General features: G+C 43.7%; 1 protein-coding gene across 1 annotated transcript; it reads right to left on the minus strand.

Moving 5' to 3' along the window:
* Nucleotides 1-17,633: 17,633 nt before the first annotated feature.
* Nucleotides 17,634-55,850, minus strand: GDF10 (growth differentiation factor 10). The gene is made up of 3 exons (XM_086921787.1): nucleotides 54,526-55,850; nucleotides 37,433-38,334; nucleotides 17,634-21,509 (listed from the first exon to the last, which is right to left on the minus strand). The coding sequence occupies exons 1-3, from the start codon at nucleotides 54,731-54,733 to the stop codon at nucleotides 21,318-21,320; spliced, it is 1,302 nt and encodes a 433-aa protein (XP_086777913.1). The 5' UTR covers nucleotides 54,734-55,850; the 3' UTR covers nucleotides 17,634-21,317.
* Nucleotides 55,851-72,089: the final 16,239 nt, after the last annotated feature.

Consider the following 72,089-nt stretch of genomic DNA (forward strand, 5'->3'; position numbering starts at 1 on the left):
GCTGGCCTGCATGAACGCATGCTTGGCAAATAGACCATGCATCAAGACTTTAAACGCCTGGTAGTTGTACAACACCCGGTCGTTATTTTCCACTAACGGGATTGCCCATTGGGCCGCGTTACCAGCCAGATATGACAATATAAAAGCGATTTTAGCAGAGTCGTCAGGAAAGGCATTAGTTCTGCACATGAAGTGCAGTTGACACTGGTTCATGAAGGTGCCAAATTTGTCACTGTCTCCTGTGAATCTCTCAGGGGGGGCCAAGGGCACTGCCACAGGAGTAGAGACTGTTACCGCTATCGGTGAACCGCCGCTAGCAGTACTGGAACCCGCTCCTCCGGTATACTGGAAGGTAGCTGGCTGGATTACTGGAGTAGTGCCCCTCTGCTGTGACTGTTCTCGGGCTCTTACGGCGACTAACTCCTGCTTCAACCCTACATTCTCCTGCTGCAACTCTTGCACCTGTGCCTGCAGGGTATGAACTGCTCCCATTATATCCTGCATCGAGGGGCCCCCCGTACCTCCCCCCAGGGGATTCCCATCCTCATCCATGCTAGTCCGGGCAGTGTTATATGAACTTGGGCTCGATATTCTGTTAGATCCCCAACCGGCCCAAACACTGCAGGGACGTAGCATGCACCAGTCCCCTTCTCCAGCCCACTGGACACCCACAGGAACCACACTGTGGGTGCACCTATGGACCAGAAAAGAGGGTGGCTGTATGAAGAAGACACCAAGTCTGCCACCCTTGACGGCACCAGGACACTGCTCCCACGTTCTTTGTGCTTCTGCACCTGCAGCACAAGTAGAAAAAAAAACAACACGTTGTACATACACTGGGCACTGCTGATATCAACCCCCAATGACCATGCCTTAGTCACCAGTCCCCTCTCACCTGTGTATAGTGCAGGATTGGCTTCGCAAAGATGCTGTGTACATGAAGAAACAAACGTGATAAGAATCAGACTGCCTTTAAAACTGTAGCAGTATCACAGCGGGAGCAGGGGGCTTGGCACTGGCGCCTAAAAGGTTAACCGGGGAAAAAGGTCAGGGAAGGCAAGCAACCTCTACCAAAAAACCCCGTGAGGGAACTACAAAACTCCAATGGGGCCGAGACAAGGGAAACCTCCGTGCGCTTTCAAATCAGCGCTAGTGTTTACTCTAGACCGCCGCGGAGTGACCCGAAACGTCACTTCCGCATACAAGGAGGCGGATAGCGCTGAGGAGGGGACGCGCTACGTAGTAGCGGCGGTTCTCAGCTCTACCACAAAACGCTGGCAGGCTCGCTAGAGTGACCGGGAGCCCCCGGTTCACTCAATCAATAAAGTGGAACGTAACCTAAAACCCCAAGTGAATAACAAAGGTAAGAAAGGGAAAAAGGGAGGGGTTACCAGGATACCTCTAAATACCTAACAGAAAAGAGAAAAGACAGGGAAGGGACGGGACCGAGGTAAAAAACAGGAATAACCCTTCTCACGAGCCCGTGAGAGGGTACAGCTCAGCAAACAAGGGAAAGGACCACCGAGAGGAAAAATCAGCTCTGCAGCCTCCAGCATCCAACAACCAGGAAGGGAATCCAAACACTGGCAATATCGAGCAATGAACTAAAGGTAGGACTGACTATATATCTCCCAGCCCCTGGTCACATGATAACAAGGCATGGCCATTGAAACAGGACTAGCTCGATTCCTAACAACACCATCCACATGATGAACTCCATCCACTCAGGATCGCCAACCGACCCATGTCCCCACCACATTTTCAACAAAGCAGACTTCATTATTACGCCCAATCTCCGCGATGTCATCAACTGTTCCTTCAACTCTACCTTCCCAAAAAGCTGGAAACATGCCGAACTCAGCGCCCTTCTGAAGAAACCCACAGCAGACCCCACTGAACTTAAGATCTACCGCCCCATCTTGCTCCTCCCATTCCCTGCCAAAGTCATTGAGAAAGCCGTCAATAGCCAGCTCGCCGCCTTCCTTGAATCCAACAAATCCCTCGACCCTTCACAGTCTGGCTTCCGAGCCAAACACAGCACCAAAACCGCCCTCATCGCAGCAACAGATGACATTCGAACCCTACTGGACAACAGAGAAACAGCGGCCCTCATCCTACTTGAGCTCTCCGCAGCCTTCGACACAGTCTGTCATAGCACCCTCATACAACGACTCAGCAACGTCGGAATACAAGGAAAAGCATTGGACTGGATCATCTTGTTCCTCGCCGGAAGAACCCAAAGAGTCCGCCTCCCCCCTTTTAGATCAGAGGCCAGCCCCACCCTCTTCAACATATACATGAGTCTCCTCGCATCCATCGCGCGCCAACACAACCTCAACATCATCACCTACGCAGACGACATCCAGCTGATCCTCTCCCTCACCAAAGACCCAAACACCGCCAAAAACAACTTACACAAAGGAATGAAAGAAGTAGCCGAGTGGATGAAGAACAGCCGTTTAAAACTAAACTCGGACAAAACGGAAGTCCTCATCTTAGGGTCATCCCCCTCTGCCTGGGACGACTCATGGTGGCCACCGGCCCTGGGAACCGCACCCATACCTACGGATCATGCACGTAACCTAGGCTTCATCCTGGACTCCTCCCTCTCGATGACCAGACAAGCCAACGCCGTCTCATCATCTTGCTTCAACATCCTACGCATGCTCAAAAAAATCTTCCGTTGGATCCCCACCAAAACAAGAAAGACGGTCACTCACGCACTGGTCACCAGACGACTGGATTACGGAAACACCCTTTACGCCGGAACCACAGCCAAACTACAGAAAAAACTCCAACGCATCCAAAACGCCTCAGCTAGACTCATATTGGACATCCCTCGGCAAGCTCACATTTCCGGCCACCTGAAAGACCTCCATTGGCTCCCCGTCAACAAGAGAATAACGTTCCGTCTCCTCACCCACGCACACAAAGCCCTCTACGACCTAGGACCAGAATGCCTCAACACACGAATGTCCTTCTACACCCCCTCCCGCCAACTACGATCGTCCAATCAAGCCCTCGCCACAATTCCGCGCATCCATAGATCCACCATGGGGGGGAGATCCTTCTCCTACTTAGCGGCCAAAACCTGGAATTCTCTCCCCACCCACCTCCGCCTTACACAGAACCACCTCTCCTTCAGAAAGCAACTAAAAACTTGGATATTCGATAAGTAAAGCACCCCCCTCCCTCAAGCGTCTTGAGACCCTCTGGGTGAGTAGTGCGCTATACAAATTTTGAACTTGAACTTGAACTTGAACTTGATTTGTGCCCTTTAGTGATGCTCATTTGACATGGACACTGTCAGAACGCGAGGATGATGATGTTCTGCAAGCTGCTGTGCCTCCTCATCTAAAGATTGACACCACCAATCTGGAACTTTTATTTAAAGATCCAGCTGTACCTGATAAAGAACGCTACAATTTAAGGCCAAGAAAGCCTATTGCCATGGACAAATAAAACCAAATTTTTTATACATTGAATTACACCTTGTCAGATCAAGAGACTTTTTTTGCTTTTTCCTTTTTCAAGTCACCATCCGGACTCAGCTGCAGGGTCACGGTAGGAAGTTCTTAAGGGGTGAGCCGCGTATTGACACAAGGTCTGTGGTTCAGGGTCGTTAGTGTGATCTTGGCGCACATCTTAAGTGAAGAAGGAAAATTTCCGTGAGCAGCACGTTAGAGGATGGAGTTTCTTGAGTCTGATAAATGTGTTAGGAAAGTGGATTCTAAAGTCTGAATATGTATATTGATTCGTAGCAAATGTTTTTTAATAATGTGTTTTCTCATGCTTGTGAATATTACGTTAGCTTGTGTGGGTTGGATTTTCTATGTCACACAATTGCCACTTACATCTACCTCCCAACCTACTCTTTCTTTTTCTACTGTTTCTCCACATGAGTTTCATACGTTACCTGAACATGAACAGACACGAAGATCAGAATTTGTGAACAATTTGTTTATACAGATGTTGCATCAGCATCAGCTAGTTATAAATACCACGAATTGTTGGGTGTGTGGTCTTATGCCACATACTACAGATAAGGGAATGCCCTATTTGGTTTTGCCTTTTTCGCCTAACGGGTCAGTTTGGGCACTCCAATCAATGTTTATCTATGCGAATGAAGCCTCTCCTGTACGTTCCGTCAAAGACAATGCAAGTAATAATGCCTTGATACGGGGAATAGTTGATATGATTAGAGATATCGATGCGTATAACGCTATCCGTAGAGATGAGGTACGAGCATATGCCGGTTGGAATAAGATGACATATAGTGTTAGCTTGACGGAGAAAGAAAGACAGCGAAGGTCTTCTCCTATTTGGATTGTACCCCACCGAGGTCATCTCTGTTTGCAAGGTAATGGTCGGAATCCGAGAGGTCAGCTTGGTAAGAGAGTGTGTGTTTACACATACGTTTATAAGTCCCAGAAATCCCCTCCGTTCGTGCCAGCTAATGGCACGTATTTTGTTTGTCACAATAGAGCATACACATGGTTGCCATCTAATTTTTCCGGCACATGTTACGTGGCATTTTTCCTTCCCCCTACATACACTGCTGTTTTCGATTACCATAAGACAAGATATGGTAGAGGTATAATCAATGCGAAAGATACTGTCGCACAAGAAGCTGGAGACTTCTTCAAGAGTTTCCTACCCTTTTAGGATCCTATGGCTAATAGTAGGAATATTCGTCAGCTTACGAGAGTGGTTGAGGCCACTATAAATGAGACTGCAGGTGCCCTTAGCAATATTACAGCTGAGCTTCAAGCGGATCGCCTTGACATTACAGAACCGTTTTGTTTTAGATATTATACTTGCAGATAGAGGTGGGGTATGCAAATTGATTAGATCTAGTTGCTGCGTTTTCATACCAGATAATGCCCCGACAGTGTCCCAAGCCATCTCTAGACTACATAATATCTGTGAGTCTATTCATGTGGACGAAGGTAACTGGTCGTTGATGGGATGGTTATGGGAATCGCTGTCCAAATGGGGATGGAAGATTCTGATGTTCCTTGGTATGGCGTTAACTATCCTTTTCTCGTGTTGTTTATGCAACCAGTGTGGTCCCGCCATTTGTAGTCTTTGTGCTACGATCTGTGTGAGAAGACTAGTTCCGAGAGAAGTGAAGGATAATAAGATGATGTTACAGCAACACCTTGATGACCTGATGAGAATAGATATAGACCTAGATTCAGATTGACATGAGTTTAGGTTATTGCCTACGTAATGGCAAAAGGAGGGTCTGTGGTTCTGTAATTCTCAAACCTGACTCCATTTTAGTCTTGCCTCACGTAGGCCTGCGAAGTAGGCCCAACGAACAAGTGGCCTGGCCTTCTGAGTTCGTGCATATATTAACTTGGGTTTTTCTGACTCTGAATGAACTGCAGAGAGAGTGACCCTTTTCACCTGAAACTGACCTTTTGCAAAACCAGTTTCACTAGCTGATCGTTGTCTGAGTTTTTCAATCACTGTTCAGGACCTCGTTAACCTTTAGTTTCCTTGCACATATCTTATCCTAATCAATATCTAAATTGTTTCTTTCCTTACGACTTTCTTTTCTAAACATGGGTTTTTGCCATGCGTCGTGACTGCCATCTGGTGTTGCCTTTTACGTAGGCCTCAGAAGTTAGTCTGCGAGCAAAGCAGTCTGACCTTTTGTGGGTCATGTATACATTAACTAAGGTTTTCTTTGTGCGCTGGAGTTAATTTCAGAAGCTGGCCTTTCACCTGGAATTGACCCTGCCAAGCCAATTTTCCTGCAAGATCGTTATCCACTTTCCCAATCACCATTCAAGACATTTGTTAACTTTTAAGTTTCTTTACGTTTCTGTTATCTTGCACATTATCTGAAACTACTTTTCTTTACTGTTTTTTTCATTTCATGGGTTACGCTTTCAATTAAGGGTTTGTCCGGGCCTTCCAGATTATTATTTAGATATCCCTCAATATTAACTTGTGGGTTGGGACACTGTAAAATGAGCTTTACTGTATGATGCTGTGTGATGTCATGTATTTTCTATTGGTTGAATTTTGGTGCAGGGGCGTGCATTTTAAATGTACCTTTTTGTGTATAAATAGGGATGTCTCGCCTTAGTAAAATTGAGCAGTTTCTTGAGTTGTACACCGTGTTGTATTCCTGGGATTTCTGATACTAGCTGCAGCTAATAAATTTGATCTCTGACGCCACCTAGAAGTATTCTGTGTCTCTGAATACCAAGGCAAGGGAACCCAGAGGACTTTGGGCGTGTCCCTGGCGCCGCTGGGTATTTGATATCCCAGTTCTTCAGAAGCTCAAAGCACATCACAACTGAATCAAGGCATAGGTCTGGAAAAAGCAGACAAAGAATGCGAGGGTGTAATATGCAACAGGAGAGTATTCCAGAGTTTTGCAGTTCCATAACTCATGCTTCCAACACCCCAATAATTGTATGGAATCTCTGAACAATCATATACTTGGCCTCAGTGGACCGAAGCAGTCTACTAGGATGATGTCACTTAAAGAGGTTTATTTAAAAAGATGGATCCTGAATCATTAAGAGCTTTGTAGGCCAAGCATAAGGCCTTGAACTTGATACGACTTGCCACTGGAAGCCAGTGCAGTTTCCTAATTTCTTTGGAAACCGATTGATATTTGGGCAAATCCCATAGGATTCTTGCAGCTGCATTTTGTATCATCTGCAACTTTTTAGGTGTTGTTTTTCAATATTGAGGATCAAGCTGTTGTAGTAATCCAATTTTGATAACACAGGTGCAGTTACAACCGTCTCTCGATCAATCCATCACTTTTCGGGACCGAGAAGGAAAGGAAATTACCTGCATTGCTAAATACAAGCTATAATTGTACAGCTATATAAACATTTGATGGGGAAATGAGTTTGAGGGTTTGTAGTGCTCCAAATCAAGAGTTTAAGTGTATGTCTTGCTTGACCTCAACATAAACGGCTAAGCTGTGGCCAAGGTCAAATTGACACACCCACTCACTGGTGCTGATTACTTACTGTTCATACTTTAGATACATGGGGGATTATTTTCCTAAAAATGTTGGAGTGCAGTGTTACTCCAAAATTGCTAACACAGCGCTCCAATGTGGGGGGATTTGCTCAGGGATGAGTGGTATTTACACAAATACGACGAACCCCTAGGTTTCCCTTAACGCTGGCACTAAAAAAGCAGCCTAGCTCCAGCGCAGGCACCTTTGCGCCATGTTGCAAGGGTGCCTGTGCTGCAGGGGTGATTGTTGATGTGCAGGAAGGGACACCATTGTGCACATAAACAATCTTTACAGGCGACTTGCTGTTTCTAGCACACATGGAAAGAGCAAAATACGAGGAGAAATAAAACATTTCTGCTCGTCTCACTTGTTTAAGACCAGGTATTTCCTCATCATATTTTTGGCACTGCCCCATATCTAGTAAATATGGGGCAGCGCCAATAAGCAATGGGTGTTGCGGTGGAACGCCCACAGCAACACTAATTGCCTGCCCCTGTGCCACAGCAGACTGCTGCAGTAAGGGTCATATTTACAATGTGACGTTAAGCCACGTTGAGCGGCTTAATGTCACATTGTAAATGTGACCCTTACTGCAGCAGTCTGCTGTGGCACAGGGGCAGGCAATGAGTAACACCACCGAAGCGTCAGAAAAAACAATGCTCCGGTGGCATTAGGGGCATGTAAATGTGCCCCAAGGTGTGCAAGTAAATGCAAGGACCATTCCATTCATTATCATTGAGATCTACATCAATCAAAATATTCACTCATCGGAAAAGTGTTCTTCTTTTAAAAAAAATACACATTTCTGCAGAAATGATGCCTGATTTTTCTCACCCTATTTAGATGGCTTCTCTCACTTTCAGTAGTCATGGTGAAGAATTTGTATGATCTTTGTGTGGTGGATGATGACTAAAGCTTACCCTAGAGGTCATCCGGGACTGACACTCTTAAGCTTATTCCATCCATCTGCTCTCCCATCAAGGTAGGAGAAACAGAGTTGGAGTTAGGAGGTCTTTCAACCCTGACATTTGGAGTGGTGATTTTACCCCTTGCCCACACTTACCTTGTTTCACTCATATGCTCCTTACTGGGACTTAGTCTTTTTGTTATTATAATTACTTTAATGGATATCAGTCCAATCTCTGACCATACGTTGGTACTTCCGTATATGAGAAGCAGCTGTTTTGATCTGTGCATGTTCTGAGAAGTGGGACCAGAGAGCAAAATACGCGGTGTACGCTGTGGTAAAACCAAGTTCACGCGTAATATGTATTTTAAAAAGGAGAAAAAAATGTTTTCTACAAATACCTTTTAATCTGTTACTACAATATAAATATAGTTTTACAAACATATTTAAGTGATAAACATTTTAGAACTACAATGAGAAATACATAAATATTCATATTACAATTATAAACAATTTTCACAAAAAAGGAGTTGAGACGAGGTTTAAAAATGAACAGATAGAAATCTTTAAACATAATGTTAGCAAAAAATGAAGTCTGTGCTTTTTAAAAGCGGAGAGGCAATACAGAAATCTTCCTGAGAAATTTAACATTGCAGCTTTATTTTCTAACACTGGTCTAGCCGTGCACCTTGTAACATTCGGAAAGATTGAGCAAGGCATGGACAAATGGGTGTAACCTTAGCCCCTGTGCTGCTGCTGTGGTGTGCAGGTCTAATGCATATATATGTGGATAGGAATGCACTTCCTTTTAGTTAATACCATGTAGGAAGAACTGAGGTATGATGGCAAAGTGGAGTGTTTAACTGACCAAACCAGTCAGAGCATACCACAGCCTGCTCATGAACGGACACTGAGTGTTGCTGTAAAGTTCTCCGACTACTACAAAACATGAGCTTTGAAGATGAATGGATTGCTTGCAAGGATTTCTTTTTTGTCTAGTAATTGTATAACCTGGAGTCTTGTAATTGCATATCTTGGAGCCAAGGATATTAGCAGTAATGTGAGTGAATATTTCTTTATAAACAAAATAAGTAGACACTGTACATGAAAACAGCTTTCTACAGGCAAGCAACAGCAAAGATGGCCGCTGAATGTGTGAAAGTGTGGTAGAGACCGGGGAGAAGCAAATGCAACTCTTAAGCATAGAAGGAATGCAGTATACAATTAGAAACAAAGAATGGACGGGGGAGACCTGTGGGCAAGATGGCCGCTGTAGCGGTGTAGAGGACAGTCGCTAGTTCCTCTCTCTCCCACCCCAGGATGGAAGCAGACTGATAAGCTACGGAGATACGGAGATACGGGATGTGGATATTTATCGAATTCTTGCTTACAAGAGGCCTGCACTGGGTAACGTCTGCTGCCTCTGCTACGAGTAAATCAGTATTTCTCTATTACTGGAGAAGAGCGAGAGGCACTATGTCACAGAAAACCAAAATGGATAAACCAGCAGGGCAGAGTAAAGGCTCAGCGGTAAAAGAAGGTGCGATTCCGAAGGTTCCACCCGCTGCAGCAAAGAAACCGATGGAGCAGATTACTCGGTCTGTCAAAAGCACTATTACCAGGAAGACAGATAAGCAGGAGAAAAAGATTGAAACCAAAACAGAGACTCGGCTCATGGCGAGCAAAGCTGCAAGGGAGGCAGTCCTCGATGCTGAAGCGAAAAGTCAGCGGTCACAGGCAATGTCGATAAAGGAGCAATTAAGACAATCTACTTTACCGGAAACATTTTTAGCAGTGAAGACGCTCCCGCTGGTGCCGGCACAGGTATGCGATCTGCAGCAGCCCGGTATAGTGAGTGGAGCACCATCAACGAAGCAGGCAGAAACGGGAGCTGTGAGTTTGTCAGTCGGGCATAACGCACTCGACGGAGAAACGCTAACCCTCGAGGACGCTAGCGTCGATGGCTTGGTTGCTGGGCAACCACGGCAGACTGCAGGAAACACCACGCAACGCGCGGAGCAAGCGGACCTGAATGCAGAAGGAGGTGGAGAGGGGAGCATGGAGGATGCTGGCTCAAAAGGTGAGCACAAGGAAAGGAGCAACAATACCCAAATGTTAGATGCCTTGAAAGAGGTTGAACTAGGACTGCATATTAGTCCTTTGCTGCACATCGACCCAAGCTGGGGAAGTATACAAAGTCTAAAGGACCAACAAGAGCGCCTACATATTCAGGGAAATGGCAGAGGAGGAAGAGACGAGAGAGGGGCCAGAGGGGGCTCACCCGAGTTTTTTTCAGTTAATGAGGGCTCTGACACTACAGATATTAGCGGCCCAGAAAATGAGGAAGATGAAGGCAGCACAAATCAATCAACAGACTCTGGTACAAGTAATGATTCTAGGGATCAAACAACCAAGAAGAAAAGGAGAGCTGGAGTTAGTAAGGGTACAAGAGGGTCTAGAAGCAGTATGAACAAAAAATTGTCATGGGACTACTCGGCTACATCAGAGACATACCAGGAAAGAGATCAAAAGGAGGGCGAAAATGGGGATTCGGGAAACTCGCAAAATGTGACATTGGAAATGTTATTCGGGACACTAAAGCAGATGCATTCTGAGGCCAGAGCGGAGAGCAGGAGAGCGAAGAGGGATACAAAAAAATTACAAACCTCTATCAGAAGAGTAAGCAGAAAACAGGAAGAGGTTGAAGCAAGAGTGACTCAAGTAGAAGAAAGGACTGGTCGAGTGGAAGATGAGGTAACAGATTGGAAAACTTTCAAGGCAGAACAAGAAAAAGTGGTGGAGGACTTGCAATGGAAGTTGGAAGACTTTGAAAACCGCCAAAGGCGAAGTAATGTAAGACTTTTGGGACTGGAGGAAGGGCGAGAGGGCCAGGACCCGAGAGGGTATGTGGTAAAATTACTTTCTGAGGCCTTTCCAGATTCTAAATGGCAATGGGAGCTAGAGGTACAGAGGGCTCATAGATATCCGATGTTCAGAAAGAAGAATTACGGTGGGCAGGAGAAGGCATTACCAAGGGCTATGCTGGTTTTTCTAGGAAACTTTTTAGCAAGGCAGGAGATAATGGATAAGGCTAGGCCAGACGCTAGAAAGACGGCCGATGGAAACACCTTTTTTGCCTGGCCGGACTTCTGTCACGTTACGGTGGAACGACGGTGGAAGTTAAGGCAGTTGATAACTCCCTTTCAAAAGCAGGGGGCGGAAGCCTATCTGTTATTCCCGGCAAGGCTGAAAGTAATAAGGAAGGGGTACACAAGGATGTTCACATCAGAGATAAAAGCGGGGGAATATCTCGAAGAGATTTCGGGGTCAGGCAGAAGAAGAAAAGAGAACAGATCTAGAACTCCGTCAAAATCCCCAACAGCTAGTCCACCAAAAACTCCGTAAAAAAATTGATGCAAAGTATGTAAAGTATAGCTAAAAGTTGCAGGTTCAGGGTGGGAGAGAGTAGCGATTCTGCAGACTACAGGGGCCACATATAGGTCTTCTAGACCTATTTGCCTGTGGTAAGGGGGGGGGGGATCCAGAGGGGAGGGTGACAGGGGGAGCGGGAGGGGGGGCGGTTGGTGGGGGGAGGAAAGGCACTCAGGTGATGGGCACAATCATAAGCTAAAGCACAATGTATGTAATAAAGGAAAGAAAGTATTGATGAATAATGCGTCCATTAGCTTCTTATTAAAACCTAAAGGAGAGGAAATAAAAAAGCAATTGAATAGAAGAAATGGGAGAGGGGAAGGGGGGAGGAAACCTGATTGACAATGACTTGTAGGATAGTTTCAATAAATATTTGTGGACTAAATGATCTGAATAAAAGGCTTAAAACTTCTGCCTATATTAAAGCACTAAGTCCGGACTTGGTATGTCTTCAAGAGACACACATTGAGGACAATAAGGCTTACCTATTAGAACAGTTAGGTTTTAACGTACTAGCAAAAACTAGTCAGAATACTAAAACAAGGGGGGTGGCTGTCTTAGGTAAGAGATGTGATACGCAGGTTAAAAGAAAGAAGGAAGATCAATGGGGTAGATGGGTCATAGCTGAACTAGTATTCAGAGGGGAGACCCTCACGGTTGTCTCGATTTATGGATCTACAGGCGATGACCCCGAGATCTTTCAATACCTGGACACGGAATTAGCGCAGTGGCCAGAACCCGTAATAGTATGCGGGGATCTGAATTTGCATGATGCAGACAGCAGTTTTTTAGATCCTGGTAGGATTTATTCAGGCAGAAAGAAAAGGACCCACAGAGCCCTAGCAGATTTGGTAAGGAACAACTCGCTAGATGATCCCTGGTTAAAATGCCACCCTAATATAGATGGGAGTACTTATTTCTCAGCCCCCCACCAAATATTGGTTAGGTTAGATTACTTCTTAATTTCAAGAAGCCTGATGGATAGAGTAAAAGTAGACAGGGAACCGAGGATCATCTCGGATCACAGCCCATTAGTCTTAACGGCAATAATTGGACAAAGGAGAAATAAAGTAATGAGTCAGTGGACATTTGATAGAACTCTATTACAGGACCAGGGCTATAAGGATAGAATGAACATCTGGATAAAGGAATATTGGGAGATAAACAAGGGTACATCATCATCAGGGATAGTGTGGGATGCTTTTAAAGCTGGGGTAAGGGGGGAAACTCTGAGTTTTGCTATTAAAATGCAGAAAGAATCAAAAGCAAAAACTGAAGAAAATATTAAACTACTGAGGGAAGCAGAAGAAGTACTCATTTCAGCCATATCCTCTCGCTTTCCCATAGATCAAATTCTATTGAAAATAGTAGCCCTTAAAGCGGAAGCACTGGATGGGATGGCGAAAAAGACAGTGGAGAAATATTTGGCAAACAAAGAAAAGGCCTATGAACTTAACGAACGAGTAGGACATATACTAGCTGTGCGAGCTAGGCAAAGAGAGGGTATGGCTGACATTAAAGAAATTAAGAATAACCAGGGGGATACAGTGAAGGAAGTCGAGCAAGTTAGAGAGGTCTTTAAACAATTTTACGAGGAACTCTATGCACAGGATGGCCAGGAGGATGAGGAAGATATAAGATCTTATCTTAGCGAGATAGAGCCTTCGGAGCTAGGTGAGCAAGATAAAAATAGTCTGGAAGAGACTATTCAATTGAATGAATTGGTGGAAGCTCTGGGGGATCTACCAGCTGGTAAAGCAGCTGGCCCGGATCAGCTGCCAGTAGAATTTTATAGAACTTTTAAACCAGTACTGTTAGAAGAAATGTTTAACGTGATGTTATTAGCACAAAAGGGAGAGGCTGTACCAGATTCATGGGGCGGTGCAGATATTATTGTAATTCCTAAAAAGGGCAAACCTACAGACCTTCCGGGCTCATACCGCCCTATCACGCTAATGAATGCAGATGTCAAAGTGTTCTCGAAAATCCTGGCAAAAAGGCTAGCAAGAGTAATCGAAACATTGGTAGTTCGCACACAGCGCGGTTTCATTCCAGGAAAGGGAACGACACAACATACCAGGCAAGTGATTACGGTATTCGACGCAGCAAATACATTAAAAGTCCCTACAGCTGCTCTCTTTTTAGATGCTGAAAAAGCGTTTGACAGGGTTTCCTGGAGATACTTATGGGAAGTACTGCGCTGGAATGGTATAGGGGCAGGATTTGTAAAGGCCTTACAGACTCTCTATATTAATCCGACTGCCAAAATAAGGGTTAACAGAGGGCAATCAACTGCAGTTAAAATATTTAGAGGGACAAGACAGGGGTGTCCATCTTCCCCCCTGTTGTTTGCTCTATATTTAGATCCTTATATTCGGAAACTGGAAAATGATCACCTAATCCCGCCATTAGTTCTTAATGGATGCAGATTTAAAACTTTAGCGTATGCCGACGACGTGGCTATTTTGACTGCACAACCTATAGTAGCTATTAGAGCAATTGAAGCTGAAGCAGGGCGATTTGGACAGTTCTCAGGTTATAGCCTGAACAGCACTAAAACCCAAATTGTTAAAAACCAGTGGGCAATCTGTAATGACGACAGAGTGGTAGAAGCAGCAACCTATTTAGGGGTGAGAATTACAGCAGAAATTGATAACATCGTTAAAAGCAATCTTGATCCCTTGTTGACCAGTGTAAAAAGCGACTTGGAAAGAATGAACAATTTACATCTTTCATTGGTGGGATGTACAAACATTATTAAGATGATGATTTTTCCCAAGATCTTATATTTTTTTAGGGCCATACCACTGCTATTTGAATCCAGCTGGTTTAATAACATAGAAGCCATATGCAATAGATTTATTTGGGCCCATGGCAAAACCCGGAGAGCGTACAGATATATGACACTACCTAGGGAAAGAGGGGGATGGGGAGCACCTGATTTTCATTTATACTATATGGTGACTGTATTGCAATATATACAAGGGCTAATCGGGGGGAATGTTGATGATGCAAGAATACAAGATATGTCTACAGAGATCTATACTGTCGTACTAGGGCCAAATGCACAGAATTGTTTTTTAAAATGTACAGAATACAGCTACTTCAAGAGAACGAGGTTTAAAACTGTTAATGCTGCAGTCACGATTTGGAATGCTTTTTTAAAGAAAGTTAAAATGGGCAGATATAATAGATATGTTTTGTTGCTGAATAATAGGTCGTTCCCGGGGGAAATCTTTGCTGATCAAATTATGGTAGATTGGGCAGCGAGTGGTATTACGCAAATAGGAGACCTATTTGATCAGGAAGGCTTTAAACAGTTTGCAGACCTGAGAGAGGCATATGGTATAGGAAATAGGGGCTTCTTTAAGTACTTACAGATCAGAAGTTACTTAAAGAATAAATCTGGAGGGCCAGCAGGTTTTAATAAGGTTGAAATAATGGAGAAAATTAGGTTGTCCAGGGATTGTACAATTAGGTCCCTATACGCAGCCTTGCAGAAAGAAAAGCAGGACGACCTAGAGAAATATAGTACAAAGTGGGCAGAGAAAATAGGGGTTGACTGCAATCGATTTCTCGAATCTTTAAACTTAGGCCGCACAATTCTAAGTGCTGCCCCTCTGCAGTCCCAGCACTACAAAACATTATATTTTTTGTATTATACGCCCGAGAAAATAGCAAAGTGGGGTGGGAATACAGGTATAAATTGTCCACGATGTAATGAGTTGGAAGCTGATAGCATTCACATCTTTGCAACATGCCCACAGTTATTCTCACTAATTAAGGAGATAGAGGGATTCTTACAAAGATCTTTAGGGATTACAATTCATCTCACACCATGTTGGATCATGCTAGGCGTAGCTGAACAGAGTCAAGTAGAATTTACAGAATTCCTTTTTGTAGTAATGGCAGTGTATAGGTTGACAATAGCCCGTGCTTGGTTAGACAAAAACCCCCCTAAATTTCAAGAATGGTTGGCAAACACGCTGTATGCCTTTAAGATTGAGGAAAATGTCTATGCTCAGAAAGGAAGAAGAGGAAGAGGGTTGGGGAGGAGAATATGGGAGCCTTTAAGCAAATGGAAAGAGAAGCAAAAGTAAATATTGAATGATATGTGTAACTATGATTAGGAGTCCGATTGTTATTTTGATTTAGTTGCAGTAAAGTTTAAGTAGATATCAAGGATTAAGGGAAATTATGTGGAAATAACTAATCCATTGCAAATTGTGTAAAAGTTATTGTGTACTCTAAATGTGCCGTTGTACTTAAAGGAAAAAATAAAAACTTTATTAAAAAAAAAACAAAAAAAAAAGAAACAAAGAATGGACATGAAGCAGCAGAAGCTATCCAAAGCAAAAGGACCTAGAGCTGTGTTTGTTGTTTATAAATTGGTCTTTGATCAAAACAGGTTCATACATTTTGTAACATTTGCTCCGATCCACTCAAGTATCAATTAACTGCATTTTCTATTGTGCATGTTCACTTAAAATGGCCTCTATGAGTTAGATTTGAGAAAAACTAAATGAAAAAATCTCGGAGCACTGACAGAGAATGCTCCTACTGAGATATCAGGATGGTACTTAATGTCCTTCTGCCATGAGCAATAAAGATGTCGGGTAATTGGGTGACCAGACGTTTTCACCTTTTTTCTTTTTTTGCATTTAAAGATTGATGGTAATTACTGTGATAATTGGCAGCACTGAATTCCAGTACCTAAAATGTGGTGAATAAAGAACTGAGACAAACTTGCAGAGTATGCAGAGGGTTACCATGTTACCCCAAATATATATTGGTCTTTTCAATCAAACTGATACAATACATATGTATTCCCCACCAGTGATTGCATTCATTCTACAGGCATGATCACTGCACTTACTGAAAACCCCGAAATAAAGGCTGGATGGATAGAAGGCTGGGTGAGCCCGAGCAGGATTTAAGCATGTTCTACTTAGATTAAGCAAAGATATCTACAGCAGCTACTTTTAGCTCCTGGGCTGTCACCTTCTACTAAAATATGCAAGTCTGGCTCTGTGTCCAGGTTCTCTGCTTTATGTACAAAAATAGACATCTTTGTTAGTTTATTTTAGTATTTAAAAATATTTAATTTATCGCGTGTTATTATAAAAATATATATAATATCAGAGGGTAAAGGGGTGAAATGCGCAAATGTCAGTCACTGTTAACGTTTTTTGACACAGTGCGTAGATTTTGAGTGTTGCTCTTCAAATTTTACAAGAAAGGAGGCGCCACTATAACATGTGACGTATCACATGACACTATTATTGAATCCACTACATCAACTACCCCCACTGTCAAGTTAAGCCGAAGTGGAGTTAAGAATAGTAAATACATACATATCTTGAGAATGTGGTGGGTGAGATATTTTTGTAGACTAACAATATTGACCTCAGCTAGTGACATACAACCCACAGAATGACGTGGCAGCCTTTTAATCGTCATAGTCATTGCAATAGCATCATTACTATAATAATTTGACACTGTGTGGTGGAGACCGAAAAGTAAATAACTTATTTTCAAGTAACAAGGCCCTCTGATTTAACAGCCTCTCCTTAACTACTGCCAGGCCTAGTGTCCAGCCTCCTCAGCTGGAGTGAGACACATGATTGGACACAGAGAAGCGAGGCTTGCACTGCTACTTTCTGTCCTTTCAGAATAGGGATTACGGATTCACTGACATTCTCTGTGCTTAGTCCTTTCTTTGTCTGGGTGAAGCTTGTAATGCCACTGTTCATGCTGTACCTCTTTGTAATGTTGGTGGGTGTGTATTGTTACTCTCTGAGCTTAATCTACTCTGTGTAGGGATGAAACTTGCACTGTCCTTGCCTGTCTTGTACCTCTTATATATGTGGACAGTATTGTTCTTCCCCCAACTTTAATGGATCTTCTATCGTCATTGCTATTCTGTGTACCTGTGAAACTGCCCCTGTTCTAGCCACGGCTCTTGAATAGAGTTTGCTCAGTCACTGTCCGCACTATGGCTAAGATTCATCAAAGACCTGTTTTGCGAGTCTTTAATAGCGATTCATAAGGAATCGCTATTACAGACTCGCAAAACGGGATTCATGTAGGAATCGCAAAATTAAATGCGATTCCTACACATTCCTAAAGGCCCATAGGAATGAATGGGGAGTATTCCTTATTTGCGATTAGCAATTACCTAATCACAAATAAGACAGCGATTTCAAGGGTGCCATGGGTGTCCAAAGGACACCCTGTAGCACCCCTGAAATGCAAATTTACCCAGGTGTTGCGCACACACATGTCCAAAGGACATGTGTGTGTGTAACATGCAACAGAGAAAAATGCACTAAAGTGCTTTTTTCTACTTTTTCGCTATTTACCACAAAGTCAGACTTCGTGGTAAATATCGACCAAATATTGCGAATTTGCAATTTAAAATTGGTTCATGAATTGCATTTAAGGAATCTCTAATAGAGATTCCTTAAATCCAATTCCTCGCAAATATGTGATATCGCAAATATCATTTTTGCATTTGGGATGATGAATCCCAAATGCTAAAATCGCACTCGCAAAGGGCCAGATTCTCAGAATCTGGCCCTTTGCGAGCGCTGTTTAGCTTCCTGAATCGGGTTGTTTATCTCTTCTTTATGGGGACAATACTCCCCCCTCACTATCCATGCTGAATGTCTGTTGTTTGTTCGTGTGGCCCGCATTCTCACTTTTTGCACGGTTCTTATTGTCGGTGTGTGTGGAGGCCGCTCACTTACTATTTGTTTTATGACTTTTTATTAAGCGGTGAACCTTGTTCTGTCCCTACTGCTCATGCTATTTCTGGTCAGTGTGTTAGAAGCTTGTTTTATTGCTGCCCTTTCTGTTCCTGCCCTCTGTGAGTGTTGCTTGTACTGATACTGCCAATGTCATGTCTATGGATAAAAGAAGCCTGCTTTGTCAACATGGCTGCTCTGTCTGTTGCATTTCCGGCCGAGGCTTTCCTTTTCTTGTCTGTCTTTTCAGTATATCTTTAACTTGTAAATGAGACTTGCAGTGTAACTGTATCTGGTACCTGGTCCGAGCGTGTTTGAAACAGCCCTTACTTTTATAATCTTGGTTTAATCTATTTTGTTACTCTCTTGTTTCTTACAAAGTGTCCATTCTGTTTCTGATCTGCACTAGGGTGGTCACAGGGGCAGCCATGATTGTTTGCTCGAGTCAGCACTGCCACTGTTACTTTTATTTATATGTTGCAATAGCAGGCCTCGTTCAATGTTCTTATATATTCATGATGAGGCAGGTGACGCCAGCTGCCACTAGATGGCACCATATAGTGGCACTGACTCGAAACCTGTCCAGGGGCTTTGTTTTCCTTTTGAACAATGTCCTTGGGTACAGAAAGGGGCCCTCCAAGGCCCCTCACGATGTTCGAGGCCTGCGCCCCACAAAAGCTTGTGACAGGCCTAGTCTGGAATGTGACTGTGCTGTACTGTTTTGATGGTGGAAGTAATTGCTACAGCGTCCTCAGCCCAGAAGCGTGTGCATACTATATGTTGCACGTAACAAAATTGGGATTGTTCATTATCATAGTTTTCAGTTTTTTTAAATTAAACTCTACAGAAAAATCTAGAAATACATTTGCCACATATCTTCAAACTATTCAGCATTTCTCTTATCTGTGTATTTTCTCGAGGACAAAGGCTTCTATAGTGCTTTTTTACGTCACTGCCCGAATAAATTGCTGTTAGAGTGAATTACTGTATTTGGAAAGGTAGTGTGGAAAATATAAAATGTCAGTTTATGTTATTGTTTCACGTGAGGCCTCCGATTAGTGAAGTCACATTTTGAAAGAAATTAGGAAGTTTGAATCATGATGGTCATCATGATAACAAACAAAGAAATACAACCACGAAAAAAGTAATATTTGAAGCCATTTTCTGTTGCGTTTTCCAGCAGCCATATGTAGACTGAAATGAGCCGTTGTGTCAAACCCTGACTAAATTAAGCCTGGAAATTATTTGCAAGTGAATGTATGTCACTCTGAGTAGCAAGGACCACTAATGCCTCTTATTTGTGTGGTTTAAAATCCCTAGTGCGTCAGGTTTGTTTGTAAAATTAAGTAAAGGTGTACACAGACCACTACATTAGGGACCGAAGTATGACTGTATATTCTGTGCTGACCCTGCAAGAGTAGGTGTCCTGTCATTCCGTGGCTGTAGGCAAGGCGGCGACTGGCCGTAGCGGGCACTGGGCGTTTCCCCGTTGGGCCGGAAGGGAGGCGTCTTTTTGTTGCGGGGGCGGTTTTGCAGCAGTATACTGCTGCGGTTTTGCAGCAGTATATATTTAAAGAAGACACGGCTCATCTTAAACAAGCTTGTTTTTTTTACATTCACAAAGGGGAATGGGTCGAAGGGGCACCTTCACATTTGTTGGGGTCCCAAGAGTCCCCCTACCAAATCGCGAGTGAGCTGTGCTGCAAAATCGGCCCCTTGTAACAAAAGCGCAGCAGTGTTCCCGCCAGTTCCCCAGGAGGCCGGTCGGTTGTAATTGCCGGGACTGGTTTGTGATCCCAGTCCGGCCCTAGCTGTAGGGTTAATGAGAATGTGTGTGGTGAAGTGGCTCTAGCTGGATGAGCGTGAACTCTGTCCTATGAAATCAGAGCTGAGGACCAAAGGCCAGATGTACTAACATTGAGAATAGGAAATTAAAACATTGCGTTTTTCTCTGAATTGCAATGAGGAAAACATTATTCCTAATGTATGAAATGTTTAATTTTAAATTAGAGATCCTAGTGTGGCACAAATCACCCTACGTCATGAATATTAATGAGCTAGGTTGCAATTTGTGACCCACTGTGATTCGTTGCGATCACAGAGATGGTGGCCCGCCGGGGTCAGAAGATCATCATGTCTGTGATTGTTTTTTAATAAATCAATCTTTTTTTAAATGTATCCCATTTCCCTTTAAGGAAACAAGACTTCATATATATATTTTTTTAAAGAAGACACGGCTCCTCTTAAACAAGCTTGTTTTTTTTTACATTCACAAAGGGGAATGGGTCGAAGGGGCGCCTTCACATTTGTTGGGGTCCCAAGAGTCCCCCTCCCCATTCGCGAGTGAGCTGTCCCCGCATCTTTGTAGTCAATAAATTATTAATGTTTTAAAAACAGAATTCAATCACAACATATTAATACATACCATTCTGATTTGGTATTTGAAAAGGAAAGCCATTCCAAATATCAACTCAGTATTTGGCCGCAATCACAATTTGCATTTTGGTAATGTGTTATTAAATCACAATTTGATGTTTTACCTCTGAAAAGGCACTTTTGCAATATTCACATATTCTGTGAATTGGGCTATTTGCAACCGTCGAAAAGCTTAATATATCTGGCCCTTAGTGCTGTTGCTCTATTTGTGTGAATACCAGTTGTGGTGTGACTGTAATGAGAGCAGTTATGGGTGTCGTACTGTGGCTGTTGAGGGGGAGAACTTTGTGCTGTGACTGATGTGAGTGTGCTCTTAGCGGGAGTTGAGCTGTGCTGTGACTAGGATGAGAGTGGTACACCAGAATTTATGTGTAAATGGACAACACTGCCTTAGTGTGAGTAGACGTTCTACCATTCACTTCTGGTAGTGTATAGTAGCCTGTGGCTTGTGTGATTTGGAGTATGCATTGCATAATGACTATAGAGGAGGCACACTGTGATCTGCCTGTAGTTTGAGTTGATACTTTGTATTAAACTCTTCTGTTATTGGGTACTGTTTTGCGGATCAACAGTGATTGCGCCTAGGTCTATCGTTCTGACTCTCTTCTGAATTAGAGGGTATATTGTTCTCAGTGTCGAGAATTATTCCAAGTAGATTTTGTGCAATACAATGACCAATGGACATTTTGTGAGTAGCAATTGCATGTGATAGAAGCCGGCACTGTGCGGAGGGGCTGTGGTGGTATCACTTGATCTTCTACTGTTCTCCCAGTGTCCGTGGGATGGGAATCTGCTTAGTCTATCGACATGCACAGGTCTCGACTGACATATTCGGATACACCTTCAAAACCACATTCCTGCTCTCGTCCAAGAAGAGGACACTCAGAGAGTTCATTTTATCGGGGACACAGCAGGGCTCCGGGATCCCGGGGATGATCCCCACTGTCTTTACAATGCTCTGGATCGTGGCGTGATTTGATGGTCGAACAATCTGTGGGCAAAGAAAAGGAACATATTCTATTATTATATTTTGTTCGGAATAAAGATTATAAATCAAATTACCTAGCATTAGAGAAGCATGATGAGGTTCAGAAGCTGATTGGAATTCAATAGTAATGAATGAATAATTTTTTGGTCGTGTTGTTTGCGGCAGAGTTCGCAGGACACTATAATTTAATCGACTCTAGGCAACCCACTGACTAAACCCATGTTCTCACCACACAGAGCTTCAAAGGACATCTGACAGCTGTCCTTCCTACATCAAAGGAAGCCATAAATATCACCAATTATCACCAAACATGTCCTACGACCTGTAATCCCTGCTCCATGGAGTGGTAACATGAAATAGATACACACAAATGAATTCATACTGCGGAATTTGTCTGTTGACTATTAAAGTGTTTGATTGCATACTGGATATATAAGTATTTTATGATTATTGATATTTGCCAATTTTCATATTTATCAACGTCATGTAAAAGTGATCTATTGTGTCTTGTCACCAGCAAAGCATAAGCACCATCTTTATTTTTATCATTTTATATATCTTCTCTTGCTCTGACCTGATTTCTAAAGTGGGAGGTGAAAAGACAACTATCACATTTCTAAAGGGAAATAGTGAACAAAAACAAACTGTGACTTTTGTTGCTCAGTGGGGACTTTCTAGATTTTCAGGCGATGCTATGTCTATCAGCTCTGCCACCTTTACACAAACTCTGCACATCAACTCCATGGAAGCTACACTCACCATCTCTCACGTAAGGAGAGGTTTAAGGGAATTAGGGAGCTTACATTTCTTGCAGAACAGCAGAACTTTATATGCAGACTTCGGTTAGCACTTAACTAAATGCTTTGAGACTGATTCAAAAAGGCAAGTTACACTTTTGAGTAAGATTACACTTTGTAGTAAGTTTACTACTTTTGGTATTTACAAAGTTTGAGTGTGAACTTATTACAAAAGTGTAAGTTACATGTATCCATCCCCAGAGAAATGCAATTGCCTTACTCTTGTGTGGGTTGGTGGCATCCCTCCCAAAACCCCTCCCTGACCCTACCTAAACCGCTCTCTCAGGGGCGGCCTTAGACATGTGCAAGCTGTGCACCTGCACAGGGCCACCAAACCCCAGGGGCCACCACACCAATATATATCCCCAATATAATAATCCTCTGAGGAAGGAGACATATTTGCGAGGCGGCCGCAGGCAGGGATTTGGTGGCCTCCGGCTATGTTCCACTTCCAAACACCCTGACCCCCCCTCTTCACTGGCCTCTGTGCTCTGCCCCTGCCCAGGGCCGCCATAAGCCTAGGGCCGCCCCTGGCTCTCTGACCATCCCTAAACCCATTTTACTCCTCCCTAACCTCATTACCTTTAGAAGTAATGCTGGCCTTTACTATAGCCTTATAGCCCGCCGTAGCGGGCTGTACCGGCTATTAAAGGCCCGCTGAATCGTTAAAGGCCCGAGCCGAAGGCGAGGGACTTTAACGAGACAGCGGGACTTTAATAGCCGGTATAGCCCTGCTACGAAGGGCTATAAGACTATTAGAACATTCTGCCACTAGAGGGCAGAATGTGCCAACAAATTAAACAAAGGGTTCTCGAAGCTCGAGGGGATATAAATCCCCTCGAGCTTCGTGAAGCCTTTGTAGAACATTGGAATGTTGCTCTGCGGGCCTTTACCGGGCCGTAGAAGCAGGGAGCACTCCATTGTCTGCAATGGAGCTCCCAACATTCCAATGTTCTAATATCTCTTCACCTTTCTTTTACTTGCCTTAGCAAATGTTTGCTATTTTTCTCATGATCGTCTTTCCTTCTTATGGTTCAGGTTAATGTCACATAGAGACATGAATATGTAATTGTAGCTGTCTGTAAAGTCTCAGACCAAACCAGTGGATGCCATAAATATCTAAATGTATTCTGAAGAGTCCCTGCAAATCTCATGTATTCTCCATGATGGTCCGTCCATGTAAAGAATGCTCATGTGATGATAAGGCAAGACATCTAACTCTTTTCCCACTGTGAGGATGGACAGGTTAGCTGCAAAGCTCCAAGGACTGAGAGAAGTCTAACCTGGGAGCCAAACATATATTTGTTTTTTCAAGGGTGGCTACTGCAGTTCTTTCATAAATGTGCTTGAGTGTAATGTACGAGGGCAAACCCTCACACATATTCAGTCTTGTATACAATGAAAACAAAGCTAATATTAGCTGGCACAGTTTTAATGGGAATTTAGTTAGGCATGTGAAAGACATTTCAAGACTTGTGGAAATGTAATATCAACATTGCAGTTTTATGATCCCCTGGAGGTAATCCGCGACTTTTACAAAGGAGATTTTATAATTTATCTTGGCAATTCCATAAACACTCGAATATTTCATGTGAGAAAAGACGACTATTTGCCTTAATTTATTGATCTATTTTTTTTTAAACAGGAGGTATAAGAATTCTACCAGAAATGAATTTTTAGCAAGTCAGTCGTGCTACTAACTAAATAAGTATAAAGGAATATATAAACCGCAGTGTGATTGTGGCATTGAACATAGAGTTTTGTGATGAGGAGTGATCAAATCAGCAAAATATACAAAACAAACATGAGGCAGTTACATATAGCATATTTTAATGCTAGACCTATTTACATTTTTGGTACACGCTGTGTCATTAATTGTTCTCTTGTTCGAGTCTTAGAAGATAACTTTTCAGGGTAGCATTCAGCTCATGGGGTGTGTAGCGTGCTCACACCTCAGTGGTTGGCTCCTAGAATTAGAGAGGTTGGAATCTGAATGCTACCAAAGGCGTAGGGAAGTTTGGAAACGCTAATAAAGCTAGCACTTTCATGCTTCAAAGGATGAAATGTGGAGCTTGATTGGGTTGTTTCCTAAATCAAATAGTCACTTACCTTCAAGGCTCACTGTTTCAATTCGACAAGTTTAAAAGTTTGCAATTTTAATTTTGCCATAAGTTTGTGTACCTTTTTTGTTAGTAAGTTAATTTCTTGAGTAGGGTCTATCCTCAGTCATGTGCTCATACTGTGTATATTTAGATTTAAAGGGACAAAATCCTCTTTTGTGTAGACAACCTTTTGGAGAAAACTCCATCGGTTTATGATGCCAAGCCTGATATGAGGGAACCCAACTTTGTGATAAGACCTGAAAAAGCATCTACAGCTACAACTAAGCATCTACAGGCAAAAGTAATGAATCTAAAAGGGAATCATTTGAAGTAGAGGAAACAAACTTTTTTTCAGTGCCATGCAGTTTCGGTAAGCCTCGGCTTAGAATATCACAGTACACAAAATAAATTCTCACCTACCCTTTCTCTCCTTAAAGAACGGATGTATGACGTTACAATGCATACTTTTACAACGCATACGTTTACAAAGCATTTTTTACAACGCAACATCCATCACAATGCATTCCATTACAACTAATTTTTATAAACTACCTTTACAACGCATACTACCTTTACAACGCATACCATTACAACGCATAACATTACATTGCATCTATGGTAAGTATTGGATAGTTTAGGGGTACAATTTACTATTCTAACTCCAGGGGTGCAACAGTAGGGTAAGTGTTGGATAGTGTAGGGGTAAAAATTACTATTCTAACTCCAGAGGGTGCAACAGTAGGGTAAGTGTTGGATAGTGTAGGGGTAAACATTACTATTCTAACTCCAGGGGGTACAACAGTAGGGTAAGTGTTGGATAGTGTAAGGGTACTATGCGTTGTAATGGTATACGTTGTAATGGTATGCGTTGTAATGACTGCGTTGTAATGACATGCGTTGTAGTGGTATGTGTTGTAGTGTCATGCGTTGTAATGGTTGCGTTGTAATGGCATGCGATGTAATGGATGTTGCGTTGTAAAAGTTTTGTTGTAATGGTAGTGCGTTGTAAAAGTTGTGTTGTAAAGGTTTCCCTAAAGAACTGACCAGCATACCACCTTATTTTTCAATGCTTCCTTTTAGGAAAATGTTTGCCATCTTGCCATCATAATGTATCAATGATTATAATGCATGTGTAGTTTTGCTTTTTTTTGCATTTCTTTCACTCCAACACTCTACAGAAAACATAGGATGTAACATCTGACATAGACTAAGAAACAGTGCATGCAAGCCTGAAAGACACATTATATATTTCTCCCAACAGCACCCAACACAAACAAATGCCAAATATCTACCCAAACAGTCATGATCATCCCACAGAAATCATATAAGATTATAGCCAATTATCCTATAACTTCCAATAACACCCTCCTTTCACCACACATTATATCTTAATCGATTCTCTCTCAATATATTTATAACTTCCAGTACCCAACAAATCTTGTTAGACAGGCCTCCTGACACTCTCCTGTAACATGCAGCTGGCAAGCGGTGTCACCACAAAAGCATATCTCTCTCCTCATGCAAACATACTTCTCAAACTTATCAGAACTTATTAGCTTATCTGTATCACACCCACAAGGCACAACCTCAAAGGTATATAGTTGCCGAACGTTGTCACACAACATAAGAGTCACTTCAAGCCAGGCAATGCACAACCTTTCACCAACGTGGAAGTAAATAAATGCCCGTACGGCACCTGCACCCATGACCATATCATGCTGCAAAGATCCCCGAACATCTCAATACAGTTTATCTTTTCTACTATCTAATATCAAATGTTTATAAAGAACACATAGCACAGACCACTGCACTGGCAAAACACCACAACTCTGTTCAATCAGAAATCCCCAAAACGTATAGGAAGACACAGGACTGACATATCTATAAACCATGTAAATGGCACAAATGCATCATAAAGAGGTTTATAACATAGTATGGTATGACATTGCGTCACTGCATATCATGTTGATGTGGGGATATTTCATGTCCTTTTTTAGGAACAGTCCTATTGAGAATATAACATATTACCAAACAGAGAAAGTGCGCCCTACTACATAGAATGGGCAGCCCCCAAGGCAGCAGCAAACTCGCGCTGCCCTGGGGGCAGCATATTCCGTAAAATATACAGCGGCTGCTTTGAAGCCGCTCCGTGTTTTCACTGAGCAGGCGGCACCCGCCTGCAATTTCAAAGGGTATTAGCGATCCCCTTTCAGGCAGGTGCAGTCAGTGACTGTGCCCTCATACAAGGGGATCTCTGGGGGGTCCATGGGACCCCCTTTCCCTCCACCAGAGGGCTGCCATCATGGGGTGCATTGACAGTGCGCCACCTTCTATTTGCCGCACTGTCAATGCGCCCCTTGATAGCTTGTTTGCCTCTGCACCCACGTCTGCTATATGCCGTGGGCGCTAAGGCAAAGTGAGTCCCTCATTTGCATGGGACACGCCTCCATGCAAATGAGGGAACGCTCCCTGCATAAAGGGCCAGCGCTGCCGACACTGGCGTAATGAAACTCGAGGGGGCCTCCCTGCAAGGCACATGGAGGGGCCCCCTCCGGGCTCAGTCAGGAGCTGTGCAGCCTGAGTGCTGTGCTGAGGGCCCCCCCTGGAGCTTGGGGGCCCCAGGCACCGCGGGGGCTGCGGGGGCCTGTGTTTCACCCCTGGCGGGGTAAACAGAGTGGGCGCAAATGCCTGTTGCGCCCTGTGTCACTTTATGTCATACGGGCCCAGAAATGTCCATCTTCTTTAGTGCTCCTAGCTGAGGAGATTTACTTGCGTAAACCATTTCTACACCATTAGCAAGATAGGTCTTACTTCAGGAAAGCTTTGCCATCAGAAATGTTTAAAGACACGTTTTTGTTCAGCTAAAATATGACAAATGATAGAGTCATGCTCAGCAGGGTAAAGGACACGCACTTGGAATTCCCCAAGGGCAGACAAACAAGTATCTGGTGTCACGGAGCAAGAGGTGTTAATTGGACATCTGATTAGATGCGGCCGGAAAAATACATCAAAGCACTGAATTAAATAGAAAGTTATGAAGGATATAAATATTACAATAGCATCAAAATCTAAAGTTTGATCACTAAATTGTACACTCTTTTTCGCGGAGTATACCCATGTTCTTTGAACTTAGCAACTTTAAATATTTTGATGAACTTTGGAGTTTCCTATTGTTTAATGATAATGCGTTTCTCCCTAATTCGCTGTTTTATTTCCAACTTCAAACAAAACAACTTGAACTACTCCCTTAAAAAGTTACACCACGTGAACTTTTGTATTTAACCTTTACTTTTGATAATCATGACCTCCAACACAAAATCTGTGTACAACATGGATAACACGTTTAAATTAATGATTTATTTTTTATGCTCATAATTGTTATGGGAAGTGTCTATTGTGGTTTGGCTTAAAATGGTCATTTTGATAAGTAGGTGGTGGGTGATAACTCTGCAATGGTCAGGGCTAACAGGAAGACGTCAAGTGCCAAGAATCAGGAAAGCCAGTCCGAGGCACTGCGGCCAGCCTTAAATCTGTAGGACATAGATTGATTTTCCCTTCAAAGGTTCCAACAGTGCCACAAGGCCAGCATCCTTAGATTATCAATATTGGCACAGGCTCCTTCTAGGAGGACAGACTGACGTCATGGTGACCAGGAAACTGAACACACTTTGCTGGCTGAAGCCCTTATCTATAGATTCTGATTCAGGAATTGGCTCCAACAGGAAACACCTGTTTGGCTAATATTACTTGGATTAAAGTCCACTTGTTATAGAAGCTGTTTTTGCAAGACTTGTAGATAAGACAAGAAGGAAGGAAGTGTAAGAGTGTGTATGTGTGCGTGCCCGCTTGTGTGTGTGTGTGTGTGTGTGTGTGTCATAGTATGCTTGTGTTTGTGATTATCTTTGTGGTTGTACCTCGCATATGATGTGGTTCCTTGAATATGGTTGCTATACCTGGGCACACTGCCACTTTTTATGGAATGGGATCTGTGTGTCTGGAACATCAAAAACGTTGATACCAGACAAGCATAAGTCAGGGATGTTAAGGGGCATCTTTCTTCGTTTTTTGGGTTCTGGCTGTGCATCTGTATCTGTACACTTGCGATTGAAGAGGTCTCAGGGCTCTATGCACAAAGGTATTTTCAGCCATAAATGCACATTTACTGTAGAAAGTTTCTCTATTTGTACCAGTCAGGAATTCACAAATAATTCCATCCAAGAATCGGAAGGAGACATTTCAATAGAAGGAAACATTCCAAAGTGGTGTATCCTGGAAGTTTGGGCGAGCTTAATTTGTGATCAGACCCTTTCCACACTGCGGAAATGGTCATTATTCTTGTTAAAGACTGGGTAACTCCCAGGATGGGGAGCGGAACGGATAACAACCACATATGTTGGGGGTGCCTGGGAGGGACTTTCTCCACAGGCAAAATGTTTTTCCATACAGAGAAAAAAGTGTGTTTCCACAGTGTGTTCCATTCCCCCTGAGTGGGATTAAATAGCTATGTAGGATTGTGCACACAGAAAGAGCCCCCTGGGAAGTATCCTTTGACGTTCACAGCACAGAAGTGCGCCTATAAACCTGCTCCAGAAGAACACATGTAAACCAGCCCCTGGCGCTGCTTCCCAGGCATACTGGGAAAAATGTCGACATTTCACTTCCAGGTAAAAACGTTAATTTATGTTTTCTTTTCAAGAGCGGCATTTGTGTACAAGACATATATCCAGATATTAAATACCCTCTAACTCCAAAACCACGTTTGACATTTACATCCCAATAACTGTGTCTTTATTGCTTTTTGTTTTCTATTTTTTTTTTTGCCCTGGTAAGTACTCCCGTTGTGGTAATAACAACCCCACGCAGCTCGTTTTCAATTCAAGGCATTGAGTGATACGTCAGACATGCGTGCGCACGCTGCAGTGAACCGTACATGAAACCATCAAAGACCTTCCGCAAAGCATGATGCTCGTCACTCCCAGGAGGCCTTTCTGCCACCACCGTCTACCAGTGGCGGTGCGGAAAATTTCTTGTCACTCACGACTTGTCATAATGGCAAAAATATGTGTTTAAAACACATATTTTCGCCATTTTGTCACCACAATCAGTGAGGACACCTGGGGCAGCCCTCACCCACTGCATCCCCCTTACTACGCCACTGCCTTCTGCTTGGGAGTCCTGAGACTTTACCTGAGCTGACACCTTTTCAATAACCCCAGGTAGTGATGCGACTGAACCCTGATACACAGAGTAGGAAGTGATCAGGGGTACGAGGTCCCAAGATCTATTAATTTGATCAAAGCAGTTCTTATACTATAGCCTTATAGCCCGCCGTAGCAGGATATACCGGCTATTAAAGGCCCGCTGAATCGTTAAAGGCCCGAGCCGAAGGCGAGGGACTTTAACTAAACAGCGGGACTTTAATAGCCATATAGCCCTGCTACGAAGGGCTATAAGGCTATCAGAACATTCTGCCACTAGAGGGCAGAATGTTCTAACAAATTAAACAAAGGGTTCTCGAAGCTCATGGGGATATAAATCCCCTCGAACTTCGGGAAGCCTTTGTAGAACATTGGAATGTTGCTCTGTGGGCCTTTACCGGCCCGTAGAAGCAGGAAGCACTCCATTGTCTGCAATGGAACTCCTAACATTCCAATGTTCTAATTTGTATTTAAAAAGGAACCCTTTCTGAATGGTTGAGTTGCTGCAGGTTGGAAGGAGAAAAGGAGAAAAGAACGGACTCCTCTACAGTTAAGTGAGAGAAGGAAGAGGCTGCTAAAAAAGAAGCAAGGCTACTCACCATGGAGTCTGGTACCAGAAAGAAATGTAAATATATGCAATTGGTTAATCAGCAAATCTAAAGACTACTTGGGAGCCAGTATATTTAGTTATTTTTATACATATCTCTGACCCAGCCACAAACGCTTGCTCACTGGGAGCCAATGTAAGCTTTTCATTAGTGGGCTGACGTGATGCCATTTAGGCTGATGAAAAATCAGCCTGGCCGCCTGTTTTTGAACTAGCTGAAGACGCCGAAGCTGGTAAGCTGGAATGCCCACGTATAATGAGTTGGCATAATCCAGACGGGAGATCACTAAAGCCAGAATGACTGCAATCATGGCTTCCCTGCTCAGAAATCTGCTGATCTTCTTTATTTTCCGCAACTGAAATAAGCCAGCAGAAACTACCGAGCTGATTTGGGCTTTCATAGACAGATCATTACTAATAATAATCCCCAGACTCTTTGAGGATACAGCTGGCGTAGGGGGATACCAACTTTAAGGGGCCAAAAGTTGGAGTGCCGAGGGTTAGCCAACCCACCGGTGAGGATAAGCTCAGTTTTCTCCGGATTCAACTTCAGCTGGTTGTTATTCATCCAGTGACTTATAAAAACCATTGTGGCTTGGATGTTGGACTCCGATGATGGGGAGGAATCAACATTAAAGGTGAACACCAGTTGAACACCATTATGAATGCAGGGATCCCAGTTAGCGCATTTCCGGCATGCAGTATTTATCCTCTGAAAATGTCCCCTTGCCCCTGGAGCCAGACATCATCTTGTAAAGTCAGCTGGTTTCTAAATGTCTGCCTTCTGGCTGGAATGCACATCGGATATCAGACTGTCCCAGGTTGTAAATGATTAGAGTCCACAAATGAACTCTCTATTTTGAGTGTGGGCAGCCTAAAATCAAAGTACAGTCCTGTGCGGATTATTGGCTGGACGCCTGGTCAGCTATGAATCAGTAAATACTGAACTACTTTAGGCAGTGAGCTTAGGTGACTGAAGAGCAACCTCGGCACACTTTGTGGACAACAGGGCTCCCTGGATGCCAGAACTGAATGATGTCAAGATCTATGTGATACAGTGGCAATAGCAGTCTAGACTGCAAGAGTAATAATTAGGTAGTCAGATGAGCAGTATGGAATGAATCTGTCCCTAGAGCATCCTCACCTCCACCAACAAAAGACCATGGGCCCTTTGGAGCTTCCCTGTACCACTGTACACACGGTACACCTTGCTTCTCTAGGGCTTTACCCCAAACCCCTTCTTCAATGTACTAAAAGTGTCTGAAGATATCTTCTCCATTTTGATTTCCAATAGTCTTGGAACTGCAAGCAGTAGCCAAAAATGTAGACTTCTGCCCTTCATTTAGTCCACCAGTGAGGGATCCACCAGTGTGAAAATATGGCAATCATACCATGGCATTCTCCAGACAATGGACTATTTGTTCGTCCAGTAACACAACTTATCCAGAAATTTCTGAGCCACCACAGACTGATTTGCATATGGCCATGTCTGAACGGGGGTGTCAGAGTGGGATAAAGGACATTGATGGATTAAACCCAGATCTGTTGACTGGGTGTGAGTGTTTGATTGGTTCAGATGCTCCGTCCATCATCACCCCCTTTTGTACCGCTTTGTTCACCATAAGTTGGCAGGGTATGCTCAGACGTGAGTCCCTTGCTCACTTTGCCACTGGATTCGAACAAGCCTGGCTGAAGACAGCTGTAGTGCCAGAAACCGGTCCTAGGAAGCTTGTTTCCGGTCCAGGTATGGCATGGCTTGGCAGTTCGGGCTGGACTGTTCCCATGAGGCACAGGGTCAGACTGATTTGCATATGGCCATGTCTGAACTGGGGTGGCAGAGTGGGCTAAAGAACGGCGATGGATTAAACCCAGATCTGTTGACTGGGTGTGAGTGTTTGATTGGTTCAGATGCTCCGTCCATCACCACCCCCTTTTGTACCACCACAGGATTTGTGGCCTTGTCAGGTACCACAAAACCCAAATTGCAATTTCCAGAAACCCGTTTACCAAGAAACTTTTTTGTTCTACTTTATTTTAACTATATAGGGTCATATGCATCAACACATTTCCCCGTAGACACAGAATGGGCAAAACCCATTGATGCATCTGGCCCGGTCTCTATACACTGTGGCAGAAACCACTAGTATGTCTTGAAAAAACCCTCATAGATTCCACTGGTGCTTCTGTATATACAGTCCATCCCAACTAATAGTCTGAAGGTTCTTAAAAAAAGAATACTTTTTTCTATAGACAAGAAGACACAGTAATTCAACTCCTTCAGAGAGATGGTAAAACGTACCCATGGAAATGAAGGCAACGGCCATTATTTTAGCTTAAGTCATGCTGTCCTAAATAATACATAGTTGAGGTCATATCTTTGGAATCACTAAAGCTACATACATATGTTTTTAACTCTTCCTCATCTGACTGCTACTTTATCACAAGGTGCTAACAACTCTGATTGAAATGGGATGCTTCATTGTGTGTGATGTTGCTGTTCTTACATTGTACCTGGTCTCAGCCTTCACGTCGCATCACCAGGACTAGGACTTCCCTTCTCAACAAGTCTGTCCAGGCGAATCCGAGAATTTTTGGAAGTCGAGCTTCCCATCTTAGTTTGCGTACCCAGCATTCAAGTCAGTAGGGGCCACAAGAATGGTAATGCACTAAATATGAGTTTTTACATAAGCACATTGCAATAAGGAAATGTTGATTAGTGGCTCATAGTTACGTCACTGAGGGTTTACTCTGTGAAATGTGGCATTCCATTGAGTTGATAAATGATTTTCAGGAGCCTTTACTCACAATTTAAAATAGACTCTGTCAAGCTTAAGCAAAGAACAGGATAAGTGATTTTTGTGTAACACTTTGTATGGTAATATTTTTCTCATCAAACTAATGAAAACTGTTGACAATAATAAAAACTAATGAGTCATTGATGTAGGCATTCAAAATTGAAAATGAGTCTTATTCTGAGCCTTATGTGGCGATGCTATGATTTTATATTTCTTAGGATATAAAAGTAAAAACAATATGTTTCTAAAGCTTCTTATATGCTACTGTAATCTGTATGAACAGATACAGTTTTAATGAGTGCAGATGTTATTTTTGTAGTTAGGAACAAATGCTGTCTCGTCCGTTCTACTTTTTCATGGTCCGTTCAACTTTTCTTTGTACCCTCAAAGTCTACCAGAATGTGATTGGTGCTTGTTTTTGGTGGCTGCTGAACGAATAATCTGAAAAGTACTATGAATGGTTGTAAAGCGATTTGTGCATAAAATGGAACAATCGGAATGTTGTAGCAAGTGGTGGTGAAAGTAGTGGTGTGCTGTGTGTCAGAAAGTGGTGAATGTCACTGGAGATAATTTTGTCAAGCAACAGATAATGTATGTGGCTTATGTGTGGATTTAGGTTAATAGTGTCAGGGGCTGAGAGTAAGTGGATGAATGATGTTGTAGATGCCTATGGCTTATGCGTTCCTATTGTGGTTGACATAGTTTGGTGTGGGTGTAAGGCCCTGAGTGAATGTCTTTGGGTGAATGGTTGAACGGATATCAAGGGATGTCAAGGGATTATGTTTGCTAGTGAATATGTGTGAGCGGTGTGATTGTTGGTGATGAGTGATGAAAATTGCTCACTATTGATGACTGGTTTGATTGATTGTGGGTTAATGGATGTGGAGAGTGATGAATGGATTTGCTGAGATGGACTGATGTTATGAATCAGGTTGTGAATGGGTAAGAGTATGAAATACAGTGATTGGCTGGTTTGAAGTGTTGTGAGTGATGTTTTGAATAGTTCAGAGAATAAAGGTTTGCGGCCAGCTGGTTTGTGAGTGACTGAGCAAAAGCTGGACTGTATCTGATATGAGAGGTTGCGGTTTACTGTTGTACTTGGCTATGAGTGGGAGTGTTTTCCTGATGTCAGTGGTTGAGGGTGAGGTTTTTTTCCGCATGGCTCCGGATAAATGGTGATGACAGCTACATTAAGATCTACTCTGGTTGATTGATGTTATGTCAGGCCGAGGGAGAGTGGTGTTTGCATGATTGACTGAGTTGATGTTTGAGAATTGTATGAGTGGATATGTGAGATCATCACTAGTGTTTTTTGGCTGAGAGAGAGGGGTGCTGAGAGACATACTATGAATTACTGGGGTGGCTGTATTATGTAAGGCTATGTGCATGTTATGTTGTTATTTGCTTTTAGTGAGTTATGATGTCTGAATCATAAGTAGAGTGGAGCTTAGCGATGGTGAAGATGAAAGGACAGTGTGAAGGAAATTTGGAACACTGAGAGCCTGCAAGCGAGTGATGTTCTTTGAGAGACTGGGAGTGAGTGGTGTTGTAAGAGAATTGGAGCCAGATGTACATGGCTTTTTTCTGTTCACAAATGACCGGATTCACAGAATCAGGCCATTTGCAGATGCAACAAGGCATTTTTACAAAGGCCTAGTTTGCAATTCGGTAACCTGTCACCAAATCTCATTTTGGGTTTGCAATTCGGTATCAGGAAGGGTCGTGTTTAGGGTGTCCCTTCCTAATGCTGAATCACAGTGGTATGTGTGAATGTTTTGAGACCAAAATGTGGTTGCAAAAAATTTGCATTTTACCACCCACTTCAAGTCGGTGGTAGCGCATTCTCAAATAGGAAGGAGTCCCCACGGGACCCCTTCACCTTTGTGAATGTCTGCAAAAACATTGTTTAATAGAAGGTAGTAGTCCCAACGACCACTGCCTACTCATTAAACATGAAAAGAAAACTTTTCATTTTATAATGGATCACAAACCAAGACCTACCTCATGAATATTAATGAGGTTGGTCTATTTGCTACCCAATGGGAATCGCAAAATGTGCAAAGCCACATTTGTATATGGGTCTTTGCGATTGCCAAATAGCAAATCGCAAAAATCAGCTATTTCATAATCGCAAACGATTACCTGCGTACATCTGGACCATAGTCGATGACACAACATGGACACAATTCAAACGCAAAATGTCACTTTTTCGTCTTTCATGAAACCTCCAGTTTAAAATAAAAGGATAACAAAAAGAAACATGCCTATGGACTACGGCTGAGATGAACTCCACATGCCTGTCTCTTACAGAGTCTGTAACCTGAAAGTAGGCTGTTTTGGAACTTTCAGTCTTAATAGTTTGTTTATTTGCCTAATTTAAGATTTTCTTTGTCTGAAATAGTTTTGTTAGCTACAAAGATATTGTAAAATATTCTTATTGCTCTCTTATCATGCATTTCACTTTGCCCTATGGGCGTAATCATTTTAATTTTTGTTCTTGCCCATTTTTTCTTTCCTCAATGGAAAATTATGGGAGTTCCTTAGAAATGCTCCGTTCTGAGTGCGCTTTGTAATTTGTGTAGCTTCAAATAAACTATATGTTTCTCAAAATATAATAATATTATTGGCAATTTATATAGTGCACAGCAAAAGAAAATGTAATCACCTTTTGGTTCAATAATGGCAACATTGTGAAGATGATCCATTTAAGTGCATGTTTACAAAATATGAATTGTAATAACGGTTACTTAATGAAGATTTACAATCCAATGTATTGAAAGAAAGCACTTCAAAATGTAAAGGAATGTTCTTTTTTAATTTTTAAAGATTTTGGTCATACTTTGGAATGCTATCTGTTGTATGATTAACAGTGTGAGTATTTAAATGCCTGGCGTTTTCTTTATCTTGCGAATAAAACAGGCCTATCTCGGCTCTCTCAGAGTTTTGTGTTTTCACATCTCTGAAGATATGGTGGTAAGTAGTGTTGTCGCCAATGTCCGTGAATAAATGGAGGCGTGTTGTGTGAGGTGAGTGAAAACTGTTCTCTTTGACGTCACTGCTCAGGGTGGCTACCTTGAGGCGAGGTGTTTAGCAGACTTTAGCAACCAAGTATGGGTAAAAGAGTGTTGTACAATTTAGATATGTTGTTTTCTTATTTTCATTATATAGGCACAAGGCTACACTGAATACATCTTTCTGAAGTCACCGAAAATGGAAAGGTGGTGTGGTGTTAAGAGGTGCTGTTTTGAAGAATTTTTACCACATATACCACGAACCACTGTCATGTTGTACCCCATAATATTCACGTGGTACCCCACAACACTCACACTGCATCACATGGCACTCACAATTCACTTCACAACACTCAGAGGGCACCACACTATACTCACACCACACCATACAACCATCACACTTTCACTTCACCACATACCACTCATACTGAGCCATAGAATGCATCCAAAGCAAACAGGTTGCGCCCTCTGCACTCACATAATGTCTCATATTAATCATACATCCCCAAATCCGTCTCGCCATCCACCACACTGTGCACAATAAGCCTCCTGTCATACCCATGACTCAGGTATTGTGTCTTCTTTCCTTTGTGATTCCATCTTCTGTTCGGTAAGATATCTTCAATGTGACTGGGCCACTTGGAGGAGTGTGTGAGTGAGTGTGTGAGTGAGTGAGTGAGTGAGTGAGTGAGTGAGTGAGTGAGTGAGTGAGTGAGTGAGTGAGTGAGTGAGTGAGTGAGTGAGTGAGTGAGTGAGTGAGTGAGTGAGTGAGTGAGTGAGTGAGTGAGTGAGTGAGTGAACTTGTATGGCACAGCATTCTTTTTTTTCTAGTTCAAAATGATGTTATTGAATTTTTGACAGAGGAAAAACATAGAATACATACAGAAAATTGAAAATAGAATTCATTAAATTACATAAAGCTAACTAAACCATTCCATACTTTAAATGCTTTTTATGGCATATAGGAATCCATTTCCTGATAGTGGCATTGCAGTTGGCACCCTTGGTCTCTGAGCAGCATAGAAAACTTTCCCTGGCAATGCATCACAATCCTGCTAGCACATGCATATTGTCTCTGAACCCTGCAGCACTTGTCAGCCTATTGCCTTTAGTATTACTGAGATGTTAATAAATTTTTCAAGGATATTTGCTTCATTTTATTTAGATTCATACTCCGCACTGAGTTGCCAGTGGAGCTGCTAGACGTTTTTCTAATATTACATGCAACAAAGTCTGATACTGCATAGAGTATTCTCTTGGTATTCCAGAGTAAGGCAGTGTGAAGAGAGAGAGAGAGAGAGAGAGAGAGAGAGAGAGAGAGAGAGAGAGAGAGAGAGAGAGAGAGAGAGAGTGTGTGCGCGTGTGCGAATGTGTGCGTACGCGTGAGGGAGGGGTGTGTGAAAAATTCATTCTTACCTTCGGCATCGGGAACTCACAAACCCCTGAGCAGTAATATGCATCAAAGGACTTGGGCGACAGGACCCACTCACTCCATCCGATGTCGGCAAAGTCTACTTTCAAGTACCGTCTTGAGCAGAATCTGGGCTCATTCCATTGTCTCCGCCTCGCTTTCTTCATCGTTTTGTCATCAAAATGTAGAATTCCTGTTTTCCGGCGTGACTCTGTTGTCTCATGGCCCTTTTTCCTACGTTCCCTACGAGAAGTTCTAGGTTTGAGGGACTGGTAGGTGCTTTCCCATAGGTCATGTTTGCTGTAGTGATTTATGTTCACCTCAGGTAACTCGTTATCATGTATCGATCCCTGGGTGAAGGCCTCGCGTCTCACTCGCGTGTCTGATGAAGTGTTGGGGGGGTGGTTAGGATCTCCCCCACCAGATGGGAAAGGGTCATATCTCTGGAGAGTTAAAGACACACTGTTGGGTTCAGAGATGGCCAGGTCATTGGCATAAACCATAATGTATGGCATGTGTGTAACCGCCTGGTGGTTGACACCTATGGAGCTGTCGCTGAAGTCCAGCTCAGCAAGTAGCTGGAGCTCACCATGTTTTTTGCTGTCCTTGATAATGGGAGTAATGTCTTTCATGTGCCATGTTCCCCTTCGCTGTGGCATCAAGGTCATGTTCAACTGGGTAACACCCAAGCCTGAACTTGGGGAAAGCCTTTGAAAGGTTATGCTTAGCCTCGGTGACTGGGCGACGTGGAGCAGGCGGCAGGAGGGCTTTTTGGAGCGTTTGCAGAGGACCTCGTTAGGTCGCAGGAGTTTGTCAAAGAAGAAGTGGAAAGTAGCTGTAAGTACCATCTCTGATTCCTGCAGGGAAGAAAGATTGTACCGATACACAACCCGCTGGTCCACGGTTTCTGCAAATGAATTGGGAAAAAGAACCTTTACCAGACTGAAAATGGGAGTGATCATTCAATATTGCATAATTCACTGCAAGATTAATGTCATAGCACATGTATAGTTTCAGTAGTAATTCAATATTCATGAAAAATAAAACATGCAAACAACTAACACTATTTACCAAAGCTCCACATATGATCAAAGTAGATAATATTCGGGTATTCCCCATTCATTATAAATATTTCATGAAACGAAAATAATTTATTCTCATATCTACTGTTTATAATGAACTGGTGGGAATTATATTTTCATAGGCGTATAAAGTGGAATGAGATACATTTTTGTATCTCTTGAACAATGAGAGTTTATATAGATAGCATGCTGAACCGCAAATCGCAAGTACCTAATCCCTCATCTCAACTATACCTGTCTTTATGTAGAACGTCATGAAATATGTTTTGAACACATCTTTATGTTTGCTCCCATATCCGATACTAACTGAGAAAGTATTCTCAAGGTACCAAAAATACAACTTCCTCAGATGGATCAAAAAACGAACATGTTACTATATCAGTGTGCTTTCTTTCAACTATTTTACACCTTTCTTGTGTCTCTTTCTGTGTCAACTTTTGGTAGAAAAAGAGTGTGTGTTCTGGTGCAGTTTTTCTTCTCTAGCTGCACTCTACAACAAAAGTAAGGATTTTTTAAGGGGGTTGTGAAATAATTTGCTCCTAGGCCGAAATAGTCATTGGCAACAGGAAATTGTCCCATATATGTTGTAATCTCCTACAGTCTGTACTTACATTTTGATTTTATTTAAACACATCAGCTGCCTAATTCCAGCAAATTGCATGCCATTTCTAGCTCAAATAGATCAAAAGTTAAAGCAAATTTACAAGTGAAATGCAAAGCATCTTCTTCTCTGCCTAAATTTTGCCTGTTGATTGGTGTATTAAGACTTCCAAGAGGCGATAATCTCTCACAAATGTCTTAGTTCCAAGTGTAATTTTCTGGGGAGCTTCTCAGCTTTTTCTTTTAGCAGGTCTACAAGAAAAAGTGTTGGGGACGGTTTACACGCTAGTTTCAAAGCTGCTTCATTGGGTGTAGGCTGGATGATTCAGTAAGACCCTGCAAATAAAGTGCTCAACAAATAAATATTTAGGACTGGTGTGCCAGGAGATTGCTTTGTTTGTCATTATTGGAATTTGTGTATGCTCATTTATTATTGTAAATTCTGTTTCATATTGGTCATCAGCTTATTGCCACTGGTGCTTATTGGGGAGCGCTTTTTCTCTTTGTTGTTGGCAAGTGATTTCCTGATGGATGAAGGGCGTTTTGCCTTTTAATATTGTTTTAAACATTTGTTAGTAATTTAATTATATTTGAATGCAGTGCCCAGTTCTATGATTACTGAAAATATATAAAAGACACTACAGTTGTTTTACTTAAAAGTTGCTGGGCAATTTATTTGCAGGGTCGGACTGAATCATCCAGTTTGAAGTAGCTTTAGCTGGCAAGTCCCCCCTTTTCTTGTATACATTTATTCTGTGGCCCAGCCTTGTACCCGCTTTATACGGGCCCAATCCCCTTTTATGTGTGATGGTTTTTTAAAAAAGCGCAGGAGCAAAAATCTAAGAGATCAAGGGATTTATCTCTGCTTTTTTGGCTTTAAAAGCCATGAAAGCGGAGATAAAATTATCTCCCTATCAGCAACAGGGTGCTAACACACAAATTAGCATGTTAGCACCCTTTTTCTCTACGCTTCCCCTTGCATCTCTAATGAGATGCAAAGGGGGCGTTCCAAAGAAAAATAATAGGAGAAATGTTGTTAAGCGACATTTCTCCTATTATCAAGGATATCGCTAACCCTGTTAGTGATAAATAAAAAGCAGCGCTCCCCGTGGTGAGCGCTGCTTTTTTTACACCTGGTATTTTCCTGACTTAGCCATGATATCCTATGGAAGGTGGATATCATGGCTAAGTTTGTGAGCCCCTATCATCAAGCTAACACCAAACTTCGAGAGATTATCGTTGGTTTTCCAGCGATAATCTCTCATTTGGCAGTTAGCGCGAGGATTTTTATCACTTCTGAGATAAGCGTTGCTAATAGCACGCTGTCTCAGTGATAAAAATCCACGCTGCCCGGTGATAATTATCCTAGCGCTAAGTGCGCTTAGCGATAATTATCGCTGGGGCTTGATAATATGCTCCCTAGTCTCAAGGGCATTTGGAAGTATGTAAAGTAGTACTCCGGTAGTATTCTTCTACTCGCTCGTACGTCTTTGTGAATTAGCATCAATACGTTTAAAATGAGAATAACATTCGAAAATCCAAGGAATTTGCATATTTAGCTAGCACAAATAGAAAGGACTAATTCATTTCTGTAAAAATACTTTTAAAACACGTTGGCCTTCTTTCCACATTCATTTCAAACAAATAGTTGAACTAAAGAAAAGCAATTTCAGATTTGAAACAAATTGCAGTCCAAGTAAGTAAATCCCATGTTGGTGTTACGACTAAGAATGATAATATGTTTTTAGTACTAGGTAGCAATGCTACAGAATATTCCCCAAATATTTAACCTTGTGTCCTACTCATATAATCGTTTACATAATTGAAATTTTCATACTGCACTATTGAACCATCATTCACTTTAGTCGGCTTTGCCTAATGTTGCTGATATAAGTGTTTTTTCAAGAACTTGGCTAATCATTTTCCAAGGGTGCATTTGGCAGGTTTGTCTTTGAATCGTCTTTGTTTGTTCATGATTTACACTGGTTCTAGGTGTCCTATTTATTTAGATTGAGTACATCTTTGCACACTTGTGAAAGAAGTTGTAACACCCACTCCTGAATCAGGGCGTGCTGGGATGATGTGCTGAAGTACAAGCCCTTCCTTTTAAGCTCGTGTGATGCAGTAGCTGTTTTGTTGCGTATATGTACATTGTATTGTATTGTTTTGTAATTGCATTTATATAGCACTTACTACCCCTGACAAGTCGTCAAAGCACTTTTTCTGCGAGTAGCACGCTACTCCAGAATCCAAAAAGGATTAGCGGTGAATTAGTATAGTGAAATATGAAATTCATTTGAGCGGTGGATATGTTAGTCTGGGATTTCGATAGAGAAGGATAGTGGAGGGATAGAAGAGGAAAAGGTTCACATTTATATAGCGCTTGCTACCCCTGATGAGATGTTGAAGTGCTTCTCGGCGAATCTCTGCGCCTCAAAGCACCTCTCTCCTGACACTAAGAAACAGTTTAAACAGCGAGAGCCCCACTGTGGGCTTTACAATAGGAAGTTGCAACCAAAACACAAGACTGAAGACACAGGAAGGATGGCAACAACGGCAAATGCCAATTTCATGTCAGATGTTACAGCTTCAGAATTTTCTACAAAATCAACAGCTGCTTAACCGATGTGTAAATGAGTGACCTATATAGAGGTTGAAGATAAAATAATGTATTTACCACCCAAAAAAATATCTTTAGACGACTTGAAGTCTTGCCAGAGTATTCTCCCTCTTCTTAGCTAAACTAATGGTTGGGATAAACATCCTGAAGTCAGTATAGATAACCCTGGGTCCTTGATACAATGTTGGCAGTACTTCGTTTGTGGTGATTAATGGTGGGGCCCACCAGCGCTCATTTTTACGGAAAAAGATATTTTATCATCATCAGACTTTGACCGAAAGTTATAGAGAGAAAGTTAAAAAGAAAAAAAAGGAGGTAGTGACACAGGAAAATAGTGACAAAGATAGAACGTGGGGATGGAAACGAGCTACAGAGATAGAGAAAAAAGTACTCCTGAGGAAGAAAGAGGCATGAATGAGGTGGAGTCAATGCCAAGCAACCTTGTTGTTCCTCAACCCTGGCTGCAGCAACTTCATCAGTGGGCTAATAGCTGGTGGTTAGTGTCAGGGCAAAAAAGGGACTGAGCCCAATCTGCTATCTTCTCATAATTGGCACTATTGCTAAAACATAATCATGTGAAATTTCAGAAAATGTATTATGTAAACTGCAGATCCGTCATTTAGTACTATATTTTAGCATGAACTGCATCCTTGTGTCAATGTTTGACTTGAGGACACATTTTACGGTAAATATATAGCGTGTAAAACAAAAGTGACACGAACAACAGACAGTCGCGTTCTGGCTGTTTGTGTTATTCATGGGAGCTTGTGGTAACAGTTTGTTGCTAATCGCTTGCAATTACACGTCCGAGGAAAATAGCATCATTTTAATTCCTGAAATTGCACAAATAATGCTGGGATATTTTTTTTATTTTGTACTCGCCTGGTTTGCACAATTTTTAAATTCTAAGACCAAATGACCCCTTAATGGACAACACTTGTCCCAAATCATGTTAAAGTGTAATTTGTAAGTTTCTCATCTACTAATTAAGTAATGATCACTCGTATACGATGAATCAGTCATGATCATTGTGCTGTATTCAAATGTTAAGTACCTGAAGGTTTAATCCTAACCAGGAGCTGTATTATTCATACCTGCTTTGTGCACTCCTGTTACACTATGGAATCACAGAATCGGCTACAGATGCTTGTGCGGTCCCTTCTGTAATACTTATTGTGCAAGTGCACATCCAGCGTTATCTTGAGAGAGAGGGTGTTGCCTCCCTCCCTACTATGAGGGCATGGCCCCATGCAAATAAGGAAACCACTTTACCTATGTGCAAACGCCTTGGTACAGACATAGGCACAGAGGCAAGAAGGCCCTTAGGAGGAGCACCGTCAGAGCGCCACAAAGTGGTTGGACACTTTAGTGCATCCCCTAAGGGCAGCCCTCTGGAGAGGGCAATGAGGGTCCCACGGATCCTCAGACATCACCCTGCAGGTGGGTGCAGTCACTCACTGCACCCGCTTGCAGGTTGATCTCTGTACCCTCCTTAACCCCTTGGGCGCGGCCGCGATTCTGCGCCTGTGCGGCCGTTTTAAACAGTGGGCGGGTTCATGACGGCCCCCAGCCGTCATCAGCACACGAGCACCGTGATGCATGAAGGCTGGAGGCCATCATCAGCATGGAAGGGGTTAAAGGACAGGCAGTGTTTGCCTGCTCTGCGAAACATGGATCGGCGTGTAAGCAGCCACTCTGTCTTTCCCTGAATGCACTGCCCCTAGGGCACGGGCAAGTCCACATATGTCCTGGAAGCAGCATATTTATGATAAAAGCACACACTGTGACAACCAGACCTTTAAATTCAAATGTATATGTTGAGCCAACAACAAAACCACAAAAAGAATGTAAGCCTTTATATAGCATCACATTAGGCGTCATCCTACTTCGAACTTAAAACTGATCAACAGCAGTAAACAAAGATATACCAAAGTCAAAATAGAGAGATAAAAAGATTTCAGTATGAAAATAAGTGGAGAGCTTCCTTAATATTCAGGCCATGCACTAATTTGTGGAACCATAATGGTGCTTTTGGCCTCCATTTGTCCTAAATTGATTCTGTTTTTTCTTCCTGTGTTATTGGTTTGCAGCCAAGTTCAAAGCATTACTCAGGGTTTGTGGGAAAAACACTCTACCAAGTTTGCTTATCCAAAAGCCTGTGTCTGTCACATATGTTTATAATATTGTTAAGAGAAAAAGTAGCTAAAAGGCAGTGGAGCTCTGCACAGGATGAATGGCAAATACACAGTCAATGTGTGATTGGAGTAGAAGCTGTGGTCCGGAAGCAGAAGGCAACTGTCATTGCAAGAAGATGTGTTATTCATGAAAAGGTGTGTCTTCAGCTCTGGAGAAGGGATGAGGTGGTCCTGATGGATACATGGATGTTGCATAAAGTAATTGAAATTGGATAAATGCACAGCTGGTTAATAGAACTGCAGTTGTGGTATTTAGTCAAATTTTATGGTGCACCGGAAGGTGGCGTCGAGGGTCCAACGACGTCAAGTATACATAGGTTGAGAAGTGAGACTAGAGATACTCTAGGGTCATCCCTTCACGGGCACACAATTGGTTGTCTTCCCGCCGAAAGAAGACTTTCACTCCAATGATTCATTTATTCACGTATTCTTTATTTCATTAGATTTAGATGGTGTTGATTTTAGGCATAGTTTGTTATCCTTTGTTATATAATTCACATATATTTATGCTTCAGACATTGTCATTGTAAAGCATCCAATGCATTTCGGGCATTTTAGGCATGCCCTTCATCAGGGAAATCGACACTGCTAAACGTAATAAAGTGCTATTATTATTGAGTAAAACGATGTATGGTGTACATCATGAAATTACATCAAGCCATTATGCATGTTAATAAACAAACAACGATATCGGCATAGGTCTGAAAGGGTTCAATGCATATCATGCTGTGGTAGGTGATAATAGTGTGCATGCAGAGTGATAAAAATTGAGAATAACGCGGCGTCACTTACATGACTGGTTCACTAAGTTTACAAAGGACTCTGAAAAAGTGAAGCAGAGCACTCTGTAAGGACATGGAAATAAACTGGTGGAACGCTCGAAAAAAGTGGGTTCGTCCTATCTGGCAGACTGACCTTGAAGAAAGGCTGCGTACGCTCGGGTCCGATTCTCCTCTTCACTCGCGTCGGCACGGCAAATGCCGGTCGCGCTTTACTATTTAGGAAAAGTTCCGGTCATGTGGGGTATCACGTGACCTTAGATATGGTGGAAAGACTCAACCGGAAGAATGATGGTCGTCCTTGAAAAGGAGTAGTATCGCAAAAAATGGGAAATCCTGCCATAGATGTAGCCGGAATGTGACACGTAGGGGTGAAAATCGGGTTATAAAAATAGTGCACGCGAAGGGACAAATGAACCTGCGTTTAAAAAAATGTGCGTTAATGATGTGTGGTGAATACGTCAGGTCGCGAACCTGTGAGATAAAGGTAGAAGAACAGTCTGTTTTGTGGCTGCTGCCACTCATAAGGATAGGACAAGATAAAGAAATATGTGGGTGTATATGGGTGTAAGTGTCAGGTGTAAGTGTGAACTGGCACAGTATACACAAGATACAGTCTACGGAGCAATTAATTACAAATAACAAGAAAATTCTATTCTTTCATTTAAACCCATTGGTATCTGGGTGGAAAGCTTTTGTATCCAATAGTTCTCTCTCCTCAAGAGGTGTTTTGAATTATCTCTCCCCTCCACTTTCTGGACAGTTTCGAGAATAATGAATTTGATTTGAGAAACGTTGTGGTGCGCCTCTACAAAGTGCGATGATAGGGCTGATTTCGTATTTTTCAAGCGGATGTTTGACTTATGTTCAGTTAGTCGCACTTTGATGCGACGTTCTGTCTTGCCCACGTATATTTTTCCACATGGGCATCTGATCCCATATATCAGATTGCTAGATTCACAGGTGGCGTTAACCTTCAGTTTGATGGGGTAACCTTGCGAGGGATGACAGATGGTACTTCCTCGGATTACACTGTTGCAGTTACCACAGTTAAGACAAGGTTTGGTTCCTGAGTATGTTGTGTTATCTAGTGGTTTATGTTGGAGGATTTCACCAAGGTTCTTAGATCTTGTGAAAGCAAAAATAGGTGGTTGGCTAAATGACTGTTTGAAATCAGGTTCGATGTTGAGTATGGACCAATGTTTTTAAATGGTTTGTTTATATTTTTTGCTCGATGTAGGGTATTTAGATACCACCTCGATACGTGTTTGTTCAATTTTTGCTTTGGTCGTGGGAAGTTTCACTCTGTCCATTTTATCAATCCTTTTCTTTGATTCTTCCACTAGAGATTGAGGATAGCCTCTGTCGGTGAATTTTTTGGTCATTTCATTGATCCTTCTATTGAGAATACTTTCATCTGAGGTGATTCTTTTGACTCTTGCCATCTGTGAGAATGGTAAATTCTTAATCAGGTTGGGTTGATGAAAGCTTGAGTATAGTAACATGTTGTTCCTATCCGTGGGTTTGACATACAACAACTCACTGGCATGGCAATGGGCAATTCAGCAGCACCCGTGTATGCTAATATATTCATGCAGTGGTATGAAAATCAACATATCTTTTCTAAAATTGAATGGACTCACAACCTCAAAACGATGATCAGGTACATTGATGATCTCTTCATCATCTGGACAAACACCGAGGAGAAATTACTAACGGAACTGATCAAATTTAATGAGTTAGACCAACGAATCCAACTGACATGGGATATATCAGAAACCATGGTAAACTTTCTTGACGTCAGAGTGACAAGAACCCCAGATGGATTTATGACTGACCTTTATGTCAAACCCACGGATAGGAACAACATGTTGCTATACTCAAGCTTTCATCAACCCAACCTGATTAAGAATTTACCATAGTGATTTGATTTGTGTTGAGCCTCCTAAAATATTTGTTTCCCTCAAACTTCAGAATTATTAATACAAATGGCCTTCATTAGTGCATTCCCATCTGCTGATGTTTTGAAATATGTGTGTAGTTTCTTTACAGATATTTAGATGTGTGTTATAAAAAACGGAAATCCTACAGCCTTTGCTTTCAAAACAACCTGTACCCCAGCAAGACTGTCAGTTAATTGACTTTATAAAATCCTCTAACATTGAAGTCGGAGAAAGAAAATAATCTACAAGTTAAAAGCAGCAATTTCTTAGAAGACATAGCCTGATATCTGACCTCTCTGTCTTTGAACGTATAGCGAACGGGGAAAGATCAAAACACAATTTAGAGCTGTCTTTACTGCTTATTGTAATTCTGAACTCCAGAATATTCATTTTAGGGACCCTGCAGCAGTTCCGGCCCCCCTACTTCCAGCATCTATGGTGAGGTGTAGGGGAAGAGCTTTCACCACCAGAAAAGGGTTTTGTTACAAGAGGAAAAAATGTGGATTTGTCCAGGTTGTCCATTCCCCCTGCAAGGCCTTCTGCACATGACAGAACTTACCAGGGGTATTACCGGAAACGATGGTGAATCGAAAATAAAAGTAAAACAAGTTAAAATGGAGGAGCAGATATGAGCATATATGTTTATTTTTCGCAATGGGGCCCCGAATGCATCTGTAGATGGTGCATTTGTGGCTGTTTCGTTTCATCTCATATGTGTCTGCACAGTTCCCTCATGTTGATTTCTTGCTTCCCCGTGTCTGTGCTTGGCGACTCCATGCTGTGCCTTCCATGCCTCTATGGCCACTGCATTCCCCATGGCCGTCTGTTCAGGGTGCCCTCATTGTTATCGAGTTCTTTGTGTGCATTTAGCGGTGCTTTCATGCATGTTTTATTTCCTGTGCTGACTGTAGTGGGTTTGCTGCCTGTGGTGCTTTGAAATGGGTTATCCCTGGATAAGGAGCTGTAAAAATAGGCTATTTTGTCGGTTATTTAAAGCGGCATTGTGTATTTCTTTCCTAAAGATTTCCTGACACCATGTAAAATATCGTCTAATTCCTACAACAATACCAGAACTATTCCAAACACCATATTGAGAAGTCCTGGCATGACAATGTGATAGATTTTAGCCAGACAGAAGAAAGAAGACAAATTAAAGGTTCTAGTTTGTGTTTTTGGAGACCGAAAAAGAGGTGGCTGTGTTTCCTATCTTCAGGATGTGCCCTTCTAATCACCCAGCAGCACACAGCAGGATGGACAATAGGCGGGAAGATACTGTGGGCTCTGCATCACCAATATCTCACACCAAAGGCCGCAAACAATGTGAAAATACTGACCGTGGAGAAAAACCTACAGCTAAAGAGGATCCATACGCCAGGAAGCTGGTCTGTATATGAAGAGAAGCACTCCAGACCATGGAGACAACATATAGATGGACAGGACCACAACAGCCTACTGGTAGAGTGGGGTATTACATTCCTACAGGTCATGATGAAAAGAAAACCTGTAGAGAACCTGTAACTGCAGAGGAGCATTAGAGGGTATAAAGAGAACCTGTAGATACTTTGAACACTCCAGGCAATGGAGAGAACCTGTAGATGGACGGAACCACAACAGTACTCTGAGAGGGCCTTCTGGTAGAGTAGGGTATTACAGTACTACAGATCATGAACAAAAGAAAACCTGTGGAGACCCTGTAACTGCAGAGGAACATTAGAGGATATAAAAAGAACCTGTAGATACATCAAACGATCTACACAATGGAGAGAACCTGCAGATGGACAGGACTGCCACAGTCCTCGGAGAGAACATACTGGCAGAGTGACCTATTACAATACTACAGATTATGTAGAAAAGAAACCCTATAGATGCAGATGAATATTATAGGTCATGGATAGAAACTAGAGATAAGGGAACACTACAGGTCATGGAGAGAACCTATGGATACGGAGGACCAATACAGACCATGGAGAGAAATCTATAGAGAGGACCTCTAAAGGCCATGAAGTCGGTCTGTATATAGAGAGGACCAATACAGACCATGGAGCGAACCTGTATGGACAGGGCCACCAATCACCAGTGAGAGAGCCTACATGTAGCGTGGAGCACTGCAGCAGTACAGGTCATGAATAAAATAAAACTAAACGCAGTGAAATATTATAGGTCATGCAGAGAACCTGTAGAAACACAGGAGCACTACCTGGCAGGCCATGAAGAGAACCTGCCAGTTTGAGGGAGCGATTCAGACCATGGAGATAATATGTACATGTAGAGTACCAATACAGGCCCTGGCGAGAACCTGTTGATTTAGCTATGTTGAGATGGCGGTATGTTGATGAGCATAGTGAGTGAGAGATCACTATCCACCTTACAAAAAAGAACGGGGAGACACGGCTAAGTGAGGAAAGGGGGATCTCCTGACCAGGACGCACATTCTGGAGCCCATTGAAGAGCAAGATGGCGCTAATCGCCCTGCATGTGCCAGTAGGATACCAATGGGCACTGCAGGACTATGTGCGGACCTCTGTGACGGACAGCTGTCTCAGAAGGAGGGCAAAAACCAATGGGAAAATGCAATGCAAAGCTCGTGACGAACAACCGCTTGGTCCACCTTGATAAGTAACGCAGTCCTGCTTTTTGAACAAAGGGGCCTCATCTGCAAGACAATGACACAGTGCTGCACCACAAACCATTTAGCTGTGCTGTGCTGCATCATTTTCAAAGCACAAGGGTGTGTTTTATTAACAACAATATGATGGATCCCTCTACTTTCTGCTGCACTGGCGCACAATTGGCTGCCATGTGCCAGAGCAGGCACCCTTGTGTCATTTTGCAAGGGTGCCTGCGCTGCGTGATGATTGTTTTTGTGCAGGAAGGAACACCTTCCTGCACAAAAACAATCATTAATTGCACTTTCCTCTTTCTAACAGCACGCATAGAAAGCAGGAAAAACTAGGAACAATCAAAATATTTCTCTTTGTTACGCTAATTCTACGCCTCGCATTCCCAGTTTTACAAAGGGTATAAATCAGGGAATGTATCAGGTTCCATGGATCTTGCGTGGGAATACCAATAGCAACACCAATAGAACTCCCCTTTCACGCAGAGTAATGAGAGTAAGGGGCCCATATTTACAAGGCCATAAAAAGTCATGCAAGGTGACTTTACGTGACCTGTGAACATGGTCAGAAAATGTGACCCAGCTGCGGCGCAGTGGGCTCATAATAAGCCCCAGGGTTTTTATTAATTGAATAGCCTAAATGCTATTGGCAAAACATTTTCTGTATTAAGGCTTGTGCTGGTCGATTTTACCCTCTACCTCTTCTAAATTATGGCGGCAATAATTGTTGTATAATTTCCCTTCCACTAGGAGGCCAGCAGTGCAATAGATGTGCAGAGAGACTAAGGGTGGTTGAGCCACCTGTGGAAAGAGCGTAGCCTAACCTGCCACCCAGGGGCGTGGCTAGGGCAATAGGATTGGGGGGAGGGTGAACTTCAGATTTCCCAACAGTCCCACTCAGATAGCTTTTTAAAACACATTATATGAGAAGCAGGACATGAGGGAGACTTAGGGAACAGTGAAAAGTGAGAGGAGGACAGATTCATGTTAGGGGCACATAAAAAAACAACAATATTCCAACTAATCCACAGTTTTTATGGCCTTGAAAAACAAACAGAGACGAGAGAGAGAGAGAGAGAGATAGAGAGTGAGTGTGTGTGTTTTTTCAATGTGGGTATCTAAAAATTCTATGCGAAATCCGATAGACACTACATCATTGTAACCTTTTTTTTTATATGCATTTGTGATTTGTTTGGGTTGGTATTCCTTCTGATGATTGTACCCGAACGATTACCTTCCTCTCCCTCAAATTGTAAAGCGCTCTGATATCCTTCGGGATCATGTTCGCGCTATATAAAACTTTATAAATAAAGACTTGATGGAAAGCCCTTGTTCCCAACTACTTACTACAGAATACACTTTTGAGGGGGTGTAACATGACAAACACGCCCCTTGAAGGCTAGGCCCCTGGTTCCACCACGTCTGCGGAGCAGATGGCCCCGCCTTTTCAGGTACCTACCTCCCGGCCACGCCTCCTTTACATGGCTGTGAGGTTGTCAGGCTAAACGTTTCTCAGAAGAAGCCTTTGTCATTTTGTGCTACGACACAGACCGATGAACGCGTGAGCCACTCGGAGTTGTGGTGGAACGCAGTGTCGTAACACAAAATGTTGGGGGCCTCTGGCAGGATATGTCAAAGGCAGCGCGCCCCGAGTCTTCCATACCTCACAGCGATTGATAGGTCCCCAGCTGAATGTGGGGCTCCTGAACGGGAGGGGTCTCCGTGCCAGTGTTTAGCCCCAGGGCCGGACTGGCCATAGCCGGCATCGGGCGATTCCCCAGGAGACTGGAAGGGTGGGGCGTTTTTTCAGCAGTGGGGGCTGGTTTTGTTACCCGGTTTTGCTGTGGTGCTGCAATATCAGCCCCCAGTAACAAAAGCGGCAGTGCACACTTGCACCCCCCTCCCCCTCTTTCCTGGGGAGGGCTGGTCTGACAAAATTGCCAGGGCTGCTTTGGTCGGCCAATCCGGCCCTGTTAAGCCCCCAGCGTAACTACTACTTACAATGCGTCCTTTTTTGCATCAACTCCATCTACAAGCAAGTTCTGACAGTAACGCCTGAAAATGGCGGCGTTGCCGGAGGCGTAAATTACACCGCGTAACACGGGTGCCCTGGACGCTAATGAGAGCCCCATGTCCTGCGGCTGGGTAGTAAAATGCAGAATCCTGAGGGTGCAGTGTGCCTCTCAGACCCCCGGGTTGTGGGCACCGCGGCACCTGCGCACACATCGATAGCAAGCCCTGGCTGTTGCTGCTTTTTTAATGGCCGTTTTAGCAGCGACCCACAGCAAGGGTGGGAAGAAGCGCGGCTGTAGAGTCTGCAGACAGTCCGTAACTGCCTCTCTGCCCTGGCGCTCCCATTTCTGCACACAGACAATTCGAGTGCACAGTGCCCTGAGCATGGGCACAAACATCAGCACGGCAGACACTTTCTGAGACTTATCTCCCAAAATGTAAATACAGGTTCCGGTTCCTCCCTCAAGAAAGAGGACAAAAAGCCTCAACGGCCACTTGATGACAACCGACCTGAGTGGAGTATCAGTGGCCAACAACCACTGCGCTCTGCAAAAGGGAAACCACGGTTGAAGGCGCTATCCGTGCCCAGGGACGAACAGGAGGCCTTGTTATAGAAACTTTGCACCGGTGAAATAACAAGGTTGGGCCATTATGCACTATCATGCTTTTTGTGTAACGCGGAATGGAGAACAGACGGCATGTTTCAGTCCAGATTGCATAAAGGTTTGTGCGACCTGGCAAAAAACGAGTCTATGCGCTTGGGGACGTTTTGAATATATGTGAACACATTTTTGCGCTTAGAACGGTTTACATTAATCAGACAAAGTGACGAAGAAACTCGGGGGGGTAAAAAGAGAAAACTCATATTGCACTGTTCCTCCTACTTATGTCATAGAAATAAAATGTAACTGTTTTTGCACCATAGCCCAATCATTCACATTCGAAAAATGGAGATCGTGTATTTCTCAAATATGTTATGCAAAGAGAGAAAACATAAGGTGGTCTCTGTTTTTGTGTGGTGTCCTGGAACAAACGCCGTTTGCTCTAATCTCTACTCAAAAGTACTAATATATCTATTTTTTAATGGTGCAAATATCGTTCTGCTCTAGTACAAAGTTTCAGTAAAATAGTCATGGGATCCTAAAACGGATTAAACTGAGCCACGTTCAGCAGAAATGAGGCATTTCTTATTTCACGCGCCCCTTACTGTATGACATCACCCCAGAATGAATGCACGCGCCGGAGACGTGCCTGCAACCAGGAAACGCCCACCTACGATAATTCTCGAAATAACTTCAAAACCTCAAAGGAGCGCAACGTCGCACGAAAAGATAAACTTCTCTCGAAGATAGCCAACAATCACAGTCTAGTCTCAAACGTTGTTTTTTTTTTATTTTAATTAATGGAAAAGTGCGCAAGTTACACCTGTCAGCCGAGGACAGAGCGAAAGACGTGTGATTGCATTCTTTTATAGTACAGTGCGTTTTGCTGCTTGTATAAGGTGCACGCTTTTGTTTTAAAATGACTGTCTTTTTTGATTCTATATCGCAGCGAATGTTTTTATATCACAGGAGTTTGTAATGCGCGTCATTATGCTGAAGTTACTTACATTGTATCGTGCTTGGGTGCATGGGGTGGATTACACCGCAGGGTACTCTTTTAATTTGTAGAATATTGCGTTTAATTGTGCGTGTTTGTGTTATATTGTCCTGCAGGGTGAACTATATTCTTGTTAATCTTGCCCCCCCCCCCCCCCGAGAAATAAAAACCTACATTCAAACCTCAAACTCACCTTAGCGCCTAAAGGTGCTTCCACTCGCGCTGTGTGCTGTACAAAAAATACACTTTTTCACAGACCCTTTCAACGCCATAAAACGTGTAAAATAAGCTCAGAAAGACGACATATAGCACACAACTCAGAGCCACGAACTCTATAAGAAAGCACAGCACACCCACAGAAAATTTGGACCCCAAGCACAGACACCCCCTTCTTCCCCACAGCACAAAAGCTTAGACTCCCGTACCCCAGCAGAGACCACTGAATATCCATATACAGCACAGAACTCAGTACTACAGTGCACTGACCCCCTCCCGCTGCCCCCCTCCCACCACGCCGCATGCGCTCAGACCCATACACACAGCTCATGGTCCACTGAGCACAACCTCTGCAGACAGCCCTGGAGACCCGTGCTCTCTAACAACCCAGAACTCTGCCTCTACCGCAGGATAAGCGCCTAGAGTCCCCTGTGATGCCTTTGTAGTCCTCATAACCACTTGTACTCTTTGCCCTGTCAAGTCAAGTCAAGGCAAGGTTTATTGTTTCCAGTTATTACAAATTATTACAAAAATACTCTTTGCCCTGTCACACCGTGGCCTTCTCTGCTGCCACCCGTGTCTGGTTAGAGCGCGCACCCTCTCCCAGTACTTGCATTTCTTTCCTCCTGTCTGTTCTGGTAGGTGGGTTCTAATTTCCTGGGGTCATTCTCTGCAGGGGTCATCTCCTGCAGTGAGACTAGTCCCGCTCTCTCTCCCCTATGTACCTGATCCACACCCTCCCCTCGCCTGACTGTCCTATCCTATGTCTGGGATCCGATTACTTCTGCACGGGGTGGCTCCCCTAATGTACACAAGTGCTGCCCTCCTGCCGGGGCCACATCGTGTGCAAGGGAAGAGGGTCTATCTAAGCGTCCCACCCTTGTAAGAATCCCTTTAGCAGCGCCACCTCTCTTCCTCGGACCCATCATTTGCACGGACGGGATGCTGCGCTTTCAAGAGGTCCCGCATTCCACACTGGGTCATACCACTCTACCGGGTCCCCAAATGTGTAGCCAATGAGCGAGGTTGGCTTCCTCTCTTGTGGATCCCATCTTTTGACCAGTGTCCCCGCCCTGCCCCTTCATTCAGAGGACAGGCTGCTGCGTTCACCTCTCCTTGGACTCACATCCCAATGGTCCCACTCTGATCTCCTCCAGAGGTCATGTTTATAGCCTGGGGTCACCCCACCCCCGTCAGTGCCCACTGGACGGGATGGTTAACTCTTTCCAGGTACCAGACCTCTCTGTCGGTGCTACCTCATCATGCCCTGGGTCACCCCACTCCTCCTGCGTATCAGTGAGGCACCCATGTCCTTCTAGCCCACCCCATGCTGCCCCTCGTCTCCAGAGGCCCATTGGATGACAAGGCGCGCCTCTCCAGGGACACCCCACTCTGTGGGTCTCATCCGCTGCCCCGCCTCGCCCCCTCTCTTACCCGGCACTGCGCGGAAGCTGCGCACGGTGTTCCCCTCCCTCGGACGGTTTCCTTCGCGCTGGTACTTCTGGTAGAGCTTCATCATGTGGAGGGAGACGGTGTCCGGAGCGGTGCCCCCGGGGACCACATCGAGGAGGGCCCCTGAAGCTCGCGCGCATCCACCCCCGAGGAGGAGCACGAGCAGGAGGAGAGGACTGGAGGGACTCATGGGTGCGCACGTGGGAAATTAAATCCCCCGGGATGGAACGAGGGACCGGCAGGGGAGGGGGCAGCGGTGCCAGGTGGAATCAGAGGACGCAGCCTGCCAGGTCAGGTATTCCAGCTCTTCGGGTGCCCTTCGCAGAGGCAATGCCCCGTGCGTCTCCAGCGAGCAGCTGTACCACTTGTTGGCAATGCTGCAGGGTGAGGGGCAGCGAATCTCAAGAGCCAATGTGCACAGGTCTCTGGGCTGGGGGGGTTGCTGCTCCGGTTACCCCAGGATGCTCTTGGGTGAATCTTGACCTATGGAGCCGCACGAGCGTCTCTGGCTGGGGTCTTGGCGGACAGCAACAGGCTCCCCATCTGTGGACTTCTTCCCCTGGCCCTGTGGTTTAGTGGTGACTCTGCGATTGTCTTGGGGTGTTGTGAGGCTAAAAAGTCTCCAGTGGTGATGTACGTGGCCCTAGTTCCTGTGAGGTTTTTCTGTACCCCTACTGCTTATCCAGGCTGGTGCACTGGCATCTGGCATTATAGGTTCGTTGCTCCTGTGGTGCAGTGGCTCGATTCTATGCGCTAGAGTTTCGAAGTGCCACCGGGATGCTCTGCAGGTTCTGGGGCGTGGGGCTTTCCCTGGTACCCTCTGTCCTCGGTATATGCGGTTCCCTGGGGCTGTGGGGTACTCCTGGGATTCTGTGCTGTTTATGGGTCTCCCCTTCTCCTTGGTCTTTCTCCCCTGCTCCTAGTTCCAGAGTGCTTGGACCCCTCTGCGCCCTGGGGTGCCCTTGGCTTTGGGGAGCTAGGGTCCTCTTGGGTGTTCCTCTCTTTCTGGGTTGTTGGGGGCTTCTCGCGGGTCCTCCTGCTGCCTGCCGGGTGCTTTGGCTCACTTCTGGTCCTCGTGGTTCTGCGGATCCTCTGGTGTTGGATTTCCCACCTGACCCTGTACAGTTTCTCCGTTCTTCCTAGTGATGGTTTCGGAGTGACCGGTCCTTCCCGAGTGCTGCTCGGCTTTGTCCAAATGCCTCAATGTTGGTCTGTGGACTTGCCGGGTCCTCACGGGTTGCTCTTCTCCGTGTGTTAAGAGACTGAAACTCGGGGACCTGCGGGGAGAGTAGAAGACCTCCTCTGATGCAGGGCAGACCCCCACCCCGCCCTGACTGCGAGGGCGGAGCGTCGTTGGCACCGGATCAGTGGGTGGGAGGTAGAGGGAAGCTCGGGCGCTAATGTAATGCGTCTGATAATAGGTGGACGGGGCCATGTCGGTGTACGCTGCGGGGGGCGAGGCACTGCACCGGAACACTGCATGGCGAAGAGGGGGGCACGGGCCAGTTCTTCACTGTGCGCCAGCGGCACGGGGAAAGGGGCAGTGGAAAAGGCGCCGGGCTACCACTTTTCGGGAACATTAGGTCTAGTGTGGAGGCTACCCCTGCAGGGGAGCAGTAGTCGTGAGTGTGGAGGCAACCCGTGCACGATAGGGTACCCCTGCACGGGAGAAGTACGAAAGGAGACGGGGACACACACCTCTGCACAAGAACAGTACCATTGGAGGTGGAGGTTACCACTGCAGTACACTGGGAGGCGAAGACACCATTGCAAGGGAGTTCATGTGGGGTTTAAGCAGGGCTTCAAGTGGGCCGGGTCCTACTGGTGCTGAGCACCGGCAGTTCTTAAAAGCAGGTGCCGAGATGAGTCCATATCGGGCTCTCCATTTCTGTCCTTACCCTCCGGATGGCGAAGAAAATCTCAACTCAGCAGCAATGCCACTGCTCAAACACCCTGATGTAACTTCAAAGAGACTCGTTTAGTTCTCTCACGGTCTCATCGTTACAGAACTGCAGCATCTTCAATAGTATATACAACAAAGCCATAGTCGTTGCTTTTTTAGTATATGCAACTAATAACCACTGACAAAGCCAATAGCTGTGGCTTGTAGTAGGTGTAATGTTACTTGTTGTATTATATATCTGGATGCAATGACAGAAGCAGAAAAATATTAGTGGGCCGCACACCATGCTAAGCACAGAATTTTAGTTTACGTGTTTGAAGCCACGCCCTAAATCATATCGGCCACGCCCATTTGAGAAAACGTTTTTCATCCCACTTAATGCCCTGGGTTTAAGGTGCCACTGCTGGGGAGCTTCACATGAGGAGACGAGGCTGCCATCACATAAAAGTTCACTGGGGGAGTGGAGGCACCCATTACACACAACTTTATAGAGGGGTAAAGGCTATAATTGGAGCTACCCAACCAAGGTGTGGGTGGCCCATTTTAAATCCTAACTACATGCATATACAAACTGACATACACAAACCAATATATAAATCAATTAATAATGACTCATACGGACTGCGCAAAGACAACAAAAACACACTGGTCTAGTAATAAAAATCATAACCAATCCATTCTACAATAATTACCTTCAGGTTTAATTTATCAATTATCTCAACTGATCTAGTGTAACGGAAACCTGCAGCCACTGTACCCCATAGCTGCTCTGCAGTGAAATGAAAAAAGTCATTACAACGGAGTTACTGTTGAAAAAAATGGTGGCAATAAATAAAAAAAATAGTCTACAAATGCATTGTAGTCAATGTAAAACAGATTTTTGTCTATAAAAGTGATTGTAAACATTTTATTGTTATACTTTATTTAAAATTTTCAATATACAGAAAATTGTACAAACATGTATATTTGAAAAAAAAACAATTTGTTAATAACATGATTGGTTATTATATACATTCATTATTTATTTTCCAATTTCTTATTATAATACAACTTTGTCTAATAGAATGTTTTTACAGTACAATAAACGTTTTCTTGCCTGTAAAGCTACTGTGTTTTCTGTCAAGAACACATTTAAACTTTCATTAAAATACTTGATCACTAATGTTTTTTATTTTAATTACATTTAAATAACACAACGTTTTTACTGAATTTGTACATGCGTGTTTAAATACTAATGAATATATATAAAATAATTACACTTTACAGAAAATATAATATATATTTTTTAGTTATGTTCATTTATAATCTATTTCAATTGTTAATGAATTATTGTTTTTTTTACAAAGAACCAAATGTTATTTCAAGCTAAACATGTCCTCATCAATTTTGAATATATTAAATATAAATGTTACAAATCAAATGCTAGTTCTTTGTTTAATTATATTAAATGTTACTTACTAGTTTACAGGTGAATCAGTTTCTTTAATGCTTTCCATTTATTTATTTATTATTTATTATTTGAATTTATATTGCGCAACAGCTACCCACAAAGAGTTTCCCGGCGCAGACAGAAAAGATATGACAAGCGACACCTGGGCATCTTATTTGTTGAAAAGCCAGGTTTTAAGCAGCTTATGGAAATTGGAGTAGCTTGCTTCATTTCAGAGCGTGACTGGGAGGGAATTCCAATAAGACGGCCCTAAATATGTGAAGGATTTTCCTCCCATGCGAGCTAGTTTGAATTTCGGAACGACAAATCTACCTTGGGAGGCTGATCTTAATTTCTGGATGGGGCATAGGATTTGGCCAAAGTACAAAGGTAGTTCGGGGCCATTCCAGATTTAATTTTATGCATGTAAGTGAGTTCTTAAGTTTCACACGGTTTTCAATATTCAGCCAATGTAGTTTATGTCGGTGCGATGAGATTGATTCTGTCTTAGGGACTCTGCATAGAAGTCTGACTGCAGCGTTTTGGGCCATCTATAGTCTGTGGATTATGTGTTTGTTTGAACCCACGTAAAGGACATTTCCATAGTCAAGCTGGGAAGTGATTAAGGCATTGACTACGGTTTTTCTTGTTGTTTCTGGTAGCATCCAGCAGATTTTTCGCAGCCATTCAATGATGGTAAACCATGTGGCTGCGACTTTTAGATTGGGCATGCATACTCAAAGTCTCATCAAGAAGTGCGCCTAGATTTCGTACTTGTAATGAAGGCCTAGAGAGAGTACCCATTTTGTTTGGCCAATGTTGTAGGCTCCAAAGATCTTTCTGCTTTCCCAGTATCAGTTCCTCTGTTTTCTCTCCGTTCAATTTTAGAAAGTTTGATTGCATCTATGCTGCTATAATAATTAGTCATGTCTTAAGTGCAGAGGTGGTACTGGGGTTTTGCGTAGACAGTGAAAACATGATTTGTGAGTCGTCTGCATAGGAGTAGATTGACAACACGGATTTTTCAGCCAGCTCAGCTAAAGGTTTTACATAAAGATTGAACAGTAGTGGGCTTAAAATGGATCCCTGCGGTACACCATGTGCAAAAGAGTATGTTTTAGAGCAAGCATTCTGAGAGAAAACTTGGAAAGTTCTATCTGAAAGGAAAGCCCTAATCCAGTTTAGAGCTATTCCGCCTATTCCTATTTCGCTCAGTGTGTTTATGAGCACAGTATGTGATATGGTGTCAAATGACGCGCTCAAATCTAACAGAATGACCGCCACCGTTTCTCCTCTGTCTAGATGATGGCAGATTCCTTCTGTGACTCCTAAGAGAGTGGTTTCTGTGGAGAAACCAGCTCTGAAGCCTGACTGTGAAGAGTGGAGTAAATGGTGTGTTGTAACATCCTGCGTCAGGTGTATATGAATGTGTTTTTCTAACATTTTTGACAGAATAGGAAGCAATGATATGGGATGATAGTTTTTAGGTTCAGCAGGATCTGCATTAGGCTTTTTAGTACTGGTTGAATCATGGCGTGTTTCCATGTGGGGGGAATCGCTGACTCTTTGAATGATGTATTTAGAATATGCACTATCACTGATAGTGCAGAGTTATTTAGTTGTTTAAGAATAGTGGCTGGTAACCAATCTTTCGGTGATCCTGACTTAATGGACTTCAGAAGTGTAACCACATTTGCTGTTGTGAGGTGGGGCCAGTCAGTTAGAATGCAGTCTGCATCATTATGACTGATTGCTTGCATAGTGGGGGGATGTGGCATCATTGACATAGGTGTATTTGAGCCCATTGAGATATCATGTACTTTATCTTGTGAGACAATTTCTTTATATATTTCTTCAACTTTGTTAATAAAGAAGGCTGCTAATTCCTCACACTTGGTTTGAGTCAATGTCGGTGGTTTGGCTGATGTTTCTGAGCCTGTAAGTTCTTTTACTGTGTTAAACAGTGTTTTTGCACAGTTAGACGCCTTTGAAATGGTTGAATTCACAAACATGGCGCAAGCTTGTTTACATTGTTTGTGATATTTATTCAGTGCCATTTTATAGGCCTGTTTGGAGGATTGGGCATAGTCCCTCCTCCACTTTCTTTCAAGGATCTTGCAGTTAGTCTTTATTGTTTTTAAAGATTTGTTATACCATGGCGCAGATGGACGATGGGTGTTTCTTTTTTTTGCTTTATAGTGGGGAGGCAGGTGTCAATGGCTTCTGAAAGCCAGCTTTGTACTGTAGCGGCGAGGGGGCCAACTTTCTGCTCTAAAGATGGTTTATGGGCATCAAGACATTCATTTAATTTGTTAATGTCTAACTTTTTCCAGTTTCTCTGTGCTTCCCCTGTCCCTTTAGATTTACTTAAGGTACTCTTGTCTGGTGGTGTGGTCAGTGTGAAATGTATCTGGGAATGGTCAGACCAGCTGGTTGGAAAAGTTGGGGTGCAGGTGATAGTATTTAGATTGGAGAAAACAGGGTCTAAAAAATATCCGGCTGTATGTGTTGGACCAGAATTAAGTAGCTCGAGATTTAGGGAAGCCATATCAGAAATGAATCTGGCACTGCTTTTGCAGGCAGAGTCTTCCAGATGTAGATTAATGTCTCCTAGTACTGTAAAATTTGCTGTGTTAGTAACACGAGGAGCAATAGCTTCCACAAAAGTGGGAATCCAATTTGCAAGGTGTTCAGGGGGTCGATATACTAGCATGCCCGAGTATGTGAATTTGGGGGAAAGAGTGAGTTTGAATAGTGCCGCTTCACATGCGGGAATTGGCAGGTGTTCCAGATTGCAGCTGACGATTTTTTTAAATATAACCGCAATGCCACCTCCCATTTTTTTTGTTCCGTCCATTCTTACTATAGCATAATTGGAGGGTAAGGCTACTACAATATCTGGGCCTGAGCTCTCATGGAGCCATGTTTCTGTGAGGAAAACCGCATCCGGTTGATCATTAAAAAGTAGGTAAAAAATATCTGCTTTGTGTTATGGAAACAAGCAGCAGTTTATACTTGTCATTGTGTATGATTTAATTTGGGGAATTACTTGCTTTTCGGCAAGCAGTGTATTAATATCCAGCGATTCTTGATGAGGGGTGAAATGAAATCCGCAGTGTGTGCAGGTTGTGAACTCTGTGATAGTGAGAGCTCTAGAGCAGTTGGACGTTTGAGATGTATTGAGGGCCTTCAGAAAAGCGGAATTATAGTTGTAATCCCCTATCTTACTCATCTGTTGTTTCGTTGATGATATGGTTGTTTTTTTAGTCGTAGAGCCAGGGGTCCTGGCCTAAGGCCCGAGTCAGGCGCGGACGGGCACAGACGGGCTTGCCTTTGGCACGCCCTCGGCGCACAGGCGGCGCGCCCTCTGCGCGTACACTCTGGGGCGTCCATTTTATCCCTCACTGTGTGCACAACAGCTAGCCCGCTGCCTGCTCCGTTACCCCCAAGATGGCGGCGGTTATCGGCAGCAGTATCTGGTGTTGTTCAGCGTCCCCTGATCAGCTCCTAATCGTCTGTACAGGTAGGCTGAGAGCAACGTGAAAGTTTAAAAAATGAGTGAGTGAAATTTAAAAATGATAGCAAGTTCAAGCAAGTTAGCTAAAGCATAGACTCCCGGCTTCCACCTCAGGAGTTACAAGTAAATGGCGATTGGGTGCGAATGCAGTGCAGGGCGTCTTTTATCCCTCACTGCGCGCACAACAGCTAGCCCACTACACGCTCTGTTACCCCCAAGATGGCGGCGGTTATCGGCGGCAGTCTCTGGTGTTGCCCAGCATCCCCATATAAGCTCCTAATCGTCTGTACAGGTAGGCTGAGAGTAACGTGAAAGTTTAAAAAATGAGTGAATAAAATGTAAAAATATTAGCAAGTTCGAGCAAGTTAGCTAAACCATAGCCTCCCGGCTTCTGCCTCAGGAGTTACAAGTAAATGGCGATTTGCAGTAATATGACCCACAGTAAACTGTGAAGTCATCAGGGCCAGACTGAGAACCAAAACCGGCCCTGGCAAAGTGCTCAGCCGCCTCCCCCCACCCCCCACGGGGGGTTGGGGGTACCGCCGAGCTCTTTGCTAGGGCTGATGCTGTAAAAACGGCCCTGTTACAAAAACAGCCCCCAGTGGACCAAACCGGCCCCCACCCATGCGGTGCACCGGGGATTGCCCGGTGCCCGCTACGGCCAGTCCGGGCCTGGAAGTCTTTGTAAAATGTGAGTAGGTCAAATTTAATATCCTATCTGAAATCTGACAAGCATTGGGGAAAGAATATGTGATACTATGTACTATTTTAACATTGAACAAAAGTGTATATGGGGTGTTGGGTTACTTTTTGTACTCCAGTCCCACAAACTTAAGCAAAATATTAATTTTTGGGGAGTCTAACTGTAAGAGATGGGATTTTTGATTGGCTAGGGCCTGTGCCAAAGCCAGGCAGAAACCACCACTCTAGTCAGGATAAGGGAGTTACACTCCTAAAATGACCCCTGCTTACCCCCTTGGTAGCTGTAGCTTGGTATGAGCAGTCAGGCTTATCTTAGAGGCAGTGTGTAAAGCATTTGCACATAACCAACAGTAATACAATGTAAACACTACAAAAGAACACCACACCAGTTTAGAAAAATATCCAATATTTTTACATACTCAAGACAAGACCAAAAGCAAAAAAAAAACACAATACAGTACTAAAAAATCTTCGGTTATCAAAATATGCTTGTAAAACAGTACCTTGATGTTGATAGCTCCATCCGGGGCTATCACGGCGTAGTGAGCAAACATATCCAAACAATTCTGGCTGACCGCGGTGTCGAGGGCCAGCTACAGTGTGTGGAAGACCCGCAAACAGTACCTTTTAAAAAGCAGGGCTTCGGCGACCTCTCGTTGAGCTTCTGAAAGCACAGCGTCCACTGGCGTCAGTTCCGGAGGATGGTCCAGGAGTCGTCGGGGCCCTCAAAGTCACACGCATTGCAGATCGTTCTCCTCTCTGCTGGAGTCAGGAGCGCTGGCGACGGCAGTAGTCAGGTGCTGCAGTGCGAAGGGCAGTGGTGCAGCGAGCGCTGCCCTAAGGTCGCGGTGCAAGCAGTGGCTTGGTGGTGGCATCAGATGGCGGGAGATCAGGGTTGTAGTGCGAGGTGAAGGCGGTGCTCTTCATGGTGCTGGCCGGTCATGGTGTAAGCAGCATTTTCGTCGTTGCTGAAGCACTGTCATCGGCTGATGAAATGGAGTCAATGGCGCCGGCGTCAGTAGGCCGAGGTTGCAGTGTGGGATGAGAGCGGTGTGTCGTGTAACTTTACGAGCGGTGTCCTCGAACCATGGTGCAAGCAGCTGCGTCGATTTCGGCATGGAGCAGCATCGTCGGGGATACCAAGGCGTCATCCTGAAGCGAGGCGGTGCGGAGTGCAGTGCCCACAGGTCGCGGTGTGAGCAGCGGCTCGGTGGCATCATGACCAAGCATCATAGGTGAGACCAGGGTCGTGGTGCGGCATTGTGGTGGTGCCATTTGCGGTGTCTTCAGGACACAGAGTTGGCAGCGGCATCGTAGTCGTCGTCGGGTTTCTTTTCTTCTGTTGCAGCACAAAACACACAGTCCCCAGGGCTGGGGGCAGAAGAGCTTGAATTCTTTGCTGTTCCTGAGACTTCTTGAACAGGGGGCAAGCTCTACCTCAAGCCCTTGGAGAAACTCACAAAGTAGATTGCAGAAAGTTCAGTCCAATCCTTTCACTGCCCAAGACAGGAGCAGCCACTGCAGGCCAACACAGCAAAGCACACAGCAAAGTGGTAGTTCCTCCTCACTGCTTCTCCAGCTCTTCTTCTTGGTAGTCCTCGTGGTCCAAAAGAGTTCAAAAGTTCAGGGGTCTGTGCCCCAATATTTATATCCCCAAATCCTTTGATCTCTTAGGCCGAGAGTGGCTGTGCCAAGCCAGAACCAATTTTGCCTTCTCTGGTGTGACTTCCTGGCAGGATGTGGAGACAGCATGGTCAGAAGGGCAAGGGAATCTCCTCCTGCTTTCCCAATTGCAGTCCAGGTCTATTCAGCCCTTTCCTAACCCTCCTTGACTATCTGGAGTCGCTCCTGCTCCCCAGCCTTCTGTCATCCAAAACCCAGACAGGCAACCCACATTCCAAGAGAGGCACACAGGATGACTGAGCAGGAAAATACCTGCTTTCTAAAAGCAGTATTTTCAAACACAGCATGTAAAAATCACCCTCACTAAAAGATGCATTTTTAGATTCTGAGTTCAGGCATACTAAACTTTATTTTCCGACCTAATTCCCCAGGCCAGTTATGTTTATTATAAGATGTTATAAACAAACTCCCCATTCTGTCCTATGGGGAACATATAGCCTTGCAATAGGGAAAATCAAAATTGGCCGTAATTCACTTTCAGGACATGCCACACACACCAGGGCATGTCCTACCTTTCACATACACTGCACCCGGCCCACAGGGGTACCTTTGGCCTACCATAGGGATGGCTGACATGTAAGAAAAGGGAAGGTGAGGGACTGGCAAGTGTGTGCACTGGCCAAGTCGACATGGCAGTTACAAACTGCGCGCAGACTCCACAATGGTGGGTCTGAGTTACCGTTTTAGGGCTACTCACGTGGGTGGCACAATCAGTGCTGCAGGCCCACTAGTAGAATTTGATTCATAGGCCCTGGCACACTCAGTGCACTTTACTAGAGAGAAACAAGTAAATCAAATATCCAATCATGGAAACACCAATCCATAACACAATTTACCACAGGTGCAATTTCACTTTACCAATGATTAGCAGTGAAAAAAGTGTGCAGAAACACTACGCCAGCAAACACAGAGTCAAAAACCGGGAGGTCAGAAAGCAAAAACTCAGGGGAAACACGCCAAAAGATGCCAAGTTTAACACTAACGTACTATTATAACTATTTTTAATAATAATAATAATGCTGGAGCTTGTATAGCGCGACATCTACCGCAAACCGAGGTGTCCCGGTGCTGCAGTAGCAGGCATTTTGCACAGAGGGGTTACGGCACTACCAAAGGCCTGTCCTAATCTGCCCTAAAGAGCCATGTCTTCAGGGCTTTTCTGAAGCAAGTCTCTGATTTTGCCTGACGGAGGTTCCCCGGTAGGGCATTCCACATTGTGGCCATTCTAACTGCGAGAGCTCTACCACCCAGACGTGCTCTCACAAAACGGGGAGTACACAGCAAGTTTGGGAGTTCGACCTCAGAGCTCAGTTTTGCTTCTAGCAACAAAGTCTTTATTTGAGATAGCTGTGGCATTTTCAATAGAGAGCCCGGTAGGCCAAAGTCATGGCCTTGAAAATAATTCTTTTGGCAACTGGAAGCCAGTGAAGGTCCTGTAGATGCGGAGAGACATGGTGTTGAAACGGTATGCGTCTAACCAGTCTCGCAGCCGCATTCTGTACCATATGGAGGCGACAGATAGAGTTTTTAGGGAGGCCAAGATATAAGCCATATGCGTAGTCAAGCCTAGATGTTACTGTGGCATGGACTATGGATTTGCAGCAATCTTTCGGTAAAAAATGTAAACATTTCCGGAGATTTCTTAGTTTACTAAAACAGGTAGCGGTGACCTGCTGGATTTGGGCCGAGAAGGAGAAATCAGCCTCCCATCTCAGACCCAAATTTCTGATGTTAGTGGCAGGAGACGGTGGTGGACCCATTTCTGATGGTCACCACAGATCTGGGGCTGGCACTGGGCCTTTACCGAAAAACAGATCTTCTGTTTTTCCTGCATTACGTTTTAATTTGTTTTCCACAAACAATGTAGTATGTGCATACGTTAGGAATGAGTCGCATTTAATGTTATATCTCAAGTTCTACAATAGTTATAGAAAGTATATATTGGTGAAGGTATGATTTCTTGTTCTATCTCCCCTCCCACATAAAATTGGTAAATTAAAAATAACCAGGGGGTCAAATTTACAATTCTATCTCAAATGCCACCAACATGCGAGAATGTGCATGCAGGTTCTAGGGTCATATTTGTAACTCCAGTGCCCCAAGCGCTGAGGAAAATGCTAGTATGGAGGGGCGTGATTTGCCATTCGGACTCCAGGTTTACTGATTTTGGGTAAAGTGTATTTATTTTGGAGAGAAAGTTATCCAATTTGATATTTTAATTACAGTCTCATAAACACTGGGTAAAGTGTAAACATTTGGGAGGCAATCAATATACTATTTCAACTCTTATCGAACACTTATTAGAGACAGTGCTTATATTTTTAGAAGTTAGATTTACAATTGTAACTCTAATTCCAACAACATTGAGGAAAGCGCACTTTTTGAGGGGTCAGATCCAATATTTCCAACTCCATAACCCCCAACATTGGGGAAAGAGCTTACATTGATGGCAGTCAGTATGCTATGCTAATCCAAAACACACAAACATTGGATGAAGTATATACACCAAGCGGGTCTTTAAAAAAAATAATTGCTGCAAGTTTACGACATTCATGAATTTGCAGCAATTATTTTTAAAGACCCAAGCTCAGGCTTCAGCTTTTCTTTTCAAAATGGTCCCCAGGTGGGCCAGGCCCCTGAGTAATTTTAGGGGCACATGGGGCACCTTCATAAGGTTCATGGAGCTTCAGGAAACGACCAACTCCCTTGGGGAATAACAGATTGTTGGGGGGCCACGTGGACCACCTGAGCCACAGGGACCACCACCTTCCAGGACCAAATACATTCTGCCAAGAATGGGAGAGGGGCCACACTCCTCCCCTCCTGGGCTGTTCTCGAGGACCACTACCTCCCCAGGATGGCCCATGCACAAGAAAGGAGGTGGGCACGAGACCTCCTTCTTGGAGCCATAAATTGCCCTGGGGACCGCGAACCCCTAGGGCCGGCTCTTGCTATGTCCTGGGACTCCCACCCCCGGAACATAGCTGGTTGTGTATGCTTGGCAGGAGCTTTGACAGATCCCACCAAGCATTAGCAAGCACTCCGGTTCCAGAAGGCAGGAGCAGTCAAAGTGCTCCCCCTGCCGGCTGGAAGCAGAGGTTTCATCTCTTTCCCTGCCCACAGACATGCGGGCATGGAAAGAGAGCAGTTATATAGGCTCCCACAGGAGGTGAGCAGTCAGCTAGGATCTCGAGGGCCTTGAGGCTTACCCCGCGGTCCCAGAGAAAAGCAGAAAGAGGCAAAATTAAGGTCTTAAACTACCAGAAAGAGGCAAAAAAAAGTGAGGAAGATGCAAGATAAAGGTGAGAAATGAGCAGAAAAAGGAAGAATAAAGGTCAGAAATGAGCAGCAAGAGGCAGAATAAAGGCGAGAAACGAGCAGAAAGAAGCAGAATAAAGGTGAGAAATGAGCAGAAAGAGACAGAATAAAGGTCAACAAGGAGTAGAAATCGGCTAAATAAAGTGAGAAACTAGCAGCAAGAGACAGCATAGAGGTCAGAAACTAACAGAAAGAGGCAAAATAAAGGACAGCAATGAGCAGAAATAGGCAGAATAGAGATCAGAAACTAGCAGAAAGAGGCAGACTAGAGGTAAAAAGATGGAAAATAAAGATTAGAAACGTGTAGACAGAGGCAAAATAAAGATTAAAAAATGAGCAGAAAAAGGAAGATAAAAGTCAGAAACGAGCAGTAAAAGGCAAAATAAAGATCAAAAGCAAGCAGAAAGAGGCAGAATAAAGGTTAGAAGGAAGCCGAAAAAAGCAGAATAAAGGTAAAAAATGACCAGAAAGAGTCAAAATAGAGGTCAAAATCAGCATGAGAAACGAGCAGGAAGAGGCAAAATAAAGGTCAAGAACGAGCAGAAAGAGGCAAAATTAAGGTGACAAACGAGCAGCAAGAGGCAAAATAAAGGTCAGCACTGAGCAGAAATAGGCAGAATAGACCTCAGAAACTAGCAGAAAGAGTCAGACTAGAGGCAGAAAGGCAAAATAAAGATGAGAAACTAGCAGGAAGAGGCAAAATAAAGATAAAAATGTGCTGAAAGAGGCAGAATAAAGGTAAAAAACTAGCAGACAGAGGCAAAATAAAGATAAACAAGCATTGGCATTGCCAATAGGTCTCGCATTTGGGACATTATAAGTGTTTAGCCATGCAGCAGTTGGTGTTGTTGCACCAAGGATATTCTGCTGCATAACTAAATAATTATAAGGTCCCAAAAGCGAGACCTATCTGGCCCACAGAATCAACTGCATAACACTGTCCTACTGGCCATTTTTCTCCCCTTCCCCCCTCCCCCACTGTACATAAAGTCACCATTTTGTATGTCACCTTTGCACAATGCACCACTGAGCACAAAATATCACTCACTTCACAGTTGAAGGAGCCGTTTTTCTAATGCACCTAAACTTGTGAAACATTTAAAATGGGGTATTTTATGAAAACAAGTGACTCATAAAAAACATTTTGATATACCCGAGAAGGTTTGGATTTGTATTTTTGTTTTTGTTTTTCTGTCTTGATTCACTCAATTGACGAATACTGAAGTCTTGTACCAATTGCTTTACCATATTCTTTTGAAGCAATCAGTTTAAACCCGACAGAACCATTGTTTACTTAGCTTACCACAGACCAATGACATGTTACAGAAACAGAAAAACATAATTTAAGAAGCACGCGTTAACATTCAGACAAGAAAAATTAATTTAAACTGAAAGCATTTTCGTACAATAAAATCCAACATCTCTATAAAGAAAATCAGGTTCAACGTGAAAAGGCAATGTTGGACATCTTATTGCAAGTATAAAATAGCACATGCGTGTATTTACCCAGAAAGAGAAACGAAGGGGCAGAAGGCAGGGGAGCAGAAAGAGACCTCAGCAAGAATTAAGTATGAGTCTCTGCATCTACTCAACATCCTGTGATTTTGGGCAAATCACGTATGCGTCCCGTGCCCCCAAAAAAATTACAGTGTCATTGTATAATATAAATGGATCTCATGTAAAGCGTCCCAATACTTTCGGGTCGAGCTCGCGCTTTAAAAAAAAACCTGTCAGTTGAAACCCATACCTTCCACAAATTCACATTTTGGTGCCAAAAATGATAACTGTGGGTTGAAAGGTAGAGAATATCTTAACGGGATTCCTACTTTAGGAGCCTAGGCAGGACACTGCCCCACATCACTGACATGTCAACGTGCACAGAGCTGAGCAACTTTAGACCCCACCAATCGCCAGCTGTGTGGTCCTAGGTTCAGAACGCATAGATACATTTCAACAAACCTCAATCATGGCATGGAGCGCCCATCCATGTGTTGAAAACTACATTTATTGATCATCTTTCGTGTTCCACCATTGTGAGTGCACAAGAGTAACTGTCTGGCTTTCAGTGGCAGTGTTTGTTTACACCTGGAAACGCCACAGTGCCCAAGAGAGGCCCGTCAGAACCGGAAGACGGGGTGGGTGCATGAGGCTTAATGGGGCATTGGTTAACCCCCAGAGGTTGCGTAGAAGGGATGGGTCAGCACCAAGGGTTAAAATATCAAATCTTTTTAGTGTGCAATGCAGTGCAGTGTTCGGTAGAAATAAATCCAAGCATGTCAATTAATAAAGGCAGCTAATTTTTCAACGGAACCCACGTCCATGCATGCAGCACTCTTTCCGGCACAAAGGATGTCACACGTCTTCCCTCAAAAAATAAGCATTGACCGCGTAACAAGCAAACAGTGCATGCGAAAGTGAAAGTGATCGCGAGGAAGACGTGCGGCCGTGACCGGTTGTTTTGAACGCGTGCGCGCGCTCTCAAAAAGGAAATAAAAAGAAAACACGCAGGCTGGTGAGTGGTGTGCACGCACCATGACGAGAGAGGAAAGCCAGATGGTGCCTCTGCTCGTCATTGTGCGCGTAACCACACGCTCTATGCCAGCCAAAAGCGTGTGCTAGCACTTTTAAAAGCCCACACACTAAGGGATCAATTCCGATTCGGGAAAAAAGCGTCCGTCCGAATCGTATCCGGAGCCCTCTCCATACGAATCGTACACGTCCCTCCGAATCGCGTAGTACGATCCGTATCTCGTCAATCCGCCCAAATCGTCGTGAACCGTCCAAATTGCAGAGTGAAACCGTATGACAAGGACCCTTCACAGTGAACTGTACGATTCGTAAACATGCTGTACGACCCGACGAGTACGATCCGGACCGGGGTATGAGGACGCGATTCATACGGTCCACGTCAGGTAAGGCAAATTGTACGGAAAAGCACACAATCACATACACACCGTAGGGTCCATACACCCCATTATCGCGGGGTACGGTGTGTACCCCTGCGATCATGGGGTGTACGGACTGTACAGTTGTGATCACAGGGTGTACGTACCGTACACCCACTGAACATGGGGTATGGTGCGTACACCTCATGATCGCAGGGTACACGCCGTAGCCCTGCGATCATGGGGTGTACGCACCATACCCGGGGGGGGGGCGTTCCGTACCTGTTTCGGGGTGAACTCTGCTTTTAAGGCTGTTTTCAGCTCCCGTAGAAAAAGGGTCATACGGTGCGTACCCGACACGAATCGTACTTGCTGGGTCGGAAAAACCAGCCGCGAACCATACAGATGTCGCGTACAGTGGGTTCCGAGTGAGATTCGTACGGGGATTTGATTCGTACGGTCTCTGTACGATTCGTACGGAGTCCAGCTCCTGGTACGAATCGTACTTCGTCGTACGTATGGGGGATGTTGCAGGGTACGATTCATACGGGAAAAACATTCCGAACGGCTATTCGGAGTGGTTTTTCCCGAATCGGAATCGACCCCTAAATGTCTCTGCAGGGCAGCTCATGCGCTGGCTCAGGCGAGACATAAAAATTTGCAGAAAAAGGAAGAATAAAGCAAAATAAAGGTGAGAAGCGACCAGAAAGAGGCAAAATAATGGTGAGAAACGAGCAGAAAGAGGCAAACTAAAGTTCAGCAATGAGCAGAAAGAGGCAGAATAAAGACCAGAAACTACTGGTTGGGTGTTGAAGTCCCATTGGCTGCTGAAGATCACTGGGAGCCAAGTACCCCTTTTCTTGCCAGTAGTAAGTTCCCCACATCGGGACTGCTGAGACTAGGGTTGAGTACGTCAGCAGGTTGGCAGAGTTTTTGGTGAAGTCTGCGTTCCAAGCAGAAAGTGAAGTGGCAAAGCTCTGAAAACTCTGCCAGCAGAGGGTAGTTTACCACCCGCCCCTAGTTACTATTCACAGACCCACTCAGAGACTCATGCACCCACACACAGATACAATCATAAACTTATGCACCCACTAACCTATCTATGCAACCACTCACACATTCACTCTCAAAGGTTACAGGTCACAATTAGAAAATAAAATTAAAAAACACATATACATTCACTGACAAAAACAAAGGTTACAGGGACATTATAGTTATGAAACAGAATTTTAAAAATCTTAGAACTTCACTGAAAAAAACAAGGGTTACAAGGACGTTATAGTTAGGCTCTCATTTCACTCATACAAAATCAGAGAGATTCTTCAGTAATAGTTACCTGAGCTAACTAGGACTTACACCCCTGCAATGCACTGCTTTACTCTGGAGGGGCCCCCTCATGTACTTTGCAGTGAGGGCCCCCTCACATTTCTTTCAGCCACTTAGAATAATATAATAAACATTTTCAGCATTACTAACTTAGAGGCTGATTTCGACTTTGACAGAGAGAGTACTCCATCGTAGTTCGTAACAGTCAGACTGAAGGTCCACCCAACTTCTTTTAGAGACAGACGGGCCATAATAGTGTCAACGGCAGAGACTTCTTCATCTCCGCTGCCAACATAAACCTTACCTCGTCTGGCCATCAGAGATTCGGCCATGTATCTGCCTATCTGATTTACAGTAGGAGAACACAAGGCCAGTTTTCACAGTCTATCATTGCCAGGTAAAACCTGGTGGTAAGGGGTAGATGAAACTCAGTTGGTGAGGAGTGACTGTTATTTTTATTTTCCAAAATAAAATCCAACTTTTGGTTCTTGTTTTGGAAAATGGAAATCATTGTAAGTTTGCCGTGCAGCTCCTTCATGTCAAACTTAAAATGCACTGACAGAAACCACAATCACTGCGTGTGCTTCATTGCTACAGCTGTCCACTGAGCTGGCAGACATATCAGAATTTGGCAGGTATGGACTCTGTCAGGGTGATGGAGTATTTTACTCCTTCACCCTGACGGAGTAAAACCCTATCTGTCAAACACTAAATCGGCATGTTAAACTTCTATTAAACAAATCCTTATGTTGAATTTAATACATTTAAAATAAAATGATTATT

The sequence above is a fragment of the Lissotriton vulgaris genome, chromosome 5 (assembly GCF_964263255.1).
Source record: "Lissotriton vulgaris chromosome 5, aLisVul1.2, whole genome shotgun sequence".
In the NCBI taxonomy this organism is placed as follows: domain Eukaryota; kingdom Metazoa; phylum Chordata; class Amphibia; order Caudata; family Salamandridae; genus Lissotriton; species Lissotriton vulgaris.

Excerpts from the sequence above, each read along its gene's own strand:
- GDF10 (XM_086921787.1), bottom strand. The coding sequence starts at position 54,733 with ATGAGTCCCTCCAGTCCTCTCCTCCTGCTCGTGCTCCTCCTCGGGGGT. Across the intron at positions 38,335-54,525 it reads CAGCTTCCGCGCAGTGCCGG|AAACCGTGGACCAGCGGGTT; the intron begins GTAAGAGAGGGG and ends ATTCATTTGCAG. Across the intron at positions 21,510-37,432 it reads GTGAGTTCCCGATGCCGAAG|ATTGTTCGACCATCAAATCA; the intron begins GTAAGAATGAAT and ends CTTTGCCCACAG.